Consider the following 72,089-nt stretch of genomic DNA (forward strand, 5'->3'; position numbering starts at 1 on the left):
TTGTCCCTTTGAACCAAGATCTTGGGATCTCTAGTCAACTAGGTTGGGTTGCCGTTGTGATAACTATTATTTAATAGGCTTAAGCCCCATTCCCCTCGATGAATTCTCAACTGACTCTCTTGCTAACCCTTTGGTTAGTGGATCCGCTATGTTGTCTTTAGACTTCACATATCCAATGAAAATAATTCCATTAGAGAGTAGTTGTCTTACAGTGTTATGTCGACGACGAATGTGTTGTGACTTGCCGTTATACATATGACTCAATGCTCTACCCATTGTTGATTTATAGCAATTCAGGTTTTAACCCAACCCTTTTGTATCTTAGACTTGGGTTTCGTGGTTTCGTAGTGTTGTTCATGTCTTTTTTCCCTCATACTTCCTTGAGTTTGGCTATTTGATTGTAATGGCTGCGTTTGGAATAAGTTGGTTGCTTGGTTTTCAAACTTTTGTTGCCCAGAATTTTACTCCTTCGCTCGAGCAACACTTCTTGCGCTCGAGCGGGCTTTGTGAACGCTCAATACTTTTGTAGGTCTGCAAAACTATTGGGAGAGTATATTCTATGCTCGAGCGGTCTCAACTCGAGCAGCCTTTCTTACACTCGAGCGTTGGTCTGTTGTTTGAAAAACTACGAGGAGTGTGCATTCTGCGCTCGAGCGTCACTTCTTGTGCTCAAGCGAAATAACTTATTGTGTCTAACGCTCGAGCGTCACTTCTTGTGCTCGAGCGGACTGTACGTATATCAGTTCGTAAGGGTCACTTTTTACATCACTTTTTCACATCTTTCTTTCTCTAAACATTTCAAAAACCCTAGATCTAGAGTTTCTCTCTCTAAAACTCATATTTCTCTTCCAAAACACCTAGATCCGTTGGGTTCTCAACACTAGTGTCTTTAGGAAAAAGGTAGAGCATCTCAAGAGCTCTATTTTGGTCCGAACAAAACTTGGTTTCGGTGTCTTTGAAGTTCCTCCATTGCTTCCTTGATCTCTAGCTTCAAGGTAGAGACTTTCTACACTCTTCTATGAGTTTTAACTTAGATATTTGTTGATGTGTAAAGAATATTAGAACTTTGGGATGATTTTGAACAAATTTAGGGTTTTGGTTTAAAATCAAAAGAGGGGTTTTCAAATGTATCTATTAAAAATGGTTATGGGAGTAGATGTAAGGTTTTGTTGTGATAAATTTGTTGATTTTGATACCCAGGATGGATTTTGGAAAAAAATAGAGTTTTGCCCTAAAATGTCTCAAATAGTTATTTTGTGTAAATAAATGAAATTGGTATTGGGAATATGAAATTGGATGAATGTCTATATAAATGGTGGAGTTAGATATGTGTTACCTCTCACCTATGGAAATTTGGATAATTTATCTGTTTTGGAGATTGTATATCTGTTTAGAAATATCTGTTTTGGACTATTGATGGAGGATGGTTATGATTGTTATAGAAATTACGTGAGGATTAGGTGAATTGAAACTAATTTTTTATCTGTTGTCATTGAATATGACTATGTCTTCGATACATTGTAAATGTATGATATTTGGGAGAAGAAAGGGGATGTACTCCATGTTTGGAAAAAGAAAGGGGATGGGCTCCATTGAATTAAGTTAGCCTGTTGTGTCTAGGGTGAAAGTCCCGAAAATCGCGTGTATGCATGGGTGCCGATTCCACGAACGAAATATCCGTAAAATGACAAAATGAAAGTATTTGTATAATGGCAGTGTTGGTTAGAGACCCACTGAGTTGTACCCTTAGTTTGGTTGTCTGAATGAAGTGGTGAATGGCTTATGAATTGAGATATAAAGCTCAACATGACATGGTTTTGTGAAAAAGTTATAAATCATTTTATCATGGATATTAGATATGCTTATCGTACTTATATCTTTGTTAAGATTCGTACATTGTGTTAGATTGTTTCTACTAGGCTTTGGCTCACCCTATTTGGGAAAAACCATTTTCAAGTGTCGGTGATATGCCTCTGCCAAGACAGTATCTTGGAGGGATTTGGAGCAAGAGCTTCTCTTTTGTTGTATTTATTTTGTATAGCCAAGAGCTTTAATTGTGTTGAGCTAAACTTATTTTTGTTGTAACCAAGCAGTGACTTGGAAAGATGGAAGCCTTTAGGGCATATGAATATCTATTTAGCCTTCGTTCTTTTTTATTACCTGTAACACATGCTGTAAATTCAGGATGAGCTATTTATGAATGTATATCACATGTGTCACCTTTTGTTTATTAACTCTGATTAATGGAAGCTTATCGTTTAATTTATGTTACCTCGTATTAGTTGTCTTGGGTTGGATCAGTATAATTATTTCGGGACGTCACATGATTGACTATCACAATGTATATGTATAGCAGACACCAGTTTCGGCCACATTGGAATATCTTCAAGGGAGTGATGAAGCCATTCTCCTTCTTTTCCAGCTTTATCTGTAGCTATAAACTCTGATTTCATAGTAAACTTAGCAATGCAAGTCTGTTTGGAAGATTTTCAAGATACAACCGCACCTCCAAGAATAAAAACATACCCACTGGTGGATTTTGAGTCTCTAGTATCCGATATCCAATTTGTATTACAGTATCCTTCAAGTACTGTTGGATATCTAGTATAATTTAGTCCAATGTTATGAGTATCAGAGATATCTTAGAACCCTTATAATAACTTTCCAATGTTCTACTCCTAGATTACTCATATATCTATTTAATGTACTTACTACATAGGCTATATCTAGGCGAGTGCAGTTCATCAAGTACATTAAGCTTCCAATAATCTGGGCATACTCTAATTGAGAAATACTTTCTTATACATTCTTAGAAAGAAACAAATTAACATCCACAGGTGTTATAACAAGCTGATTATCATATTTGCTAAATTTGTTAAGTATTTTCTCAATGAAATATGATTATAACAAAGCATATCCTTCTGATGCTTTGGTAATTTTCATACCAAGAAAATTACATCAGCAATCCCCATGTCCTTCATATCAAAATGTTTAGTCAACATTTTCTTGTTAGTTTTAATCGTGTCATTATTACTACCTATGATGATTATATCATCTACACAAATGACATACTATAACATAACCCTTGTGTAGACGCGCCCTCGGGCTTTATGCTTCTACGGTTCGGACTCAAATTGTCATGGTTCTTAATCTGATCTTGCAAAGTGCAATGCAAGACTGATAAGTCACCAAAGAGTCCAAATCTGGCAAATCGTTTTGGAAAACTGATTTTTAGGAAGAAGTGCCAAACATGGACTGCTTTGCCAGATACAGAGTCGACACCTAAATATTTTTTATGAGGGAATTTAGGAAACCCTGACTCGTTTGCCTAAGGCCACGTGTCCGTCATCACCAAAGTTGCCTCGGCTCGAGAACTTGGGTACGATTGGAAAAGGTCAGCTATAAGCACCCCCACTCGCTCGATCAAAGATCGGCCTCTACTAACTATGATATCTAGTTTTGAAAACATTATGCATTCTTAACCCGATTAATTAGCTAATCTTACTATGTGATGCGCACAACACAAAAGTATAGACTAGATTGCCTAACTTGGAACAAAGCATCGCAGATCCGTTGTTTGGAAATGATTTGAGGTTTGCTACTCGCAAGTAGGCTAAAATACGAATTTCAATGAGTTATTCCAATTCAAACAATCCAACCTTCACCCACAGGCATTCAGGCAGTAAATCACATAAGCAAATAGCCTCATGGTAAGCATGCTTTCATGTTAACATTCACACTCATGCGAGATGCTAAAGCATAAACACTCACCTAGTACTCCAAGCCAAAACAAGGAACATGTTAGTAATCAAATGTATGATCCAAGTCCATGTTAGGATGGTTAATGCATCGCAGGCAAAATGCAGCTAGAATAGACTTGGCTAATCTATGGATGGCATGTGAAATGCAACAGATAACATGTATTCAAGTTAGATTTGAAATACTATGCAATTAGTATGATGCGCCGAGCCCAGTACGTGCAATACAAATGAATGGATGCAAACATTCTATCATAAGTATGCTAATCAAAACATGTCCTAATACTAACCATCAAAAGCAGGTAAGTAAAAGGGAGAAAGAAGTGGGGGTTGGAAGACATGCATCACACACACGCACGCTTATTACACAATTCGCCCTCTCTCGGAGGGACCAAAAGAATAATATAAATTTAGATAACTAACAAGCTAATTAAATAGTTACAGACCACTTAACTAGTTAAGCAAATTAACTAAGCTAATAAAGCGGTAAAATAGCCTCAGGAAGAGGGTCCAATGCATGCGTGCTCGGCTCTGCTCGGAAATCCACCACCATGCACAAGCTGCCTCTGTTTACACTGTTCTGTATCTCTGAAGACTGCACAAGTCCCAAGAATGCTTCAACATCACTCCCTGATCACTGTGGAAGGTCACCGACCAAGAGGAATGGTCATCGGCCATGGTAAAGTGGTCATTGACCATCAATGATGCTCTCGGTCATCCATTATTGGTCGGTCGGCACTGAAAATGGTCGGTCGACCATATCTTCCTGCAGAACCCTGTTTTGACAGTAGCAGAGGACAGACCAGGCATAGCAATGCATCTTAAAGCAAATGTTTGCACAACCAACCTCCCCATCATGTTATGAACTCAAGGGAGTTTGGGCCTCGACCCTCGGATCACCAACTACGCATTTCAATGCATGATGGTCCAAGAGGCCAAAGTGTGCAATTTCAATGTGAAATGGAATGCACACAAACACATAAAGGACCCAACCTCTATCATGCTTGATCAAGAGGTAAGGCATGCATGATATGCACAATGTTATGCAACCCAAGCATGTAATTCAAACCAATGTAACATGTGCATGCTAAGCATGTAACAATGACATGTTATGCAACTAACTAAGCATCATGCAATGTACCAAATATGCAAGCATGATACAATGCAAATATCATGAATACCACAAATATGCAATACTAGCATGCAAACTAGGTAGGCAAGTATGCAAAGAGATGGACACGCAACAATGCACAAACCGCAAGGGTGCAGCAACATGCAATGCGATGAGCATACAACAATGCACAAACGCATGATGTATGGACTTACACTAAGGATGGATAGGCCTCAACCTTACCAAAACAGTGGCCATGATGCCATGGAATGAAAGGCAAAACCACATACAAACATGCATGCACAAGGGCCTATCATCTAAGGCATAAAAGAGGCAACTTTTAAACACATTTAAAAGAGACTATTATGGACAAATGACAAGCATACTAAGCTCTGAAATCTTATGAAAGATGATGCCAAATTAACTAATCAAGACAAACATAGCATGTTAATGGACTTAAAGCTCAAAGCTAGCCAAAGGAATTGAACTATGGTCATATGACACATGAAGCAAATGACCAAGGTGGACCAAAACAGTCCTCAAGCATGCCAAAATAAGCCTAAAAACATGCAAAGACCTAAGCCAAAGCAAGCTAAATCAGAGCATCAAAGCATGAGGCATGCAAGGCTATCAAAGAGGCATTATACTACACCTCATACAACCAAACATGGCATGACTTAGACAAGTAAAATCAGAGTTATAACACATCAAAATAAACCCCAAAGCCTAAGGAGAGGGTCTTTCAAAGACCAAATCATTGAGGCACATGCGATGGTCTATTCTCAAGGCATGAAAAACAAACTATTCCAAGCATGGAAAGGATGATAAATACAAGTGTGTGGCCATGGAACATGGACTGAAATGGCATGAGAAGTGATTCCAAATCACTGAAATAGCCTAAGTGAAGCATGCTAATGACTCACACACCTGAAACCAACAAGCTAGAATGCAAAGAGGCTACATAAATCATGGCAAGCATGACCACATCGACACCAAACAGAGCTTAAACATGTCAAAAGAGGACTAAAAACTTCACAAAGTTAAGCCAAAACATGCAAGCACGGTGGTCCATATGCAAGATGCATTTCTAGGCAAAATAGAGGAATGCAAGGCAAGTATGCGGTGCATGGAAGGGGTCAACAAACCAACCTAAAATAGAGGTAATGCATGACCAAATAACACCAAATATCCACTGAAATAGAGCCAAACAAGGCTAAGTAAACATGCTACTACACAAGCCTCTTATGCAAGCATCAAAGACAACATGGAGAGGGGATGACCCTCTCCCATTTAGGACCTCAAAACCACCTCTCCACCACTGAAAATCCTCTGGATTTCAGTGGTAGAGAGGTCATGCAAATCTCAAAGCGAGGGCCAAAAGGTATGGCCTTAAACAAGGCCTAACAAGGCCTTGGAGGGGGGAAAAATCCCAAACCTCAAAGAGACCTTAAACAAAGATCAAAAGCAGGTAAAAACAGAACTTTTCTTAGTTTATAGCCAAGCTTAAAAATGGATGCAAGATAGGTTAAAAGCCTATGCAAAAATGGGGAATAAAGGGGTAAGGTTCTTACCCTTGAAGACCTTCTTCAAAAAGACCACTCCAGCAGCTCCCTTAGGTCAAAACCAGCTCAAAGACTCCAAGAACAACCCTTTGGCACCTCAGCAACGAAGGTATAGTGTAATACTAGGTGTTTGTGCACAAAAGTAAGAACAAAACACACTTTAGGTCACAAAATGGGATCAAATAGGGGGATATAGATACATAGTTGTATCTCACTCTCTAACCCTAATTCTCAGACCTCTGGAACTTTTTTTTGGAACCCTTAATGAGAGAGGAGAGGCTCCCTCTTTATAGAACTCCTCTCTTGCAAAGCATCCAAAACAAGCTAAGCAAGAGGCAAATCCCTCCATACACGTGTATGGAAGGGGTTAATTGTGTGTGCCAACTAGCTGACACAAAATATCTGCCAAAAGCAGATGAAAAGGGGTCAACCAGCCAAAATGATCGATTGACCAACACAAAGGGCCGACCGACCAACAAAGGTGCCGATCGGCCATCACCAATGGCCGGTAGCAATAAAAAGGGGCCGATGGCAACATGCCAAGGCCGGTGAGGTGTGGGGATGGCCAGCAAGCTATTTCCCACCCTCAGAAGCAAGAACACAAGTGTTTGGTCCACAACCAAGCACAAAACAAACAAGTTGAAAGGTCTCGAGGCAAGGCGCACGGTCGAAACCTCCGAGAACTCAAGACGAACACGAACATGGATAATCATCAAGTGTTCAAACGATGACGTCCAAGTCTTGAGGACGGTCAAAAATGGGGTGTCTACACCTTGTTTGTGTTTTTAATATAAACACATTTTTCATATTCATTAATTTTAAATCTATTTGACATCATTTCCTTGTCAAAATTTTCATGTCATTGCTTTGGTGCTTGTTTTAAACCATATAATGATTTAAACAATTTACATACTTTCTTTTCTTTCCCTGGAATAAAAAATTCTTTTGGTTGTTCCATATAAATTTCTTCATTTAACTCACCATTTAAGAAAGTTGTTTTCACATCCATTTGATGAATTTCTAGATTGTACAACGATGTAATGGCAATTAGCATTCTAATGGATGTTATTCTAGTAACCAGTGAGTATGCATCAAAGTAATCAAGACATTTTTTTTGTCTACATCCTTTGACCACAAGTCTTGCCTTGTATGTCAATTAATCCATTCGTTTTTATTTTCCTCTTGAAAATCCACTTGTACCCAAGTGATTTACAACCTGGTAGCAAATCCACTAATTCCTGGGTGTGATTTTGCAAGATACTTCCCTGTTTACATCCTTTTTCCGTAAATGAGTCTCAGGACTAGACATAGCTTCTTTAAAAAGTTAAAGGCTCATTTTCTAACAAAAAAGTTAGAAAATCTGGACCAAAAGATTTTGATGTTCTAGCACGTTTACTACGCCTAGGTTCTTCTTTCTCATTTTGATCTATCTCTTGCTCTTGTTCTTGATCATGACTAGTAATAGCATCATAAGATCTTTAGTTGTTACTAGTCTCTTGTCCAATTTTATTAGAAAACACATGTTCAAAGAATGATGCATTCCTTGATTTAATAATAGTATTTACATTCATTTCTGAATGCTCTGATTTATGAATCAAAAACCGATATGCACTACTATTCTTGGCATAACTAATGAATATGCAATCACCAGTTTTAGGACCTATTTTAGTCCTTTTAGGACCAGGAATAGCCACTTTAGTCAAACACCCCCACACTTTTAAATATCTGTAGGATGGTACTCTCCTATGTCATATTTCATAAGGTATTTGATTCACTTTCTTTCGGGATACTTTATTAAGAATATAATTAGTAGAAAATATTGCTTCCCCCCACAAGTTCTGAGGTAATCCAAAACTTATTAACATGACATTCATCTTCTTTTAAAGTCTTATTTTTTCTTTCAGCAATTCTATTTTGCTGAGGTGAGTAAGGAGCGGTGGTTTGATGAATTATTCCATGTTCTTTACAAAACTCACCATGATTCATATTCACCACCTCTATCACTTCTTAGAATTTTAATTTTCTTATCAAGTTGATTTTCAATTTCATTCTTATACTGAATGAAAGCTTCCAAAGCTTCATCCTTGGTTTGAATTAAATAAATATAACTATATCTAGTATAGTCATATATGAAAGCAATAAAATATTTTTTCCCACCTCTAGTTTGAATTGATTTAAAATCACAAATGTCGCTATGAATTAATTCAAGTGGTTCTGTACTTCTTTCAAATGAATGAAAATGAGTTTTGGTTAAATTTGCCTCAACACAAATTTCATATTTATGATTTGGATCAATTTCAAATTTAGACAAACATTCTATATTGATTAATCTACACAAAGATCCATAATTAACATGTCCTAATCTACCATGCCATAAATTAGAAGACTCAAGCAAGTAAGAAGAAGATATAGTTTTATTAATCATAGGAGAGACAATAGTCATTACATTCATTCTGAGAAAGCCATTATTCATGTAACCTTTTCCTACATACATCCCGTTTTTGGTAAGTACAAATTTATCACTTCCAAAAACTAGCCTAAATCCTTTTTTACTTAACAGAGATCTGGAGACAAGATTCTTGTGAATGTCCGGTACATGCAGCACATTGCTGAGAATGAGTTCCCTTCCAGATGTCATCTTCAGAATTACATTTCCTTGTCCTTCAACTTTAGAAGTTGAGGAGTTGTCCATGAATAGTTGTTCTCCATTGTCCACCATTGAATAGGAGGAGAACATCTTTTTGTCAACACATATGTGACGAGTGGCTCCCGTGTCCACCCACCATTCTTTGAGATTTCTAACAAGGTTAACCTTGGAAACAATGGTTGAAAGGTTTATGTCATCCACACCATTGGAGATTCTGTCCACTTCGGTGACATTGGCTTGAGCAGGTTTCTTACTTGACTTTCCTTTACCTTTGCACTTGCTACGACAATCTTTGGCCCGGTGTCCCTCTTTGTCACAAATGTAGCATTTTGACATTAAACTTAAATTTCTTGGTATCCTCCCCTTAGAACCTTGTGATGAACTTTCTTCGAAAAATTTTCGTTTCCTTACTTTTGGAGCATGTTCCACCACATTAGCCTTTGACTCCATAGGATGCTTGCCAACCCTCTTCTCAGAAGTTCGGTTGTCTTCCTCAATTCTCAGTCGCACAATTAATTCTTTCAAAGTCATTTCTTTGTGTTTGTGCTTAATATAGTTCTTGAATTCCTTCCATCCTTGTGGTAATTTTTCAATTAGAGCAGCGACTTGGAAGGTCTTGCTTAGTGACGTGCTTTCTACATGGATGTCATGCAGAATGAGTTGGAGATCTTGAACTTGGCTGATCACAGTCTTTGAATCAACCATCACAAAGTTCAGAAATTTGCCCACCACGAATTTCTTTAGTCTACATCTTTTGTTTTGTACTTTTTCTCCAATGAATCCCATAATTCCTTTGTTGTTTCGATGGGGCTATACACGTTGTACAGTGTATTATTAGGCCCATTCAAAATATAGTTGTGGCAAAGGAAATCCTTATGTTTCCAAGCATCGACTGCAGCAAGCACTTGCTAGTCAGTTTAATCCTTTTTTAGCACAGGAACATTCTCACGAAGGAAACGTGCCAGATTTAACGCAGTAAGATAGAACATCATTTTCTGTTGCCATCTTTTTAAAGTCAGTTCCGAGAAACTTTTTTGGCTTTTCCTCGCGAGCAGTCGCAACACCGGTCAGATTGAAGGTTGAGCAGTTTCAATAGCCATAAATTCTAAATTATAAAAAAAATTATAATTAAAATTTTATACTACACAGAAAACTAAACCATTAAACACAGAATTTAATTCTATAAAAAAAATAAAAGAAACAAAATTGTGAGAAATCTGAAACAACACCAAGAAAGGTACGTTCCTTAAGAGAAATATATGAAACTTGTGATGTAGCATTTTTTGCTTGTGAGCCACAAATTTTTGAAGAAGCTGTGAAAAAAGAAATTTCGAGAAAGGCAATGGATGAAGAAATTGAAACTATTGAAAACAATTACACTTGGGATCTTGTTGACCTACCCAAAGACAAAGATGTGATCGGACTTAAATGGGTCTACAAGACCATAAGGCTCATTTAGTTGCAAAGGCTATTCACAACAACTTGGAGTGGACTTCAATGAAACATTTGTTCCAATTGCTCGCATGGAGACAATAAGAACCGTTCTTGCCTTGGCTGCACAAAATGAGCTACCAGTATATCAGCTAGATGTCAAATTAGCTTTTCTCAATAGAGAGCTTGAAGAAGAAGCTTATGTTGAACAACCGCAAGGGTACATAATCAAAGGAAAAGAAGACAAGGTTTACCGACTTTGGAAGGCACTGTACGGTTTGACGCAAGCACCCCGAGCCTGGAACAGCAACATTGACAAGTATTTTTGTCAAAATGGTTTTCAAAGAAGCCAAAGTGAACCATCACTTTACATCAAGAAAGGAGGTAGGCAAGACTTTCTCATAGTTTGCCTATATGTTGATGATTTAATCTATACAGGAACTAATCATCAATGGTAGAAGAATTTTAAAATGCCATGATGAAGGAGTACGAGATGACAGATTTGGGACTTATGAGATATTTTTCTCAGTATTCAAGTGAAGCAGTCAAAGGGAGAAATATTTATCTCTCAAGGAAAATATCTTGAAGATTTATTGAAGAAATTTCATATGTCTGATTGCAAGTCAGTTTTTACTCCAATCTCTTTAAATAAGAAGTTGCAAGTAAATGATGGAGCAAAGAAAGTCAATGCTACCGCCTATCTAAAATTGGTTGGTTCACTAAATTATCTCACTAATACAAGGCCAGACATCGTTTACACTGTAAATCTTATTTCTAAATTTATGCATGAGTCGAGCAAGCTACACTATGCAGCAACAAAGCGAATTCTTCGACATCTTCAAGGGACCAAGAATCTCAACATCAGGTATGTGAAAGAAAATTATTATAAACTCATTGGCTACACTGATAGTGATTGGGCAGGATCATTGGATGATCAAAAGAGTACATCAGGTTATGTATTTTGTACTAGCTCAAAAATTATCTCTTCGAGTTCTAAGAAGTAGAAGACTGTAGCTCTATCATCAGCAGAAACAGAATATATTGTAGCTACAGATGCAACTTGTGAAGCAGTTTTGCTTAGAAGAATTCTTTCAGATATGGAGCACAAAGGGGAAGGTTTTATTACAATTTATTGTGATAGCATGTCAGCCATTGCAATGAGAAAAAATTCAGTATTCCATGGCAGGACAAAGTACATTGAACTACAACATCATTTTATTCGAGACAGTGTACAGAAAGGTGAAATCCAATTGGAGTTTGTCCACACAAAAGAGCAATTAGCAGATATCATGACAAAAACAGTGCCAACAGAAAAATTATTACAGTTTCAGGAATGCGTGAAGATTACAAATTAAGTGGGGGTGTTAAAATATAATTTGAAATCTAGATAAATCTAGAATAATTAATGAATAATTTATGAAGATATTTATCTAGAAATATCTAGTAGATAATCTATCTAGATTTTTAATAATGATAGAAATATCCAGAAATGTATAATAATGATGTTGGAAAATATCAAACCTTTCTAGAACCTTTCTAGAAGAGGTTAAAATGGTGATGTTCTCTATATAAAGCCATGAGATAATTGTAAATGTATGTATGCAATAATCTTGACTTGTAATCAACATAATAAGAAGAAGTTTTCTTATATTTATATTTTTACCTTATCTTCTTCCATAATTCCCTTCCTAGCTTGCCCAAGTTCTTATCAAATATACCTTGTCACCCAACAAGCAGCTTCGGAGCTGAGCTCAAGGGTCCGAACTGCGGCGGTTCCATCAGCTCGAGTAGCAGCTCTTTCATGTTTGTGAGCTTTTTGGTGCCACTCAATTCTCTACAACAGTCGAAGCTCCGAGGATAATAGGAGCACTGGAACCGTCTACGATTGTGAACCTTTTGGTGCTCACTCCAGCCATGAGGAGATTGGAAGCTCTAAGGACAATAATGGCACTTGAATCGACCAAGCCTGTGAGCCTTTGGTGCTTACTCCAGCCTTGATGGGAGTCGAAGGTTCGATGACAATGGAGGCACTTGAACTGTCCATGTGCCATTATTAAGTTAAGGGTATAGGGGATGGGTTGTGTAGTGCTTCTATTTATAGAGAAAACCATAGACCTGTTTGTGTGATATTCCTTGTTTTTTGAGAACGGGTGTGATATTCGAAAAATTATTTGTTGGACCAGGGGCACCACGTGATTATGTTCCTGGCCAATCACAAATCATCATGCCTTTTATTATATTCTCTAATCATCTAACACAAAATTGTGAACTTCACCTCCTCTACTAATCACAATACACATAAAAACACGTGACTACCCAATAACTTCTCCCGATATTCCCCTTATAACACAACATTTGTGAAGGTACTTGATATTAGTAACAAGAATGTACAAATAATGTTGATATGAGAAAGAAGAATGTAAAAGAAGAATATGGAAGAAACTTTGTCAATTTAATTTTGTTAGGAAAAAGAATGTAAAAGAAGAATACGGAAGAAAGTATGTCAATTTAATTATATAATAACTAGCATAATATACGTGTTATGCATGATCGTAAATAAATAAATTAAAATTAATTTTGAAATTAAAATGTGAAAGAAAACACTATTTACAATCATAAAAATTGCAATTATTTTTATCTCTATTACATTTAAAAAGTTTTTTATTTTTTGTTTTATTTTTTTGTTTTTGTTTTTATCTCCCTATGAAATATATAAGGGTTTGGATTATCTCAAGTTGACCATTCACCTTGCGAAAGTGTTTGGGTTGATGGGTTTATTTTAGAACTGACCTTGGTGATCTGAATTGTTCACATTATAAAAATATTTTATACTGCAATTGGTAAAAATTAAAGACACATAAGAGCATCTCCAACTTTACTCTTTTTTTTTCATCAAATTTGAGTAAAGGTTTCATCTCATATCGCGCTTTCCAACGGAGAATTTTAAATTTTCATCAAATCACAAGTCGACCAGGAGGATGACTAAGAGGATGTTCGACTGATCGACCGGTCAGTGTAAATTGCAAGGCAGTGGATGTCCGGGGGACAACCAGCCAGTCATCCGGTACTCCTGCAATAATGGCTATTTTACAGTAATTTGATGAAATGCTCCACGCATCCTCAATTTGATGAAAAAGTTAAGACATCTTCAATTTGATACTGGTTTGGTGTTAACATTGAAGCGTGTAAACTGGAGTCTTTTTATCAAATTTAAATTTGATGAAAGAAAAAATGAAGCATTGAAGCAACTATAATAAGGTAATATAGAAATTATACTTACGTTATAACATGAACACATTCTGTCTTTGGAGTTTCATGATTATAATTAGCCTTATGTTAGAATTCATTCAATAATATAACAAATCACATTTATCAATTACCAAATACTCTATATTTTTTTTACCCAATAAAAAATAGTTTATATAAAAAAAATTGAAAAAATAAAATAAAAAAGAGAAGAAAGAGTGTAACTCTCTTTCTCGAGCTACTCCTTAAATCGACCTATGCCTAACATATCCTTTGAACTTTCCATATCATTTTTTGCACACATGAGCATATTTTTCCAAGTCATTGTCTTTATTAACCTCACAATTAGTGACTAATAAATTTCAGTTACAAAGTTTATGTATGATATTAATAAATTTAATAATGCAAAGTTTTTTTTAATAAATTGAAAATTTCAGTAAGGGTATATGATTTCTAAGTCTCAATCTATGTATTAGATTAAAAACATATTAATACTACACTCATATAATCTATTTATCTATATATTATATAAGAAAAAATGGGGTTTTAAGTGAGGAGCCTTTTGAGAGTTTTAATATCTCATACTAATTTTCTTGATTTTCTTAATTTTAAACAATTAAGAAAATTTCCATTGGCTAACTTTTATTTGATAATCCCACATCGGAAGAAGAAGTAAAACAAATGAGTTGCTTTACTCATATAAAGTGAATCTTATACTCACATCCCATTTAATATTGTAGTGATGTGCATGTTTCAATTCAATATAGTTTAAATTTTAAAAGTTTTAATTAATTAATTTTGACCGATTAGGCTAAATCATTTTTTATTTGATTGATTTGTTGATTTTACCACGATTTTAGCAATTTTATCAAAATATATTGATTAGATTTGATTAAAGATTGAAAGATTGAGATTGTTTGATTAGAAATAAACTTTCCGTCCAAATAACTATTAACTTTTATTTTATAATCCCACATCGGAAAAAGAAGAAAAAAGTGAGTTGTTTCACTTATATAAAATGAATCTTAATAGTGTAGTATTGTGTATACTTCAAATTCAAGACAATTTAAATTTTAAAATTAAAATAACATTGAAATGTTTTAATTAATTAATATTTGTATAAGTTGGTCGGTCATTCGATCTAACCGATTAGGCTGAACCATTTTGGGTTTGATCAATTCGCTAGTTTAGTTGCGATCTCGCATACTGATTTTATTAATTTTAAACAATTAAAAAAACTTTCATTGGCTAACTTTTATTCGATAATCTCACATCGGGAGAAAAAGTAAAAAAATGAGTTGTTTACTCATATAAAATGAATCTTATACTCTCATCCTATTTAATATTGTAGTGTTGTGCATGTTTCAATTCAATATAGTTTAAATTTTAAAAGTTTTAATTAATTAATTTTGAATGATTAGGCTAAATCATTTTTGATTTGATTGATTTGTTGGTTTAATCGCGATTTTATCAAAATATATTGATTAGATTTGTTTGATTCGAAATAAACTAAAGATTGATCTGATTAAATATTGAAAGACTGAGATTGTGTGATTAGAAATAAACTTTCCGTCCAAATAATTGTTAACTTTTATGTTATATTCCCATATCGAAAAAAGAAGAAAAAAGTGAGTTGTTTCACTTATATAAAATGAATCTTAATAGTGCAGTATTGTTGTATATACTTCAATTCAAAACAGTTTAACTTTTAAAATTAAAATAACATTTAAAAGTTTTAATTAATTAATTTTGTACAAGTTAGTTGGTCATTTGACCTAACCGATTAGGCTGAACCATTTTGGGTTTAATCGATTCGCCGGTTTAATGGCGATTTCTCATACTGATTTTATTAATTTTACAAAATTTTAAAAAAAAATCGTTGGCTAACTTCCATTTAACCATATAAAAATAAAACCGCAATTAGTTTATGACTTATTTTATAGTTCCACATCGAGAGAAGAAGAAAAAGCAAAGTTTATTTCACTATCTATCTATATATTATATAAAGAAAATGGGATTTTTAGGGAGAAGCGTTCTAGGAGCTCCAAGCCCTCATTCTAAAATTATTGAATTTTCTTAATTTTAAACAATTAAAAAAATTCCCATTAGCTAGCTTCCATTTATTTTTTATTTTATAGTCCCATATCGGGAAAAAAAAAAGAAAAAGTAAATTATTTCACTTACATAAAGTGAACCTTATACTCCCATTTATATAAGCGAAAGGAGATTTTTAGTGAGAAGCCTTATGATCAATATCTCATACTAATTTTTTTAGATTTTTTTAATTTTAAATAATTAAGAAAATCTCCATTGGCTAACTTCCATTTAATTTTTATTTTACAATCCGACATAGAGGTTTTGATTTTAAAAATAATTTTGTATGAGGTTTTGAAACTCTCATAATATATCTCCTTAAAATATTCTTTTGTAAAATATATAAATATATTGATAATCTTAATATCACTTGTACTGCTTCTTAATACAAAAATTATGAGATAATTATGATAATTTTAAATTTGTATTTAAAACTTATAAATCATGGGATATATTATTATAATTTTAAATTTATATTGTGTCAATTTTAAATTTAAATTAATAAATTTATAATTTTAAATTTATATTGGTGCCTTTACAACAGTCGAAACTCCAAGGACAATAGAAGCACTGGAGCTGTCTACAATTGTGAACCTTTTGGTGCTCACTCCGGCCATGACGAGATTGGAAGCTCTAAGGACAATGGTGGCACTTGAACCGTCCAGGCCTGTGAGCCTTTTGGTGCTTACTCCAGCTTTGATGGGAGTCGAAGGTCCGACGATAATGGAGGCACTTGAATTGTCCATGTGCCATTGTTAAGTTGAGGGTATGGGGGATGGGTTGTGTGGTGCTTCTATTTATAGAGAATCATAGGCTTGTTTGTGTGATATTCCTTCTTTTTTGAGAACGGGTGTGATATTCAAAAAATTATTTGTTGGACCAAGGGCACCATGTGATTATGTTCCTGGCCAATCACAAATCATCATGCCTTCTATTATATTCTCTAATCATCATCACAATACACATAAAAACACCACGTGACTACCCAATAACTTCTCCTGATATTCCCCTTATAACACAACATTTGTGAAGGTACTTGATATTAGGAACAAGAATGTACAAATAATGTTGATATTAGGAAGAAGAATGTGAAAGAAGAATATGTAAGAAACTTTGTCAATTTAATTTTGTTACGAAGAAGAATATAAAAAAAGAATACGGAAGAAAGTATGTCAATTTAATTATATAATAACTAGCATAATATACATGTTATGCACGATCATAAATAAATAAATTAAAATTAATTTTGAAATTAAAATGTGAAAGAAAAAACTATTTATAATCATATGAATTTCAATTATTTTTATCTCATTACATTTAAAAAGTTTTTTATTTTTCATTTTTTGTTTTATATTGTTTTATTTTTTTTGTTTTTGTTTTTATCTCCCTATGAAATATATAAGGGTTTGGATTATCTCCAGTTGACCATTCAACTTGCGAAAGTGATTGGGTTGATGGGTTTATTTTAGAACTGACCTTGGTGATCTGAACCGTTCACATTATAAAAATATTTTATACTGCAATTGGTAAAAATTAAAGACACATAAAAGCATCTCTAACTTTACTCTTTTTTATTCATTAAATTTGAGTAAAAGTTTACTCTGATATTGCGCTTTCCAACGGAGAATTTTAAATTTTCATCAAATCATAGGTCGACTAGGAGGACGACCAGGAGGATGTTCGACTGATCGACCGGTCAATGTAAATTGCAAGGCAGTGGATGTCCGGGGGACAACCAGCCAGGCATCCGGTACTCCTGCAGTAATGGCTATTTACAGTAATTTGATGAAAGGCTCCACGCATCCTCAATTTGATGAAAAAGTTAAGACATCCTCAATTTGATACTAGTTTGGTGTTAACATTGAAACGTGTAAACTAGAGTCTTTTTATCAAATTTAAATTTGATGAAAGAAAAAATGAAGCGTTGGAGCCACTATGATAATGTAATATTGAAATTGCAGTTAACATGAATACATTCTGTCTTTGGAGTTTCATGATTATAATTAGCCTCATGTTAGAATTCATTCAATAATATAACAAATCACATTTATCAATTACCAAATAATCTATATTTTTTTTACCCAATAAAAAATAGTTTATATAAAAAATTGAAAAAATAAAATAAAAAAGAGAAGGAAGAGTGTAACCCTCTTTCTTGAGCTACTCCTTAAATCGATCTGTGCCTAACATATCCTTTAACATTTCCACATCATTATGAGCATATTTTTCAAGTCATTCTCTTTATTAACCTCACGATTAGTGACAAATAAATCTCAGTTACAAAATTTATGTATGATATTAATAAATTTAATAATGCAAAGTTTTTCTTAATAAGGCCTCGTTTGGCAAGAGGCTATTTTAGCCAATTAGCCAAAAAGTTACTAAATTAGCCAAAAAGCCAACAACCCATACCAAAAAGTCAAAGATTCTCTTTTCTCTCTACTTTTTGCACATCTTTTCGTAATTAGCCAAAAAGTCATCCCAAACATACAAGTTTTTTTTACCTACCTTTTTAGCCAAATAGCCAAAAAGTTACTAAATTAGCATGTTCCCAAACGAGGCCTAAATTGAAAATTTCAGTAAAGGTATATGATTTCTAAGGCCAAGTTTGGGAAGATAAGAAAAAGTTAAAAAGTCAAAAAGTTATTCAAAAAGTTAAAAAGTTAACACTATTTACTAAAAGTCAACAATTACGACTGTACAATTCCCAATCTTAATTTTTCCCTACAAATCAATTTTTACAATTTTTTAATACATATTTTTTCATAAAAAGTCAAAAAGTTAACCCAAACATCCTTTTTTTTTTCTCAATTTTTTAGTCTAAAAAGATAAAAAGTGCACTTATTTAGGACACCCCAAACAATCCCAAGTCTCAATCTATGTATTAGATTAAAATCATATTAATACTGTACTCATATAATCTACTTATCTATATATTATATAAGGAAAATGGAGTTTTTAGTGAGGAGCCTTATGAGAGTTTCAATATCTCATACTAACTTTCTTGATTTTCTTAGTTTTAAACAATTAAGAAAATCTCCATTGGCTAACTTTTATTTGATAATCCCACATCGGGAAAAGAAATAAAAAATAAATAAATTGTTTTACTCATATACAACGAATCTTATACTCCCATCCCAATTAATATTGTAATGTTGGGCATATTTCAATTCAATATAGTTTAAATTTTAAAATTTTTAATTAATTAATTTTGACCGATTAAGCTAAATCATTTTAAATATGATTGATTTGTTGATTGAATCGCAATTTTAGCCATTTTATCAAAATATATTGATTAGATTTGTTTGATTCGAAATTACTAAAGATTAATCTGATTAAAGATTGAAAGATTGAGATTTGCTTGATTAGAAATAAACTTTCCGTCCAAATAATTGTTAACTTTTATTTTATATTCTGTAGCGATCCCGGTTTCGATCCTTCTTTCATGTTTTGCCACTTTCGACTGGGCCGGTAGGGGGTCGAGCTGTCTGGTCAGTTCGCGGGGGTCTAGGGGGCAGCGCCCCTTGGCAGGTCCAAGGACAGCACCCTGGCGGGGGTCGAGCTGCCTGGTCAGCTCGCGGGGGTCCAGGGGGAAGCGCCCCTTGGTGGGTCCTAGGGCAGCGCCCTGGCAGGGTTGAGGGGCAGCACCCCAAAAACAAAAATGCAAAATGCATTCGAAGTTGCTTGTCCGCTCGAGCAGCCGTTTATGCGCTTGAGCGGAGAATATTTGGTTTCAGAAGTTTGACCTGTCTGCAAAAATACTACATTAGTGTATTTGACGCTCGAGCGGGGCATTCCACCCTCGAGCGGACCATGTTATATCAGTTCGTGAATCTGATATTTCATATCACTTTTTCAGTCCTCTCTCTCTCTCTTTAAAACTCTCCAGAATTCTATATTTGGAGCTTCTCTCTCTAGAAGTCATCTTCTCTCTTTTATTTCTCCAAATCCATTGGGATTTAGACAAAAGTTCTTCACCAAAGCTGGTTATCATCTCGAGGGCTTCGTTGTGTGCGGTGAAGATCAAGTTTCGACACCGTTGATTTTGGGGGTTTCATCTCATTTCTTCTTCAAAACTTGAGGTAGGGATTTTCTTAAAGTTATATATATGTTTTTGCAAGATTTAGATGATTTTCGAAATCATCCTTTGATAAGCTTTGAGAAATTGATTGCTGATTTCAAGAAGATGAGTGATTTTGAAAGATGGTTTAATTTATTTTCCTTTTAAAATAGAAATTGAAGGTTTTGAACCATATTGATTGAAAAAACATGATTTTGGGGAGATTCTTCTAAATATTTTAGAGATGAATGGTTTTAGAAAATCTAGAAATTGGGTCTTTACTTTGAAAGATGTTGAAAATTCTTGGAAGATGTTGTCATATTTATTTTGCGTACCAAAATAAGTGGATGTTTTGAAAAATGTTTATTTATATATAAATGACGAATTTTGTGAAAAAAACGAGAAATGTTGTTTATTTTGGAAATTGTTGTCAAAATGTTGATTTAATCTTGAATTGACTAACTTGTTGAGATTGCTCAAAATGTGAGAATTACGTTATTCTCTTGAATGAATTGGATATAAAAGTGTATATATATATATATATATTCATCTTGTGGAATTGTGTTGAAAAAAGGATTGGAAATTTTCATCACAATGGTATATTGTGTGGAACAATTGAATATGGAAGTAATGTTGCATTGCATTATTAAGCATACATTGGCATTTCAATTCATTGGACTATGTTAAGCCTTGAAAATTTGCATTGAGAAAAGAATGTTGAGTAATGGGTTTTCATGAAATAGTTTTGGGGTAAATACGGTGGTAAGTCTTGATAGGTGGTGTAGATGAAATTGTTTAAGTTGACTTGAGTGTCCTTGGTGAAAAACCAGAAAGTCGTGCGAATAGGTATCGAGCCTTCCGGTTAATACCGGTAAAAATGACAATTGGTAGTACTCGTATAGTCTACTTGTAGACACCGACCTAGGGATTACCAGAGTTGTATTTACCGCCCCCTTTAATTAAATTGATAAATTTTGAATAGTTGAAGTTGCATAACATCATTGAGCATGATGGTTTTCAAAAGATGAAGATGTGTTTTATTTTCAAAAAGGCATGGCATGGCATGTGCATTCATCTCTTGAGACTTGTATAAAATGTATATACTTTGTTAAGGATTTCCTACCGGGCTTTATGCTCGCCCTACCGGATTTTTGTGCAGGAAAAGACGTGGTGAATCCGCTTAATTGAGGGCGTGGAAATGTGTGTGTTGAGAGCACTAAAGTTCTCTTTTGATGTGATCCTATTTATAAGCCAAGGGTTATGTATGTGTAGGTTTGAATAACCATTTTGTGTATCGGGCTTAAGCCTTGGAAGATTGTAAACCGTTGGAAGTGCTTATTTGGTTATTTACTTGTTGTTGAATCAATGTAATATCGTATGAGGAACTATTATTTTTATGTAATGCAAGTATGGGAAGTTATATTTGGTTTTCCTTTAAAAGAGTCATGATTGTTGCATTATCATTTGGACTAGAAATTTGGGGCGTTACATATTCCCACATCGGAAAAAGAAAAAAAAAGTGAGTTGTTTATAAAATGAAACTTAAGAGTGTAGTATTGTTCAATTCAAGACAATTTAAATTTTAAAATTAAAATAACGTTTAAATGTTTTAATTAATTAATTTTTGTATAAGTTGGTTGGTAATTTCATTTAAACTATTAGGCTGAACGATTTTGGATTTGGCCGATTCGTCGGTTTAATCGCGATCTTGCATACTGATTTTATTAATTTTAAACAATTGAAAAAACTTTAATTGGCTAACTTTTATTTGATAATCCCACATCAGAAAAAAAAGGGAAAAAATGTGTTGTTTACTCATATAAAATGAATCTTATACTCCCATCCCATTTAATATTGTAGTGGTGTGCATGTTTCAATTCAATATAGTTTAAATTTTAAAAGTTTTAATTAATTAATTGTGAATGATTAGGCTAAATCATTTTTTATTTGATTAATTTGTTGGTTGAACCGCAATTTTAGCAATTTTATCAAAATATATTGATTAGGTTTGTTTGATTCGAAATAAACTAAAGATTGATCTGATTAAATATTGAAAGACTGAGATTGCCTGATTAGAAATAAACTTTCCGTCTAAATAATTATTAACTTTTATTTTATAATCCCATATCAGAAAAAAAAAAAAAAAAAAAAAAAAAAGTGAGTTGTTTCACTTATATTAAATGAATCTTAATAGTGTAATATTGTTGTGTATACTTCAATTCAAAACAGTTTAAATTATAAAATTAAAATAACATTTAAAATTTTTAATTAATTAATTTTTGTATAAGTTGGTTGGTCATTTGACCTAACCGATTAGGTTGAACCATTTTGGGTTTGACCGATTCGCTGGTTTAATCGCGATTTCTCATACTGATTTTATTAATTTTACAAAATTAAAAAAAAAAAATTCACTAGCTAACTTCCATTTAACCATATAAAAATAAAATTGTAATTAGTTTATGATTTATTTTATAATCCTACATTGGGAGAAGAAGAAAAAACAAAGTTTATTTCACTATCTATCTATATATTATATAAGGAAAATGAGGTTTTTAGGGAGAAGCGCTCTAGGAGTTCCAAGCCCTTATTCTAAAATTATTGACTTTTCTTAATTTTAAAAAATTAAGAAAATTCTCGTTGGCTAGCTTCCATTTATCTTTTATTTTACAATCCCACATCGGGAAAAGAAAGAAAAAAGTGAATTGTTTCACTTACATAAAGTGAATCTTATACTCCTATTTATATAAGCAAAAGAAGATTTTTAGTGAGAAACCTTATGATCAATATCTCATACTAATTTTTTTGGATTTTCTTAATTTTAAACGTTTAAGAAAATTCCCAATGGCTAACTTCCATTTAACTTTTATTTTACAATCACACATAAAGGTTTTGATTTTAAAAATAATTTTGTATGAAATTTTGAAACTCTCATGATATCTCTCCTTAAAGGTATTCTTTTGTAAATTATATAGATATATTGATAATCTTAAGGTCACTTTACTGCTTCTTAATACAAAAATTATGAGATAATTATGATAATTTTAAATTTGTATTTAAAACTTATAAATCATGGGATATATTATTATAATTTTAAATTTATATTGTGTCAATTTTAAATTTAAATTAATAGATTACTTTCCATATGTAGTGACAGTTTAAATTTTAATAAAATAAAATCTAAAATTTTTAATTAATTAATTTTTGTGTAATATGGTTGGTCTTTTGACCTAATTGATTAAGTTAAATTGTTTTTGGTTTCAATGATTTGCTGGTTTAACTGTGATTTTAGCGATTTTATCAGAATATATTAGTTAGATTTATTTGATTCAAAATAAATTAAAGAGCTGAGATTGCTTGACTAGAAATAAACTTCTCTCCCAAACAATTGTTAATTTTTATTTTATAATCCCACATCAGGAAAAGAAATAAAAAGTGAGTTATTTCACTTTTATAAAGTGAATCTTATAAAGGGGGTTTTGAGGGAGAAGCCTTTTAGAAACTTCAAACCTTCATTTTAAAATTATTGAATTTTCTTAATTTTAAGCAATCAGAAAAATTCCATTTGGTTAGCTTCCATTTTATCTTTTATTTTACAATCTCATATCGAAAAAAGGAAAAAAAAAGTTAATGATTTTTTCTATATTTAAACAAAAAGTAAATTCAAAACACATATTTAGATGATATTTGCAAGTAAACAAATAATCAAATGGTAAAACTAATTATTACGTGAAATGACATGAGGAAAGGAAAAGAAATAATAAAATGGAAAAGCACAACATGATGAACTCATTAGTCCAAAATCATAATACAAGAAACAAGTCAAAACTAACTAAATAAGCATGGATTTCATGCACAACATAGGGAATATGAAGATGATGATAAGACATACTACTCCTAAAGGAAGATCCGAACACATTTCTACGTATGCTTGCTTAGTAAAATGCTTGAATAAGCTTTTCAAGGTTTGAGAGATGGAGAGTGTTTGAGTACTACTTTTGAGTTAAGAATGAATGATTTCAGAGGTCTGAGAAGATATTTCGACAAGACTTAGGCAAGAGGATGAGAATTGAGTCCTCATCCTTTCATCAATTCTTGGCTCTAGAGTTTTTCTAAGTTCTTTCTATTATTCTTCTTCTTTCTCAACTAAAATAGTGCCTTTATTTATAAAGGTAGAGGCCTAAAAGCGAGCACAAATTTAACTAGATAAGCAGGTATAGGCACAGTTTGGTGCTACACACGATCTACTGCATAACAAGTTCCAAGTGGTGTACACCACATTGTGTGCCCAACAAGAATGGTGCGCTACAACAGGAGTGGCACATACTCATTCGTGTAAGAAAAATTGATGTATATTATTGATTGATGTGTATTGATTTTATGATTCTGTTACAATTGATTGATTATATAGATGTAGGTTAGGTGGTGGTAGGTGAGGAGTAGGTGAGTGTAGTAGGTGAGTGTGTGGTAGGTGATGGTAAGTGTATGGTAGGTGATGGTAAATTCTAACAGCCCCCCGCAAACTCAAGGAGGATAGAAACTAACCAACTTGAGTTTGAAGAGAGGAACAAAACAAGAAAATACATAAAAAATAAAAAAGGATAGGTGACACTGTATGGTCGTGTCAGACCATTGGTGAAGACACTGGATGGTGGTGTCATAACGTTGTAGAGGACACTGTATGGTGGTGTCATAACGGTGTAGAGGACACTGGATGGCGGTGTCAGACCGATGTAGAAGACAGTTTATGGGGTCATGTCGGACCGTTGTAGCAGACACTGTGTGGTCGTGTCAGACCGATGTAGAAGACAGTTTATGGGGTCATGTCGGACCGATGTAGAAGACAGTTTACGGGGTCATGTCGGACCGTTGTAACAGACACTATTGTGACAGTTTACGGAGTCTTGCTGGACCCTTGTAGAAACTAACCGGAATCAATGTCGGGACAGTTTACTGAGTCTTGTCGGACCCTTGAAGGAGCTAACCGGAATCAATGTCGGGGCAGTTTACAGAGTCTTGTCGGACCCATAAAGGAGCTAACCGGAATCAATGTCGGGACAGTTTACAGAGTCGTGTCGGACCCTTAAAAAGTCGCACCCTCAAAAGGTGTGCCCAATTTTGTCAAAAGGCGTGCCATCAAAAGGCGTGCCCAATTCATCAAAAGGTGTGCCGGACATGATGGCGAGGCACGTGGGCGCCTTGGCTTGCGTGCCCGGTTGTCGGCTGGTGGCAAGAGGCGCGCGATGCGCGTGGCTGCCTTGGCTATTTAACCAAGGTTGATGCTGAGGCTGAGGCAGAGAAAAGCTGCGAAAAACCTCTGAAAAACTTCGTTGTGCTGAGAGAGAGTCTGAAACACTCTGTTGCGAGAGATATTCTGTAACACTCTGTTGCCCAGAAAATGGCCTCGTCCTCGTCTTCCCGTGGACTGCTCACCCTCTTTCCCGACCTCAACGAGTCAACAAGAGAGAGAACTGGTGCGGTGGCACTGGAAACTCAACCAAGCGCCCCGGAGTTTGCTCCGTTGAACTTTCCGATGCGGTCGGTGGAGCAAAGAATGGCAATGCAGTCGGATGTGGAGGCCAATCAGTATACTCTGAAGGCATGTGTGGAAAGCATGACGGCGGTCACAAACTTGTCAAACCGGCTGCAGAGTAGGACAAATGAGGTGCAGCATTTAAACTCCCAGCTGGCTCTGCTCCAACGCATGTATAAGGATGCGCGAGCAGAGATAAGCGTGCTAAGGGCAGAAAACAAGGAGCTGAAGCGGAAGGCCACCGTGATGTTCCGATTTGGAGGGCTGCCATATGCGGCAGTGGAGGAGTATGGGGGAGTGAACGTGCTCGGCGGCGTGGAAAACACGGAGGCAGCACCGTCAAGGGCTTCTCAGGACGGAGGCAAGAAGAAGAGACCGGCGGCAGAGTAGAGAAGAAAAATCCTGCTTGTGGATGTGGTTGTTTTGTGTGTTTTTTTTTTTTTTTTTTTTTTTTGGTATAAAATGCTGATCGGGGTTGATCCCGGCATGAAAAAAATGACAAGTTTCTGGAATGAAAACTGAGGTGGGTGTGAATGGATTTTTTTTTTTGTTTTTTTTGTTTTTTTTTTTTTTGTTTTTTTTTTTTTGAAAATAATAATAATAATGATAATAAAAAATAAAACGAAGTGGTGGATCAGCAAGAGTTGTGAATCAGCAAGAGTATTTTTTGTTTTTTTTGTTTTTTTTTTTTTTTTTGAAAATAAGAATAATCATAATAAATAAAATGAAGTGGTGGAAGCCAGTGAAATTCATGAAGGCTAGTATAATATTTGGTAGTGGAAAAATAAAAAAAAAAATGATGATCTGTGCAATAAAATAAACATAGATATATATATATATAGAGAGATATATTAAAATAAGAGAAAATGGAGTGGGGTTGATTAAAAAATGTTGGCATCAAAAAGTGCATGTGGGTCTGTCAATCCCGTGGGTGTTTGTATGGGGTGACCTTTTACAGTGGAGTCACATGGGAGAGAGAAAAGCAACACATATGCATGTGCTCTCTCTGCCGATTTTCATGGAGCAAAATTCATGATTATAAATTGCTTTTGCTAGTGGTAGGGCCCACCAGCACAATTCATGGACCATTCTTTTGATTATACAACATGGAGCATTCTTCTCTTGTCCTTTTTTGACCCAGTCTAGGGTATCTTCTTGTGTGAAATGAGAAAGAAAAAAAAAAGAACTTTCCTGCAAAGTAATTAAGCCTTCTTTTCAATGAGCTTGTCGATCAGGTCTGCTGCATCTTGAACAGTCGCAATATTCTGGGCACTTTCTTCTTCCACGCTGATCCCAAATTCCTCCTCCAGTCCCATTACAATCTCCACCGTGTCAAGAGAGTCAGCTCCAAGTGTTGCGAACTTTGAGTCTCCGGTGACTGCAGTCCCAGCTGGTAGTGCCAGCTGTTTCCTCACTATTTCACACACTTTGTCTACTGTCTCTGGTTTGGCCGCACACGAAATCCGAAATCGATGCGTCACTAGGCGCAACCTAAGAGATGGGAAGCATTTTCCGTTGATTGACAGCGAAACTGAATTCAGACTAGAAATCTTGGTGGGCACCTGGTTTTGCTTGAATGAGCATGAAAAGGAGGTCATTGACATCGAAGATCCAGCAACAAAAGCCATTGATGGAGATGACTGTAATGGTTGAGAGAGAGATCTGAAGCTGTGATCGAAGAAAATGAGGAGAGAGAGAGATCTTTTTGTATTTGTAGGAGATTTGGCTATAAAAATGAGAGGTCAAGGGCAACGATGGGAAGGTATGTGTAGAGGTCCGGCGGGCGGCCAAGGCGAGGCTGCCGCCCGCCGGTGAAGCAGAATTAGTAGCTTCTCAACCTTGCTCTGATACCATGTAAGAAAAATTGATGTATATTATTGATTGATGTGTATTGATTTTATGATTCTGTTACAATTGATTGATTATATAGATGTAGGTTAGGTGGTGGTAGGTGAGGAGTAGGTGAGTGTAGTAGGTGAGTGTGTGGTAGGTGATGGTAAGTGTATGGTAGGTGATGGTAAATTCTAACACGGGGAATGGCGAACACTGCTACCATGCTTTGTTGGCTACTTTATGCTTTTCCCGCAGTATGGCATGCGTAGGCTCAGAATGGCGTACAACATGTTGTACAAATTCAAAATACTGATATGCAAGGTTGTTTTCACCATTTTGGTTTTGGTCCACTAATTCTGGTGTTGGAGGGACAGACAAGAATGGAGTTTTAAGGCTCTGGGAAGTAACAACGGGTTGGAAAGAGTGTTGAAGCTTTCTTCAAGCAGAATCATTTTCTCTTATGCTGTGTTTGGTTGGAGTTTTTGAGGTGGGATTTGGAAAAGGAATGAGAAATGTAATCCTATTTATGTTTGGTTATAATAAAAAATATATGGGAAAAGAAAGGGGGTGAGAAATAAATAAAGAAATAGGATACCTTTTAGGACATCAATTCTATTTTATAACCAACACAACCAAACATAGTTGGGATTTGGAATTCTATTAATTCTTTTTCCTTTTCCTTTCATTTCCATTTCCCTTTCCATTTCCCTTCCCAAATCCCCCAACCAAACACAGCGTTAATGACAAAAAAGTGATCGTTCATAATCTCATCATTAGGAATAGTACAAGGGTATCCAAGACTTATAATTGATCTAAATGGGAGCATACAGATAGCAAGCAACCTCCTGTCAACCTTCTAATTAATTATTGGGGACTTTCATGGTGTTAATTTTAGGTATTTTTCAAACCTTCCTTGTTCATTTTTGAGAAGCTTAAAACAAGCTTATGAGTTTGTCAAACATTAGAAAGAAAGGAAAATTTGAAGCACTTTATGAAATGATGCATAAAATATTGCTTTGAATAAAGAATTAGGGAGAAGGATGCTAGTGTGCATGCACATGCATAATAAGAATATTGTGACGCCTATAGGTGGTGTGGGCTGTGGCACTTTGATGGTGCACTTTACTCTCCTCATGTGCAATTAGGTTTATAAATAGAAAATTTTCATTTTATCACAAAATTTCATTTGCAATATTCTCTCTCTCTCCTACAAGCCTTTTGCTTTCTTGCTTTTGCTGGTATTCTTTTCTTGTAGACTTGAATACCACTGCCTTGTTTCCTTTTTTCAGATTGATTGTATTCTAGTCTACTTTCAGTTGTGTAGCCACAGTACAGATAGGTTGATCCTTAGATTAACTTTATTGTATCCAGGCAAATTTGCTCTAAATCGTTATGCATTTTTATGAGGGACAAATATTATATTTAGAAAAATGAAATAGAAACACGACTTGAAACATTATGGTAGCATGACTTGAAACATTTTTTGTCAATCTATTGAAGGCCTAAAAGACATTAGACTTAAAAACTACTTTTCAATATGATGTAGCATTTCATACAATGTGACACCCAACCGTTACTCTATTCTATTATATTCTGACAAACTTTATATGCATCATCTTTTTTGATAAATTTTGAATAAAATATGAGTACTTCTAATAGACTACTATTTTTCTTTGTACCCCGTCCATTTCTTTGGACCCCCATCTAGCGAAGTTGATCCCCACATTTTTTCTTTGAACCATTCTGATAGCCCCGTTTTCAGCCTCTTCACCCTCCTCTGCCACCCCCACCTCCAACAGTCCCTTTTTTAGCCTTCCGATCCATCATGTCTATCCTTCACCTTTTCCTCATTTTTCAACACTTTCTACAACCCTTTCCCCAACAACCTGCCTCTGTTCTCTCACTTCTTCATATCCGCTTTAATAGTAAGGAAGACAAATCGCGAATGAGGGGCTATTGGAGAAGAATACGAAGAAGAAGAAAGAAGTTAAAAACAAAGATTTCTTCATTCTTCTAATTTATTTATTTTTTTTTATTCTTATGACATGATAATCAAATCTGGATTCTTAGATGTTTTACAAAATACGTTTGAGCTCATATTAGAATTTTGATTCAATTGAACTAAGCCAATTTATTTATGGTTCAAAGAGCACCAGTTCTAGTAGTCAACTTAGTTCTTTCAATATTAATAGAAGGTAACGAGGCCAGAGGGTCAAGAGGCTACAGTGACTGAATTTATTTGAGATTGACTAAAAGATAAATAAATTAACTTTGAACATATTTTTAAAAATTGTTAAAACTCTCAAACAAATTATTTTTTGATATTGTTTTCAAACAAATTTTAAACAAATGTTGTCGTTTGGTAACATTTATAATTTTTTATTTTTTGTTTACAACAACATTGAAATATTTATATTTATTTGTAAAAATGAAAATAAAAACACATATCGATTACATGTATTTTAAAAGCTTATTTTGAAAATAAGTAAAAGAAGGTGGTCGGAGATGATTATCGAAGGTAGTAGTTAATAATATGTGGTGGCCGAAGGTAGTTGTTGACAATTGAAAATGGTGAATGGAAGTAGTTGTCAGTCGCTGAATGTAGTGTTCGGAGGTGAATTTTAACGAGAGATGGTTGGCGGTTTCAATAATGGTCGTAATCGTCAATTTTTAGCAAAGGATGATGAGTGGTTGGATGTAATGGCATGGTGGTGATAACGACCAATGAGTAGTGGTTGAAAAAGGCAAAAGAGAAGGAAATAAATAAAAATTTATTTTTTAAAGGGTTTTTTTTATTGATAAATCCCATTTAGTGGTGTTCTAACCCAATAAGTCTACCAAAAAAAATTATAGCGTAGTTAGTCTCATATATTTATATTTTTATCCCATGAGGTCCTTTTTTCTTGATTTATATTATTTGTTGGACTATTATACTCTTATGTCTATTGTTGATATGTATTATATAGAAAAAGGATATACACGTTTCCTTTTTATTACTCTCTCTATTTTAGTAGTTACCATTATTCACGTTTTTTCTTCTAATCAGTTTCATTCATGTTTGTGGTGTTGTTTCATTATGTTAGGATTTTGAAACTCTCTGTTTGGTAGGTTTTGAAGCTCTAGTTTATACATGGTGGTGAAAAAATATTATATTTCTCCATTGTTGTGGTGAAATTTTGTATTCCTCCATTGTCACTTTGTGTTCTAAGCTCTGTATTCGTCTATTATTACTCTGTGTTTGAAACTTTATATTTCTCCATTATTGTAAATTGAAACTCTGTTTATATCCAATCAATTTTCTTACAAACATATTTTTGAAAGGTGAATTTGGTTTGATTTGTACAGGTGGAATGGTGAAATTGCATGTATTGTTAATGATGGTAATAATGATAAAAATGAAGATGTAGGTGATAATTTTTTATTTTTAGAGTGATTGAGTTTTTTTTTTTTTTTTTTTTTTTGGATTTCTAGTTTTAATGCTGCCATTGTTTCTTTTTTTTTTGTCAATCAGTGTCAATGTTCACATTTCACATTGTTTGAAAATCTAAGAAATAAGTGTTGGAATATAGATATGGACATAGTTATATATTTTGCAAAATGTGAATGTTCACATATCATTGGTTATTTTTTACTATACTTGTTCGAACATTTTTTTTTTTTTTTTTTTTTGGCTGCCATTAAACAATTGGAATAGTTTTTTCTTCTTCTTTTTTCCTTTAATTTTGTTTCATGTTTTCATTTTGCAATGTGAATGTTCACGTTGGTATGAATTTAGTTTTTCTAAAGTTAGTTGTATCTTAATTGTAAATTATGAACATTCACATTGCATTTTGGTACTAGTTTTTTTTTTAAAAAATTTTTTTCAGAAGTTAGTTGTATGTTTATTATTTTTGTTACTATACTTGTTGGTTGAACAATCTTTTTTGTTACCATTGAACAATTGAAATGGTCAATTTTCACTTTTTTTTCAATTCTATTTTATGTTTTCACGTTGAAATGTGAATGTTCACATTGGTACAAGTTTATTTTTTAAAAAAACTAGTTGTATATTAATTGTAAATTATGAACATTCACATTTTACTTTAGTGTAAGTCTTATTTTTTCAAAACTTAATTGTATGTTTGTTGTTTTTGTTACTATACTTGTTAGTTGAACAATCATTTTTGTTACAATTGAACAATTAAAATAGTCAATTTTCATTTTTTTCGATTTTGTTTTATGTTGTCACGTTGCAATGTAAATGTTCACATTGGTATGAGTTATTTTTTTTAAGGCTAATTGTATGTTAATTATAAACTTTGAACATTCACATTGTATTTTGGTATGAGTTTTATTTTTTCGAATGTTAATTGTATGTTTGTTGTTTATTGTAAACATTCACATTGTACTTTAATATGTATTTTATTTTTTCAAAAGTAATTTGTATGTAAACGTTCACATTGTATTTTGATTTTTATTCAAATTTTTTGTTGCGTTATTTTTAAAATTTTCACATTATAAAATGATTCAAAATTTATAATTTGAGATTTTCTCCTTAGAATGAGGGAGAGGTTTTCTTCATAAATGAGGGACTATTGTTAGTTTTTATTGTGTATATATTAGTTTCAAAATGGAAACATGTGCAAAAACTTAGAAATGGTAATTTGGTCATATTACATTAAACAGGATTTAATAGAATATTAAAAAAGAATATGAGTTAGATAGAATAAATATTTAGAAAGAGGAATAATTATAAAAAATGATAGAGAAAAGACCATACTAATCAAGTAGAATAAGTAAATTAGGTAGGATAATGGAGGGTAAAATAGCAAATCCCTTTCTAATACTAAAGGATTGCTTTTTTAATATCATCTTTCATGGGGGACTACTAATCTCAATGATAAAGGCCTATCATAGTCTCAAGGTATTGTGAATTCCCTTTTCTACTTTGTAAACAAATACAATATTAATAGACCATACATCCATCCTAATCCAAACTCATCTCCTATAATCGAAAACAAACGAACCCTAAAAATGTAATGCTCTAGTTGGTGTTCATAAAAATGAGTTAAAAATATAGACTCAATTTGATTTCAATTTCAAAATTAGTTTTTAAATTTTTTTCTTAACAAAATAAACATTAAAACCATTATTTTTAACCTCCCAAAAAGTAAAATCGTATAAAAATTATGAGTGCTTTTTATTTATTAATTTTTTTACTAAATTAGTTTTTAATTTTTGTTAAATTTTTTTTATGAAATAGATTATAAAAATCAAACAACAGAGCGGTAAATTACAAGTACATTCCTTAAGGTTTATTTAAAATATAGACTGCCTATTGTAATTTTGAAAATTACATCATGTCCTTTCAAATTTCTAATATCATAACAAATTATTCTTTTTATTAATGAATCATGAATTTAGCAATTTTTAATGATATAAGAAATATATTTTAATTAATAATTTAAATAATTTTATTATTATATAAAAAAGTAGTTAAAAATTTATTTTTTCTATTAATTTTATTAAGTAAATAATTCATATTTTAAACAAATCTCAATAATATATTTGTAATTTACCCAAACAGAGTCACAGTGTTTAATTGGTGTTCAGTCTCATGTTTGACAAAAATAAGCAAGTAAGAGCATTAGCATCAACCTCTCTACAATGGTTTTAAAGCTATTGTAAAGAGTATCAACATCAGATATGTGGTCCATCAGACTCGTTATACCCTTCGTTCATTTTGCCAACGCTACAGTTCCTTCCCTGATGAAGCAAGCCACTGTTCATTGTTACAACAAAGTAGATTAGGTGTTACCGGATGTCTGCCAGAAAGTCCAGCCGGTCAACCGATCAACGACAATTTTTTATTTTTTTTTATTACTTGTTAGACATTTCCTCCAGTTTTACCTTTGTAAAGGAACATAAAAATTGTTTAACTGACAGCTCATCAATTTAATAAAAAAAGAAAGAATAACAAATACAATAAGAAAATAAAATTTTAATAGGATTGAGTTAGAATACAAAGTTTGATGCAGTGGATACTAAAAAAGTGACTAGCTACAATAGAAAAATAACTTTTAAGTTATAATGTGACTAAGAATTTGAAGAGACTGGTGTGGATGCTCTAACTAGCTATTTTGTAAAAGGATTCAACTTTTCTCAAGTTTCGTCTGAATTAAACTTAATTCAGAGGTGTTTTGAAAAGATGGTAAAAAGTTAACATTTTGGATTTTTTAGTTTTTTTTAACTTTTTTTGTGTAAAAAAATAGAGAGATGATGTGACCGAAAAAAGCTAAAAAGCCGAAAAAAGCTAATCTTCCCAAATTGTCCATCAATAATTTAAACCGTTCATCTTATACAAGTAACTAAAAAAATTATCAATGTAAAAATTCAAGTTAATTCAACATCAATTATCATACTATTACACCATTTGTATCCATACGACTTATATATTTATAAGAATAGATCGTCCGTGTTATATTATGTATGTGATTTGATAATATGATTACTTATATCTAATCAATCAAATTTTTACATGCATCTTCTTTATTAGTTTGTCATATAAGGTGAACAATTCAAATAATTAATATAGATAAGGGTGATAAATGAGCCAGATAGTTCGAGTTCGACTCATGTTCGAATTATTAAAAACTCATTCAAGCTCAGTTCGTTAAATAAATAAGTCAAGTTTAAACACATTTTAAATTTCGTTAAAATTTTCAAACCAAGTTTAAACAATCAATTGCCCATTCGACTTAGTTCAATAAGTCTAAAATTATATAAAATATCAAACTATTCGAATTCGGCTCGATAAACACTAATGTAAAATCGACTCAAAAGTTTAACAAATCAAACGTTAATAAATTTTAAAATTTATTATAATTATCAAATTAAATTTAAACAACCCGTTCAATTCATTCATCACCCTTGAATGTAGATACAAATTAATCCTACAACATGCTAATTTCGTCCATGGAGTAATATCTTCAACTCTAATAAATCTAAATTTCATTCAATTGTATCAATTAGGGTATTGAGGCCTCGTTTTGGAACATATTTTTTTATTAGTTTTTTAGTTTTTTGACTAAAATATAGTGTAAAAAAAATTAATATGTTTGGGATGATTTTTTTATTTTTTACGAAAAGATGTGCAAAAAGTAAAGAGAAAATGGAATCTTTGGTAGTGTTTGGTAAAGTTTTCTAAATATGATTTGAAAATAGGAGTTGTATTTTGAGTTTGTGAGTTTTAAAATTATGATTTAAGCGTGAAAAATTTATTTGGTGAAATGAGTTTTGAATTGAGTGGAGAATTTTTAATGTGACATATGATATTTGATACAAAAACTTATAATTTTTAACCAAACACACAACTCAAAATTTTATTAAAAGCTCATAAAAAAATTTTAAAAAATTCAGAGAATATCTTTTATTGAATATATAAAAATTAACATGTGTCAATTGCCAAAAAAAAAAAAAAACACTGTTTCGGTCAACCGGCCGAACGACCAGTGGGACGTTCGGTTAGTCCAAATTTTCTCGCCCCTTAGGTAGAATTTTCAAAATTGAATGTGGAATTAACTTTTAAAAACCATAAATAAACGTCAAAGGCAAATAAAGGTGTAGGATTATATTTAGAAAACACAACCAAACACAGCCTTTGACTTTTTTGTATAAGTTGTTGGCTTTTTAATTTTTTTAATGACTTTTTGACTAAAAAAGCCACATGCCAAATGAGGCCTGAGTCGCCATCAAGACGCGACAGATTCTTACATTGTATTTTATTAAGAAATTTAAGAAGAATTTTTTTTAAAAATATATATATATATATATATTCATCTAATTTTACCTACTTTTTTTTTTCTTTTTATATTGGGCAAATTACATATACACCCCTCGAGGTTTGGCTAAATTACAAATACCCCCTGAGGTTTGAGAAATTACAAATTCCCCCCTGAATGCTATATTTGCATAAGAAATTAGGGGGTAATTTGTTATGAAATATAAACCTCAGGGGGTAAATTGTTATGAAAATACAAACCTCAGGGGGCGGGATGTAATTTCCGAAACCTCAGGGGGGTATCTGTAATTTAGCCAAACCTCGAGGGGTGTATATGTAATTTGCCCTTTTATATTTTTCTCAAATCCCTCAATCAAATACAACATTAATAACTCTACCAAAGGACGTTCATACATCTTGACCGTATTCAATCCTTGCTCTTCCTGCCTGTATTTGATTGAGAGATTTAACCCTAAAAAAAAGGTAAATTACACTTACACCCCTCAAGGTTTGGATTTAATACATATGACCCCTGACGTTTGGAAAATTACAGTACCCTCCATATCATTGTAATTATTTAGACGGAATGAAAATATTGAACTCATGCACTTTCTTTTTTTTTTTGCTTTGCTTTACTTTCTCTTCTTTTTTTTTCCCCATTTCCTTTACTTTGTTTTTTAATGTAATTTTCTCTGTTTTTCTATTAGGAATTGTTATCTTTTATATAAGTAGGGAGTTTATGAAATGAGACTATTAACCACATAGGTGGGAATGTAATTTCCAAAACATCAATGGGTGAATAATAATTAGACCAAATCTCAAGGGGTGCCAATATAATTTATCCCAAAAAAAATTAAAATTAAAACAAAAAAAAACAAATGATAAATAAAATATATTTACCTCACAGACCTTTTTTTTCTTTCATTTTTAAAATTTTTCCCAAATCCCCCTCTAAACGCAGCATCTCTTCATAGCCATGTCAGAGGCCACCTCAGCCGCCGGAGCGCCGTCCGCCAATGTATTCCGGCCGCCAACCGCCATGATTCCCGGCGCCACCCCGTCCTCCGCATCCAATGTCAGTCAAGCCTTTCAATTCTCTTCCGGAAACCCCAGAATTGAAGAAACCAGAGGCTTCATGCACCTCTACCGCAACGATTTCGCATCATCGTCTCCTGAACTTCCTGTAAATCTTAGTCTCTTCTTTGTTCTTCAAATTCTGAATCGTTCAAATTTCGTTCTTGATCTGCATCGAGTTGTTATGAAAACCAGAAAATTTTGATACTTTGTTCTTTTAGCAGAACTGTGGACGCTTTATTTGTTTTGACAAGAAGATGTAGGGATTTATGTACGTGGTTAAATGTTAAAGAGTCTGTTTGGTTGCTGAGAAAATGTGGTTGAATGGAAATTTATTATTGGACTTGAGGAAATTATTTCCTATACTTGTATTCAAGATTGACAAATTAACAACATTCTTTTTGTGTGAAATTTATTTGGTTTTATATTCCACTGTTTTCTTTGCAATTCCAAAAGGATTTTGAAACCTTAAAAGTTTGATGCTGTATGGAAGCACTTGATTGGGGTTTTTAGTGTTAGGAATTGTTCCACTTTGGTTGAATGCATTAACTTTGGAAAAGAATTTGTTCATATTAACCATCTGTCTGGTTGCCAATAAAACTGAGGAAAAAGAGAAGGCAATAAAACTTAGATCAAGCTTTGTCAGTTAGATTTTTGCATTGAATTAATGTTTAAGGCTAAAAAATAGCTACAATTTCTCAGCAAATAAGTAAAGCATAATTGCCTTCACTTATCAATCGTTCAAGTGAAAATTCAAATTTTTATGGAAACTTGAAAATTTGATGCATGATAAATGGCCAAGTAGGACTATTTTCCCCTCTTTTCAAGAACTACTCATCTTTGTTTTAGGCTTTATTGCTTTCAAAATTGAAGTGTTTCTTTTTCATTTATGACTTGGGTAGAAGCATGTAGAATTATTTTAGAAACTTTCATGTTTGATGTTTATAAAGGACTACATTAGGCTTTTCTGCTTCTTATTCAATTGTCCCACAAAAAAAAAGCCTATCTACTTTTGGAAGACAAGATCATGAGGTTGAAGAATTTACTGATTGTCTGTGTATCTTTCTAATGCTATTAAGGTTGGAAGGAAAACTATGGTTTGTGTGCTTGGAGTGCCAAATCACATGACATATGCAGATTTCTGTCAGTTTTGCTCTTCATTCATTCATCACATGTTGGAAATGCGAATTGTCAGGTTCAATTTAAAATTTATTACTTTTTAGTATTTTGTTGGTTTTGGTTTTGGTTTTGATTGTTTTATGATTTGCTCGAGGGTTTAGGAATGATGGAGTGGAGGATAGGTATAGTGTCTTGATAAGGTTTGATGATCAGAGCTCAACTGATGCTTTCTACAAGCATTTCAATGGGAGACGTTATTCATCTCTTGAGGTTTGCTTTGTTCTTATAAAAAATTTGTCTCCAAAAAGTTGTTATTTATTATCCTTGTATGTGTTTTTTTTTTAATTATTATTTTTGTGTGTTTGAGTACAGGTAGAGGCTTGCCGTGTACTTTTTACGATTGATGTACAGTACACTGGTTTAATTGAACATGCACAAACCTCGCCTGCTAGCTCCACAGAGCAGCCCACATGTCCAGTCTGTCTTGGTGAGTTTCTGATCCTTGATTTCACAAACCGATATTCGTTTCTTGTAGTGCAATGAAGGTTGTTGCATTCTTTAGAAAGATTGTAGCTTGTGAACAGGAATGGCAAAGTTAATAGAAACACGTGGGTATATTATATCATAATTTTTCAACTAATTAAAAAAGAATAAGGAAAATTTTTGGTACATTGACATATATATATATAAGAAATAATAAAATAAGAATTAACTGTAATCTGCTGAGTGTTTTATTTTGTCTGGTATTTTCTCGTTTCACTTTTGGATCTGCCTCCAGGTTAAGAGGCAATGGGGTCTATTGGTTTGCACTCTGTTTCATGGTTAGTGATGTACTTAGAGTAAGTAGTATTTTCTATTCAGACCTGAGGGATCTCTACTAGTATAGGAATTGATATTTAAGAATTCTATAGTGCAGTTGTTTGGCCCAATCCAAACCTCATCAGGGTTATTTAAAATCCTGCTAATCTTCTTCCCTCATTAACTACATTGATTTATTTAAGGTTTTTTCAAGCCACTTGAAGTTGTGGAATAGGAAGCTGATCTGTAGCTTTACAGTTTGGATTTCACTTATTTTTCTCCTTTGTTGCAGAGAGATTGGAGCAAGACATGAGTGGAATTCTCACAACTATCTGCAATCATTCTTTCCATTGCTCTTGCATTTCTAAATGGGCAGATTCTTCTTGTCCCGTAAGTAACTTAGATCTTCTTGGCATGATTTATTTATTTATGTTGGCCAAGTACTTTAAGACGTTACATGGGGAAAATGAACTTAGATCTCCACATATCCTATCCCTTATGGTTGAAACTAAGCAAATCATTCTTTCAATTGAGATTTTAAATCGTTGGAATCAGTCATATAACATAGGTAGCTTTGTGTGTCAGGCCATATAAATGTTGGTTCATTACTATTTGCTGGATTGTTGCGGTATTTGAATTCCACTTGTCAATTAAAATAAAAAAGATATTGGCTTGAATTCTGCTTGGTGTTTAGCCTTAATTCTCTTTATCATATGCCATTTAAGACTTGGTTCAATTTTCAACAATTGGTATTCCTTTTCCCTCCGAGAGTTAGGTCGACGAATGACTGTTTTGTGAGTTTATTTCACCTCAAGGTTTTGCTAATAACCAAGCTAGCTTAGAGTTTAATAACCTGTCAGTTTTAACACTTATCCCACATTTAAAGACATAAAAAGTAAAAAGGGCATACCTAGTGCATGAAGCTCCTGCTTAAGCAGGGTCTAGGAAAGGGTTGGTGTACGCAACCTTACCCCCGCGTATTAAAACTGACATAAAAAGTGTGGTAGGAAATAGTCTGTATATAAATTAGCAGTACTCATGTTGTGCAAATGGGCCCTTCTGTTATGTATTTGGAAGTTGTATAACTTGTATTGTCCTTTTGTCATCCAACTCATTCTAGACTTCCAATTATATCGTGTATATTCATCATCAGTTGCAGAACATTTCTTCTAGATGAACAATTGTGGAAAAAGGTAATTGGGTTGACTTGGTGTCCACATGTTGTTGCAGGTATGCCGTTATTGCCAGCAGCAGCCTGAAAAATCAATATGTTTTGTTTGTCAGACATCTGAGAATCTCTGGATTTGTGTTATCTGTGGTTTTGTTGGTTGTGGAAGGTAAGTTGATTTTTCTTTCTATGAGTGATTCTACTTTCCACAGAAAGGAAAGGTGGTGAACATTTTATCATCTGCAGTTCCTAATTTTTGAAATTTTGGTGTAGGTATAAAGAAGGACATTCTATAAGGCATTGGAAAGAAACACAACATTGCTACTCCCTTGAATTGGACACGCAACGAGTCTGGGATTATGCCGGAGACAACTATGTTCACCGTTTGATTCAATCCAAAACTGACAGGAAGTTGGTTGAGTTGAATCACTACTGTGCACATGCTGACGATGGTTGTGGTAGTTGCAACTGCAGTATAGATACTGGATTTAGTGAGACTCTATTGAACAGTAAAGTTGAAAATGTAATGCTTTTATTTATCATTTGCCTCGTTTAACTCTTGTTTTTCATGTTTAATTCATTCTCTCATTTTTATTTTTATTTTCAGTTACATTATTTTGCCTTTAATCTGCAATGCTCATTTTAAACTTTATCAGCAGATTGTCAATGAGTACAGTGAACTTCTTACTACCCAGCTTGAGAACCAAAAAATAGTAAGTCCATTCTTTGATTTATATAACCTAATGTGAGTTGGGATTGAATTTTGTGCTTCAGCTTGGCATTCAAGTTGACATTACCAACTTTTAGGGTGTCCCTGGAATTTGATTTTCTGGTGTTTTCTTTTCCTAGTCTATTATGATTTCTTGGTAGGGGCAGATAGTTTGGAGAATTTCTCTGTTTATCGTAATAATAGCCTCTCCTTTGCTCCCAGTATTTTGAGTCTTTACTGCAAGAAGTTGAAGAAGAACCTGAAAGGGAAATATCTGAAGCTATTGAGAAGGCTGCCACTGGCAATCAGAAACTGCAGAAGATGCAAGCCAAGCTAGATAAATGTGATCAAGAGAAGAGTTTTTTTGATGAGGTATATTTCTTTGTTGATTGTGAGTTTGAGAATCTTTGTCTATAGTTAGTTATTATACAAATTGACAAGGAGATGTTTTAGTTCATGAGAAGAAAATTTGTAAGCTGTTTCCTTCTGCATGTAGATCAACAAGAGTCTTTTGAAAAATCAGGACATATTGAAGGCAAGTATAGTGGAAATTGAAGAAAGGTATGACTACCTTCCTCTACTTGTCGTCAGTTCTGAAGCTTGTATGGGATGATTGATTTTTTCGCTTATCTACTACAATCTAGATTTTCATAATGGTAAACTGTTGGAATCTCCTGAGGTTCACATACGTCTTATCCAAATATTGAAACATAACACACACACACACACACACACACCCCCAAAATAGGAATCAATAGAGATTTGAATTAAACATGACGTATTCTTTTCAATTTGTTTCAAACATCTGATTTCAATAGAGTGGAGGTCCTTGATATGGTAAATAAAATGTAGGGTGATTATGATGGTAGTCACAGGAAGATTAGTTATGAGAATCCTGTTGAGATATGTTATGATTATATCATGTCAAATTGACTGTTAATTCTTATAGACCTGTCTTCTGTTAGCAATCAAGAATGAAAATTTTATGTTGTAAATGAACCATTGGGAAGTAAATTGGGTTTCTCCAATAGTCCTACTATATGAATTCATTGGAAAATTACAATTGAGTGAAATTCGAATTGGAATTTGCATATGATGTTTGCTGTTGAATTATCAAGCAATGTTGTTGATATTACTATCTAAACAGTATCGTGATATTAGGAAGAACTAAAAATGTTTATGATGGACTTCTTGATATGCGGTCCATCATATTACCATCCATTTGGCTTTAGAAAACAGCTTCCTATGGTTTGTGATTCATCCTATTGTCAAGTGGTGCTATGAAGGCTGTATTCTTGGCCATCAACAGCCCACTTTTGTGCATATTCCTGAAACTGATCACTCCTATTTTTTATTGACAAAACAACGTATAACCATCTAATCTTGTCTAACAAATTAAAGTTTATTACTGTTTATTCTAGTTTCCCATGTTTTTCACCCTCTGATTAGTATTATTCCAGGGAGAAGAAGACTTTAAAACTGAAGGATGATAAAATACGAGAATTGGAGGAACAGGTACTTACTAGTCAAATTACATAAGCTTTCAGTTCAAAAGAAAAAAAAAAAAACAAAACAAAACAAAAGAAAGAAGAAAGAAAATAAAGCAAATTACATAAATTTCGACCTCCTACTCTTCCCATTGCAAGCATGCAACTTTATTTCACTGATGAATCTTTGTTATGTATGCTATGCAGCTTGGAAATTTGATGGTGTGCCTTGAAGCCGGTAGTACTGTGGAACAGCTGTCATAATCAGATTAAATCAAGGATGGCAGTATCTTGCCAATGCAAATAGAGTCCTCAAGAAATAGCACTCAACGGTCCACACAGGCTGATGCTTGGAGGATATTCTGGTTCCTGCTGTATTAAATCAAATAAAATGGCAACATGTTTCCGGTTGAAAAGTGGTCAAACATTTTTTTAAAAATTTTAGATTTAAAGGGGATTTGATTTGTAGTTTAGTTTAGTGATGTCATAATAGATGGTGATAGCTAATGAACGTTAACCAGCATTCTTTGTGGTTAATTTGGAGGTCCATTTTTTTTTGGTAAAGCTGACTATGTAAAGAACTATACGCTACCCGTACTTATTGTAAATTTTTATGTCAAATAGAAATGTCAATACAATTAGTGTACACAAGAATTTTATATTTGACTCTGGTATTTGTATAATTTAGCCAAGATATTTCAATATTTACATGATTATGAGACTAAGCATATGTTATTTGCTTTGTATTTTAGCTCCTTGCGTCCCAAGCCCATGTGGTACTGTTAATTTCAGGTTCTTGTTAGTTTGGAATGCGATTTCCGTGCCAAATTCTGAACATAAGAACATAAAATAGTGTGCTATTGATGGTGCATATATCTGCCAAGGCCATGTGTGTTATATTGTTAAGAATTTCATTTGGATGAACATGTTCAATATTGCTGTCAAATTCTTCTCCCGTCTGAGCTAATAGTCATAATGAATTCTAAATTATTTGCAATTAAAGATCTTGATAGAATATGCTTGTAAAGTTTTCTCAGATTGAAAATTTTGGGGAAAATTGTTTATTTAACTAGTGTTTCACAAAGTTAAAAACTGATACACTACGTTTTATTTGAAGTCTTTTATGCTTGGAAAGGTTACTCTCTTCTCTTGTTTGTACACATTTAATTCGATGGAATGAACTTGAATGGAATGTCCACTCCAAATTTATATTTATTTTTTTTCGCTTGGCATGTCTTTCTTATTCAAGTGAAAATAGTTATTTCATTCCAATAAAAAGGGAGAATACATAGCCACTACCACTTTTACCCTATCACAGACTATATTTGTTGGTATCTCTTTCGTTTGTTGGTATCTCTTTCGTTGGCTATCACCACCATCCTGCCATGACCTTTACCGTATCATTACTGCCATCAGTATCACTACTACTACTACCATCCTACTACTATCGATGCCTCCATTATCTACCATCACTGCAGCCACATCCACCCTACTACCACTACACCACAACCACTATCTTTAGAAGTGCAAGCAGTATGGTTTGGTTGTTATTCATGGAAAGTTTAATATTGAACCGGATATTTTATTTTTGTTAATTGAGGAACTAAAATAACCGAATGTTACGGTTCAATTTTGTTGATTTGGATTAGAAAGTGATTCACATAAGGTTTTAAAGAGTTTAATAATAATAATAATAATAATAAAACCTCAAAGAATTTCATATTGAGAATAAATATAAAGCAAAGTATGAAAGTTGTTCTACACATCCCTCCCTTAATGAAATATGTAGTATTGGTTATTTATATTCTAATGTTGAAAGGATTACAATATAGAAGTACATGAATATAATATTTTGGTTTATATCAATATAAAAAATTTCAAAACCAAAATAGATCTAACAGTCAATTCTGTTCCATCAGTTTTTCTTACACCCCTAACAATCCGATTACCACCACCCTACCACAATGCCAACATTGCTACCATATACCACTATCATTTACCATCATTGCCACTCAGGGCCGGCCCTGGGGCATAGGCCACAAGGCTATGGCCTAGGGCCCCTCAAAATAAACTAAAAAAATAAGCCCCTCCTATTATAATTTAGTGTAATATATTAGGTATGTTTTAAGTCTAAAAAAATTTTAAAAAACCCATACTAACTTAAAATAAATTGACCCATTAAAAAATTAAAAAGCCATTCAAAAAAATTAGCATTGTTATCCATTGAAAATAGATCCAAAAAAGGGGTCTCTCTTATTATAGTTTAGTCTAATATATTAAGTATATTTTAAGTCTAAAAAAAATTAAGGAAGGCCCAAATTAACTTAAAATAAATTGATCCATTAAAAAATTGAAAGGCCCCTTTAAAATAATTAGCATTGTTATTTATTGAAAATAATTTTGCAAAAAAATTAGATTATGCAAGTATAATTGATTTTATAGCGATCCCGGTATTCCCTGTTATTGTTTAACTGTAATCCGGACTCGGTTCCATAGATTCGTTGTTGTCTTATCCTCATTTCTATCCCTTACTCCTTGTGTTAGAGTTTTGGGTTGTGTTGGGCAAGTTGGGAATAAGTTGGTTGTGTTTTAAAGCTTTGAATTTTTGCTCAGGTTTGGTCTCTCCGCTCAAGCGGCGATTTAACGCTCGAGCGGGATTTTGTTGTTGCCTTTCCGCTCGAGCGGAAGTTTGGACGCTCGAGCATGAATTTCCTTCTCTCAGCATTTTGGACCTCTGCAGAAGATTCTGGGAGAGTGCATCCGGCGCTCGAGCGGATCTTTGGACGCTCGAGCGTGAACCTGTGTCTGACGCTCGAGCGGGGTGTTGTACGCTCGAACGGACCTGTTTTTATATCAGTCCGTGAAATCACTTTTTGATCACTTTTTGGTTTCCTTTCTCTCTCTTACTTTTTCAAAACCTCCATTGGAGAGCACCTCACTCTAAAACCTAACTTCTCTCTTAGGATTGATCTAGCTAGAGTGTTTTCCTCACCTTGGGCCTTTGTAAGAAGTGTGTTGATCGTCGAGGGTTTCGTTGTGATCCAAGAAATTTGGGATTTGGAGCACTTTGATTTCGGGTCATCTTCTCTATTTGAGTTCTTCATTTGAGGTAGGGATTCTCCTTGTTCTTTTTCAATACTTCGTCTATAGATAGACATGTGGTAGTTTTGTATTGCATGAAAATCATACCTATGTTGGGTTTGTTTGAAAATCATGAGGGAACCTAGAGTTGGTTGATTAAGAATGGATTTATTGTCTTTGGTTATTCATTGGACTATTTGTGGCGTAAAACAGCATGTTGTTGTTGAAACATAGACAAGCCCTAATTTACATGTGTCTTGATAAATTAAAAGAGGGGTTTTGTTCTTTGGGCAAATACTTGTTGTAACAACCCCCATACTGTTTACTGATTAATGACTGCTTGATTACCGATAATCACCGATTACTGTTAAACGAAACGGATAATGACTGATAACTGACTGATAATTGAACTGACTGACTGAAATTGGAAACCGAATTGATTGAGTATACGTTAGTTAAATTGCATTTTATCTGTTGACAGTATGATTATCTGTTCATGTTCATATGTTTAAACTGCTAATTGAAGGCCTTATCGGCGGCCGAATCCGAAACCGATTAGTGTTCTATGACCCTCATGATTTATGTGATTTTATAGTACAATTATCTGAAAATTGATTAGGTATGATTAAATTAGATTAAAATAAGCCAATTAAAGAGTTGGACTTAATTACCGTTTTGCCCTTGAGTGGGCCACTACCTCTATACCTTGAGCTCATTACACTTGAGCCAAAGAAAACATTTCCTCAGCCATTTCCCCTCTCATTGCCGACCATAGAGAGAGAAAAGCTAGAGGAGTGGAGTTCATCTCAATTTTGCTTGTAAATTGCTTGGTAATTGAAGAAATTGTTGAAGTGATTGCTACTTTGAGCTCCTAGACCTTGAACACAAGACTAAGGTAGGACATTCATCTTCTTGTTGTTGTCTTAGAATCCATTCTTGCACAATTCATGCTTTAATTGTAGAGTTAAGCCATGTCTTGGTGCATACATGTTGAATTGAAGCTCATTCCATGCTTGCATGTGTTCTTGGTTGAGTTTTGAGTTGTTTTCATGGCAAAAATGTTACATGCATGCTCATATTGTTATTATAGACCATGTTTTCATCTGGTTTTGAAAAGAAATGAGCCCATTTGAACAAGCTTTGAAGATTGAATTTGGTTTGAATCCATGCATGTTTGCATGTTTTTCATATTTTTGAAAATGGGTTTGAATGTGGTTTTAATTGACTCACCTTTGGGGCTTGAATTCATAAATTGAGCTTTGAAACTTGTTATATATTGAATTTAGTTATGTTTTCCAGAATTTGGGCCCAAGAGGTCGAGTTTGGAGTGGTAGAATGCTTGGTTTGAGCTTGGGAGGCAGATCTGGAAATTCCAGATTTGGCTTCCTCGCTCGAGCGAAGGATTCCCCGCTCGAGCGAGCACCTTTGTCCAGGGCTCCGCTCGAGCGACCATCGAGCGACCATCGCGCGTAAAATCTCAGCATCCAGTATTTTTACTGTTTTGCAGACCGCTCGAGCGAAGGATTCCTCGCTCGAGCGAAGCCTTTGATTTTGGACTTACGCTCGAGCGGAGAAAGTCTCGCTCGAGCGAGGCTCCTAGTTTCAGCAAACTTTGCAAAATGTTTTCTAAGTGTATTTTTGCATCCTCATCCCATCCTAGGCATTCTTAGGCCTAGTTTAAGACATTTAGATGAGGATATCGTTGTAGAACACACCAAGGCAAATTAGGGATTAAGTTATGATATTTCCCAACTGTGTAGCTTAGTGTGTGTTCAATCTGTGAACTGTGTAGGGTTGGCAACTGGGGAGACACGCTCTAGCATACTGTAGCCCAGAACTCTGTGAGTAACAATTGTGTAAAGATATGTTCAACTGATATCTTTTGAATACTGAACTGAACTGTTTACTGAACTGGTATTACTGAATGAATGTATGTCCTTTATTTCTAAACTGTACTGTGGCATCCTTAGTACTTACTGTTTACTGTTACTGTTACTGTACAGAGATCTCTGTCGGTTCCCTCGTGGAGCCACTACTGTTTACTGACTGATGGCCATCATTACTGTTCGGTCTTTTAAGACCTACTGTTACTGTTATGCTAATGGATGTACCACATATGACTGTTTACTGTACTGAACAACTGAAATACTGATTGAATTGAACTGTTTTCATTACTGTAAGGACATTCATTCTAAACCCCTTTACGCTTTATGTTATTCACTGGGCTTTAGCTCACTGCTCATATATATATGTAGGTGTACAGGCACCAGACCGGAGCTAGGAGCGCGGGTTAGACTCCAGTTTTGTCAAGCCAGCCTATGTGCCTCACTGCGAGGTTCCGAGTTGCCATGTTATGGCTTGGGGGTGTTTTGTTTGTTTTCCCCCGCCTGTCTTCATACTGTCTAACTGTTCTGTATAGACTGAATGTTTACTGTACTGTTATCAAGGGATTAGGTCCCTGTACTGTGTGATTGTAAATTTTGTATAGACTGTACTGTTTGTATATGTATGAATGCATGAAAAATCTTTTTGGCATACAGACTGTCACAGCTCAATGGACACTATTTATTTACTGTATTGGCTTCCGCCAGGCCCTGTACTCTGTTTACTGTATTACTGTTAAGCAGGCCTTCGGTAATCTCGGATTACTGGCCGGTTACGGTGCTAAACCCATAGGGCCGGGTTTGGGTCGTGACAGAGTGGTATCAGAGCGATACTTACCACGAGTTATACCGCACACACGTGTCCAAATGAGCTATAGGGTGTCCTAGAAAAGTTATTAGGGCATCTCACGAGCATGCTAAGTGTGTGGTTATGTTATGACTGAATACATACTGATGTGGTAAACTGTTAAACAAATGACTGCTTATGTTTAAAACTGTTATAACTGCTTATAGTGAAATGGACAATGCAAATGAACCTGAGTCCTCATCTACTGAGGCGAGAATGGAAAGAATGGAAAGAATGATGGAACTGATAACTGCTAGACTTGAACAACAACAGAACCAACCGCCCCCACCTCCTCCTCCTCCTCCGGTACAGCCGGAGCCTAATGTGAATGTGAATGATGGGGATATTATTGCTCTCACTCATAAATTCAGCAAGATGAAACCGCCATCCTTTCAGGGAGGATTGGAACCGCTAAAGGCTGAAGCTTGGGTGCTTGAGACAGAAAAACTATTTGAAGTGTTTCCGTGCTCAGAAGCGAACAAAGTATTGTTAGCTACATTCACCCTTCAAGAAGAAGCGAGAAGGTGGTGGATGTTGATCCGTGACACAAATACTGTTATGACTTGGGCTCAGTTCAAGGAGTCCTTCTTTGAAAAGTATTTCCCTCAGTGTGTTAGGGATAGAAAAGTGACTGAATTTGAACAGCTGAAGCAGGGCACAATGACTGTTGCGGAATACGAGACGAAATTCACCGAGCTTGCTAGATATGCACCGCATATGGTGGATACTGAATATAAGAAGGCCAGAAAATTTGAAGGTGGCCTTAATGTGGCAATACTTGACCGGATAAATGTTTTGAAACTACCGACTTTTGTGGGTGTTCTCAACCGGGCATTGATGGCCGAGTCGAACATTGCAGCAGTGAAACAATCTGAAATACCGACAACTGAATGGCATGGAAAAAGGCAGGGTTTCAAATTCAAGAAAGGCAAGCACAACCCAGCCAATAAGAAACAGAACACGGGATCAATGACTAGCCCCAGCCAAGGGAGTGGGTTCATTCCACCCTGCTCTGTATGTGGTAACAAGCATAAAGGAATTTGTCACAAATTATCTGGAGCCTGTTACAGGTGTGGCAAGGTGGGCCACATGGTTAAAGATTGTCCTTCTGCTCCTCAGGGCAATAGCAAAGCTGCAGCCAGCGGCGCAGCATCGAACGCTCCACCAAAACCGAACCCTAAAGCTACCGGAAAAGAGCCTATGAGGCAAGGCCGAGTGTTCGCACTAGTACCGGGAGATGTGCAGAATACCGAGACCGTTGTGTCAGGTATTCTCTCTATCTGTACTCAAAATGCATATGTACTGATTGATTCGGGGTCTACACATTCTTATGTATCGCATGCTTTCTCACGGAAATTGAATAGACCCTTAGAACCCATGAACTATCTGCTAGCCGTATCATCACCCGTAGGAGGATCTATGACCTGTGCATATATGTATCCCGCATGTGAAATTATGGTCGGGGATATGCATCTGTTTATTGATTTACTACCATTGAACATTGATCATTTTGATGTAATATTGGGGATGGATTGGTTACAAAAATATCATGCCACTATTGATTGTGTGACCAAGCAAGTTGTTTTCCGTCCACCTGATCTGCCTGAATTCGTGTTTAATGGGAGTGGAGTAGTACCTCCTCCGTATTTGATTTCGTCAGTAAAAGCTGTTAAACTAATTAGAAATGGGTGTAAGGGATACATGTGCTCTGTACTGACTGTATCTACTGATGATAATGCTAATGTGAACTGTGTTCCTATAGTCAGAGAATTCCCAGACGTCGTTCCAGACAATTTGCCAGGAGATTTGATTGACAGGGAGATCGAGTTTACTATTGATGTGGTTCCCGGAACACAGCCGGTTTCTAAAGCTCCGTACCGAATGGCTCCAACTGAACTGAAAGAACTGAAAGTGCAACTGCAAGAACTGTTAGACAAAAAGTTCATCAGACCCAGTACCTTACCATGGGGTGCACCAGTTTTGTTTGTAAAGAAGAAAGATGGCTCGTTGAGGTTGTGTATAGACTACCGTGAACTGAACAAGGTAACGGTGAAAAATAAATACCCTTTGCCACGTATTGATGACTTATTTGATCAGTTACAGGGTGCACAAGTGTTTTCCAAGATTGATCTCAGATCAGGATACCATCAACTGAAGGTTAAACCGGAAGACATTGATAAAACTGCTTTTAGAACAAGGTATGGACACTACGAATTTTTGGTTATGCCTTTTGGAGTCACGAATGCCCCTGCTGCTTTTATGGACCTCATGAACAGAATTTTTAAACCATACCTTGATGATTTCATTGTAGTATTTATTGATGACATATTGATTTACTCCAAAAGTATAGAACAGCATGAACATCATCTGAGACTTGCCCTACAGACCCTAAGAGAACAGAAACTGTATGCTAAACTATCTAAATGTGAATTTTGGCTTGACCATGTTATGTTTTTGGGGCATGTTGTTAGCAAAGATGGGATTTCTGTTGATCCGCAGAAAATTGAAGCTGTAGTGAACTGGCCTAGACCAACAAATGTGACTGAAGTCCGAAGCTTTTTAGGATTGGTTGGATATTACAGAAGATTTGTCAAAGATTTCTCCAAAATTGCCCTACCATTGACTCAGTTAACTCAGAAGGGGACATCATTTGACTGGACTGACCAAAGAGAATCTGCTTTTCAGGAGTTGAAAACTCGATTAGTGACTGCACCGGTTCTTACCTTACCTTCAGGTACGGATGGTTATACTGTATTTAGTGATGCTTCTCATAAGGGTTTGGGATGTGTTTTAATGCAGAATGGGAAGGTTATTGCTTATGCTTCCTGACAACTGAGACCGCACGAAAAGAACTACCCGACCCATGATCTGGAACTTGCTGTAGTAGTATTTGCACTGAAAATCTGGCGTCACTATCTGTACGGGGTGACATGTGAAGTATACACCGACCATAAGAGTTTAAAGTATTTCTTCACACAAAAAGAATTGAACATGAGACAGCGGAGATGGCTAGAACTGATTAAAGATTATGACATACAGATATTGTACCATCCGGGAAAAGCCAATACCGTTGCCGATGCATTGAGCCGGAAATCGATTGGAAACTTAGCCTGTTTGCTTACAGGACAGAAAGAGTTGCTTTGTGACCTTGAAAAATCTGAAATCGAAATTGTTTTACGAGAACAAGGTGGAATCTTAGCTGCTATTTCTGCTCAACCGGCGCTGATTGAGGAGATTAAAGAGAAACAGCAACTGGATGACTTCTTGAAAAAGATCATCGAAGAAAGAGAATCTAAACCGAGACCGGGATTCAAATTTGAGAATAATGTACTGAAATTTCGAGAAAGACTGTGTGTACCAAATGATACTGAACTAAAAAGAAGAGTTCTGCAAGAAGGCCACAATTCGAAATTGTCTATCCACCCGGGGAATACGAAAATGTACCAAGATCTGAAACAGAATTTCTGGTGGCCGGGAATGAAGAAAGAAATTGCTGATTTTGTATCCAAATGTCTTCATTGCCAACAGGTCAAAGCTGAACATCAGCGACCTGCCGGGCTATTGCAACCCCTACCCATACCAGAGTGGAAATGGGAGCATATCACGATGGATTTTATCGTTGGATTGCCTCGCTCCAGAAAAGGTATGGATTCAATTTGGGTTATTGTTGATAGACTAACCAAATCTGCTCACTTCTTACCTGTCAAGACAATCTATAATGCGGACAAATTGGCCGTTATCTATATTGATGAGATTGTAAGACTGCATGGAGTGCCTGTGTCTATTGTTTCTGACAGGGATTCGAAGTTTACATCGAGGTTTTGGAAAAGCCTACAAACTGCACTGGGTACTGAACTGAGACTGAGTAGTGCCTATCATCCTCAGACAGATGGCCAATCAGAAAGGACCATCCAAACTCTGGAGGATTTATTGAGAATGTGTGTCCTTGATTTTCAGGGAAACTGGGAAAGTCACTTGCCCTTAGCTGAATTCGCCTACAACAACAGCTACCATTCGAGTATTGGTATGGCGCCTTTTGAGGCATTGTATGGCAGAAAATGTAGATCTCCAATTTGCTGGGCAGAAGTTGGAGATAGGCCTTTGTTGGGCCTGAGATTGTGTATGAAACAACTGAAAAAGTGAAACTGATACAGCAAAGATTGAAAACTGCACAGAGTAGACAGAAAAGTTATGCAGATGTCAGAAGACGGGACAGAGAGTATGAAGTGGGTGATCACGTTTTTGTGAAAGTGACACCAATGAAAGGCCAGACTCGTTTTGGAGTCAAAGGCAAGTTAGCGCCGAGATATGTCGGACCGTATGAGATTATTGAGAAAATCAATCCGGTGGCGTATCAAGTTGCGCTCCCTCCTGAAATGGAACACATGCATAATGTTTTCCACATTTCTATGTTAAGAGATTATCTCCGGGATCCGTTCCATGTAATAGAGCCTACCCACGTAGTGTTGAGTGATGACTACACTTACGAAGAACGGCCTATACAGATTGTAAACCGACGGATCAAGAAATTGAGGAACAAAGAGATTCCGTTAGTGAAAGTTGACTGGCAAAACCACGGTGGCGTGTATGCCACGTGGGAAAGGGAAGATGACATGGCCAAAAGATATCCTGAACTGTTTCCACTGAATCCTGTTTTCTTCCAGAATGAAGGTAACTCGAGTTTAGAGGACTAAACTCTTTATAAGGAGGGGAGACTGTAACAACCCCCATACTGTTTACTGATTAATGACTGCTTGATTACCGATAATCACCGATTACTGTTAAACGAAACGGATAATGACTGATAACTGACTGATAATTGAACTGACTGACTGAAATTGGAAACCGAATTGATTGAGTATACGTTAGTTAAATTGCATTTTATCTGTTGACAGTATGATTATCTGTTCATGTTCATATGTTTAAACTGCTAATTGAAGGCCTTATCGGCGGCCGAATCCGAAACCGATTAGTGTTCTATGACCCTCATGATTTATGTGATTTTATAGTACAATTATCTGAAAATTGATTAGGTATGATTAAATTAGATTAAAATAAGCCAATTAAAGAGTTGGACTTAATTACCGTTTTGCCCTTGAGTGGGCCACTACCTCTATACCTTGAGCTCATTACACTTGAGCCAAAGAAAACATTTCCTCAGCCATTTCCCCTCTCATTGCCGACCATAGAGAGAGAAAAGCTAGAGGAGTGGAGTTCATCTCAATTTTGCTTGTAAATTGCTTGGTAATTGAAGAAATTGTTGAAGTGATTGCTACTTTGAGCTCCTAGACCTTGAACACAAGACTAAGGTAGGACATTCATCTTCTTGTTGTTGTCTTAGAATCCATTCTTGCACAATTCATGCTTTAATTGTAGAGTTAAGCCATGTCTTGGTGCATACATGTTGAATTGAAGCTCATTCCATGCTTGCATGTGTTCTTGGTTGAGTTTTGAGTTGTTTTCATGGCAAAAATGTTACATGCATGCTCATATTGTTATTATAGACCATGTTTTCATCTGGTTTTGAAAAGAAATGAGCCCATTTGAACAAGCTTTGAAGATTGAATTTGGTTTGAATCCATGCATGTTTGCATGTTTTTCATATTTTTGAAAATGGGTTTGAATGTGGTTTTAATTGACTCACCTTTGGGGCTTGAATTCATAAATTGAGCTTTGAAACTTGTTATATATTGAATTTAGTTATGTTTTCCAGAATTTGGGCCCAAGAGGTCGAGTTTGGAGTGGTAGAATGCTTGGTTTGAGCTTGGGAGGCAGATCTGGAAATTCCAGATTTGGCTTCCTCGCTCGAGCGAAGGATTCCCCGCTCGAGCGAGCACCTTTGTCCAGGGCTCCGCTCGAGCGACCATCGAGCGACCATCGCGCGTAAAATCTCAGCATCCAGTATTTTTACTGTTTTGCAGACCGCTCGAGCGAAGGATTCCTCGCTCGAGCGAAGCCTTTGATTTTGGACTTACGCTCGAGCGGAGAAAGTCTCGCTCGAGCGAGGCTCCTAGTTTCAGCAAACTTTGCAAAATGTTTTCTAAGTGTATTTTTGCATCCTCATCCCATCCTAGGCATTCTTAGGCCTAGTTTAAGACATTTAGATGAGGATATCGTTGTAGAACACACCAAGGCAAATTAGGGATTAAGTTATGATATTTCCCAACTGTGTAGCTTAGTGTGTGTTCAATCTGTGAACTGTGTAGGGTTGGCAACTGGGGAGACACGCTCTAGCATACTGTAGCCCAGAACTCTGTGAGTAACAATTGTGTAAAGATATGTTCAACTGATATCTTTTGAATACTGAACTGAACTGTTTACTGAACTGGTATTACTGAATGAATGTATGTCCTTTATTTCTAAACTGTACTGTGGCATCCTTAGTACTTACTGTTTACTGTTACTGTTACTGTACAGAGATCTCTGTCGGTTCCCTCGTGGAGCCACTACTGTTTACTGACTGATGGCCATCATTACTGTTCGGTCTTTTAAGACCTACTGTTACTGTTATGCTAATGGATGTACCACATATGACTGTTTACTGTACTGAACAACTGAAATACTGATTGAATTGAACTGTTTTCATTACTGTAAGGACATTCATTCTAAACCCCTTTACGCTTTATGTTATTCACTGGGCTTTAGCTCACTGCTCATATATATATGTAGGTGTACAGGCACCAGACCGGAGCTAAGAGCGCGGGTTAGACTCCAGTTTTGTCAAGCCAGCCTATGTGCCTCACTGCGAGGTTCCGAGTTGCCATGTTATGGCTTGGGGGTGTTTTGTTTGTTTTCCCCCGCCTGTCTTCATACTGTCTAACTGTTCTGTATAAACTGAATGTTTACTGTACTGTTATCAAGGGATTAGGTCCCTGTACTGTGTGATTGTAAATTTTGTATAGACTGTACTGTTTGTATATGTATGAATGCATGAAAAATCTTTTTGGCATACAGACTGTCACAGCTCAATGGACACTATTTATTTACTGTATTGGCTTCCGCCAGGCCCTGTACTCTGTTTACTGTATTACTGTTAAGCAGGCCTTCGGTAATCTCGGATTACTGGCCGGTTACGGTGCTAAACCCATAGGGCCGGGTTTGGGTCGTGACACTTGTGTATTTTGGATCTCAAGCGAGGTCTTTGTTGTTTATTGTTGATGATTGAACCTTTTTGGTCAATGTTGAAAAGAGGGAGAAAAACCCTAACTTAATGATTATGACTTAATTTGCATAATTAATTTGGAAAGTTATGAAAGGAATGGAATTGATTCTGGGAAAATGAGAAAAGTGTTTTTGAAATAAGTGGTGGAACATGTTGATTTGAAAAAAATCATGAAAGTTGATTTTGAAAGTGAAGAACGAAACTTTAACTCTATGTGAGACATAGAAAATAAATATGAGAATTGGGTTGTTGTGTTATGCATGTCGAGTGCACTTATTTGGGGAGATTAGTTTGTAGCTACCATGCTTGGGTTGTTGATGGGTTTGGGATCTCATGATAATTGAGTTTGTTAATAGATGTACGATATACATGCATCTAGAGGTTTTGTGAGGTTTTGTCCTTGGTCATTGGTGGAGGATGTCACGGTTGCATTGAATTGTCGTGTATACATTGCACCATGGTTGATTGAACATCTTATGTGATGAAATGTTGATATGCATTATATATGTATACTTGTTAGGGAGGAGAGAAGGGTTGTACTCCAGTGTGTGCGAGAAGATAGGGGATGGACTCCACACACCTATGTGTTCATATACCTTAACACATTGTTGGTATCCGGATAGTTTATATGTATGTTTTACACATGTTGGTTATGCCTTGTTGTATTGTGATTGTTGATGTTATACTCTGCGCTGATAATCAGAGGTACTGTTACCTTCCAGCTAGCGCTTGGTAAACTGGCTACGCTGAGAATCTAAGGTACCACACCCTTTCAGCTAGCGCCTGGTAAACTGGTATGTTGTTGTGAGAGGGGTATCTTCGGCTTACTACGCACATAGCTAGTAGAGCAAAGTTTTGTTGTTGATATTTCACTGTGTTTGGGAATATCATGGATTGTGTTGATTACGGTCTTGGAGGGCCGAGTTGCCTCACTAGTTTATCTTATGCCTGTTGGTGAGTTGTTATCTCTTTTATAACAGTGCATGTATAGATTTGATTGTATCGGGAAGAAGCCAAAATGTCATATTTGTCTTTTGGAAAGTGTGAAGGAAAACGAATTTTTTTTAAAAAGAGATATGTATTTTGAAGAGACACATCTGTGTATGTTTGGGAAATGGAAAAGAGTAGAGGACTTAGTGAAATTACCTCCTAAGTAATTGTTAATGTTATGAAAGATTGGGAACGGGGATTAATGAAAAGAGAAGAAAGTTGAATCACCTATGGCGTTGATTGAAATGGTTGTTTTCAAAAAAAGTTCATACTTACGTATATTGTGTAAACTGTCACATTACTATTCTAGTATGAGATTGAGCATTCATGATCATAGCTATCTGTATGTTGTTATTGTTGAGGGCCATGTTGAGATCCCTACTGGACTATATGTTCATCCCACGTTGTTGAATCTTTTTCAGGTATTAAGCGGGTTGAGCTGCAAGATTTGGATCTTCTTATTTGTTGGCCACGGGGCCTCTTTGTTGTTGGCTGAATGCCATTGTTGTAAAAGGGTTACACCCTTCTTCTTGTACCTTAAGTGATGTAAGCCCAAGGGCAATTTATTAAGAATGTTCATGTAATATTTACTTTGCATACGAATGAGAGTATTGTCAATCACTTCTACGGATTGGATGTATGAGTTTATTTCCACATGTTATCCTTGAAATTGAATTAAGTTAATGAATTTGGTAATGACTTCGAGTAATAAAAAGTGGGGCGTGACAACTTGGTATCAGAGCGAGCCGGGTTTGAATACTTTGGGCTCGTGGGAAGTGGTTTTTACCACAGTGGGTTTACTACGTATTGTGAGGACGTTGCATATAGATATCATGAAAGTTAGGACTTATGTGTTGCGTTTATGTGAGCATGGGATTCAGTCTCTTGGATAATATTCATAGCCGGTGAACTTGCTTTGAGGTCCTTTTGGAAACACGCCTGATCAACGTGGTTTCTGATGGGAATTCCTTGAGAGTTCCGGGATGAGTGACTATCTTTGTGGACTTGATTCGATTATGTGTTTATCTGTCTAAATGACTGTATGCAATAGAGATGTATATTTTGTGACTAGTGAGTCTTGTGACTTAATAGTAGTAGAGTGTGCCTCGGGAAAGGCTATTGTGTTGTGCACTAAGCGTGGTATTTATTTTGTGCTTTATAGGATGTCTACACGAGGAAGTAGAGGACGGTTGAGTAGTAGGAGTGTTGGTAGGGGCACGGCAGCTCCTTTAGTACCTGCCGTTGCAACATCGGCTGTCGGCGAGGATGTCGCACGTGAGATTGTGAGAGCAGTGCAAGACGCCCTAGCTCGCATTGAGGGCGACAGCGGGCATGCTCTCAAGCTTACTAAGGAGTTTTTCCGCTCCGGCCCACCAGAGTTTGTGGGGGAGGCTAAACCGTTGGAGGCAGAGAGTTGGTTGGAACAGATTACCAAGACTCTTAATATGCTCAGAGTCGAAGATGAGGAGTTGAGGGTTTCTTTGGCGACTTTTCAGTTGAAGAGTGATGCGAGTTATTGGTGGAAGTATGCTAAGAGTACGGTAGGTAGCACGTGGGTTGCTTTTACTAAGGCCTTTTGGGCCAAGTATTTCCCTCCTTCTGCTCGAGAAAGGTTGAGGGATCAGTTTTTGGAGTTGCGTCAGGATGATACTCCTGTGGCACAGTTTGAGATGCGGTTTGCTAGCTTGTCGAGGTTTGCTCCAGAGTTGGTGACAATAGAGGAGCGTCGTTGTTTTGAGTTTGAGAAACGGTTGTGTTTCGATATTCGGGAGAAGGTAGCTGGATCCTTTTGGAAGGATTATTATTATTTAGTTGAGGCAGCGGCCCATGTGGAGGCCATGGTTGCGAGTGATGATGGGGTTAAGGAGGAGACCGTTTCGGTAAGTCCTACGGTTCCTAAGCGTTCTAGGCTCAGTAAGGGGTGGAGGCGGAAACATGCTCAGTCAGGGGCTGGTTCCTTTTCTTCGCCAGGGGTTTCAGACTCTTCTATTGAGAGGTCCGGGGAGGTGCAGGTTTCAAACCAGTCTCAGAACAGGGGGTCTGGCGGTTGTTTTGTTTGTGGTCAGTTAGGCCATGGTAGACGTTTTTGTCCTTTGCGTGTAAATTCTTCGGGTGTTTCAAAACCTAGTCAGACTCAGTCCTGCCCGTCCAGTCGGGGACGTTATCGGTACCAGAAACGTGCAGGCCAGGCTTCGGGAGCCTCGAGAGGGGCGACTTATTAAGTAGCCCGATAGTATTACCCTGGAGGGGGATTTTTGTGTTATGGACCGGTGATGTATTATATGAATCATTTTGTTGTTGACCGGTGTACTGTTGGATGCTGAGGCACCATGTTTATGTATCGCTTATGTATGCATATTGTTGTTTGTTTAACCCTCATGTATTGGGGTGTATGTATGGAATCTCGAATCCTCTTTTTCTGTTGAGGAGTTGTTGAAGGGATCAATGATCCTGATGTTGTTGCTTGCTTTGTACCTGTATGTTGGTTCGTGTTTTGGGCCTTGCTACTTAGTGAGTCCGTGGTGACTCCATCAGTTGTATTGGGGTAGTGTTCGTGGTGTGACTGGTTGTCAATTGTGGGGTATGGTTTGTGAGTGGATGCTGGCAGCATTCTTTGGAGGGAGAACAGTTTGAGTTCTAGGGTAATGAGAATAGCGTTGGTCAAAATTGTCCTTCGTAATTGAGGTTGACCATGTCGGTTTGAGCCGAGGAGATGAGTAAGCTTGCTAGGTAGCAATGGGAGGGGCAAATAGTGATTCCCTTAGATACAGTATTGATGTGGTTTGATTTTTGGAGATCCGTTGAGATTTCAAAATTTGGGGGTTTGTGTGGGGAACTCCGTGTTTGGGGATTAGTGGCACTTCAGTATGTGGTTTACTAAGAGTAGTGGTTTGTTGAGTTGATTAGTCAACTTTTGGTATGGGGTTTTGGGTTGGCATCGGTCACCGTGAAGTTAGTCTCATTCGTTGTAGACTTTGTGTGTTGATTAAGGAAAACAGAAACTAATCATCCAGTTGTGTTATTGAATATGACGGTTATTATAATACAGCAAATTTGTGTATTGAATGATCATTGTGAATGATTGGATTTTTTATACATTATATATGTATATTGTTTGGGAGGAGATAGGGGATGGACTCCGATGATACAACACCAAAATGTGTATCTGTTGAAAGATTGATATAGCCCTTATGCTTATCTATTGTGAAGCGAAAAATGTTTTATATGAGTTATTATCTCATTTAATTGTTTGGCCAGGTTCTGAGCCAGGTGTGTATTATTAAATTGGTTAAATAAAGGGAAGCGGGATGAAATTGCAAAACCATGGATTCCTTATGCCTTATGTGTTGAGAGTACCGTTGTTAATTCTATTGACTATCATTATAGAAATGTTATGTTCCGTGTTGGTTGTGGCATCACTGTGTGAGTGATGGTTGTTAATGGTGTTATTTTGAAAAAAATGGAAAACAAAATTTTTCTAGTGGTTGGGCCACCTAAAGACGTTGTTGGGAAATTGATTTAATTCAAGGGTTTAGAGGAATTCCAAATAAATCTTTTTGGCAAAAAAAAAAAAAAAACTGTGGATGGTTATGTGCTTTGGACAACATCGTGTTAGTGAAAAATGTATACAAAGTTTTTGAGTTTCGCATGGAAAATGCAAGGTTTATTTTGAAATGTCTCATGAGCAAGAAAATGTTTTCCTTATATTAACGTGAAAGATTTGCCTTGAGTATCCTTTTATTGGAAGTAATGGTTGTTGAGTAGTGACTTAGCTTGAAGCGCTGGTCAGATAATGGTAAACTGTTTCGGAAGGGTTGGCCTTGTTGTAGCTTTTGTGCCTACAGTGTTGTCATTTGGAACGTGTCCCCTTGGTTAGTCTCTTCCTTGGTAAGAGTGGATCGAAGGTTTGTAGGGAGAATAGTTTCTTTCCTAGTACTCGGGTGTTGGTGTTGTGCTATCAATTGGCCTTGTGCTTTTGGCGTGTTCTAAATTTCAGGGACGAAATTCTTTAAGGGGGGGAGGTTATAGCGATCCCGGTATTCCCTGTTATTGTTTAACTGTAATCCGGACTCGGTTCCGTAGATTCATTGTTATCTTATCCTCATTTCTATCCCTTACTCCTTGTGTTAGAGTTTTGGGTTGTGTTGGGCAAGTTGGGAATAAGTTGGTTGTGTTTTAAAGCTTTGAATTTTTTCCCAGGTTTGGTCTCTCCGCTCGAGCGGCGATTTAACGCTCGAGCGGGATTTTGTTGTTGCCTTTCCGCTCGAGCGGAAGTTTGGACGCTCGAGCATGAATTTCCTTCTTTCAGTATTTTGGACCTCTGCAGAAGATTCTGGGAGAGTGCATCCGGCGCTCGAGCGGATCTTTGGACGCTCGAGCGTGAACCTGTGTCTGACGCTCGAGCGGGGTGTTATACGCTCGAGCGGACCTGTTTTATATCAGTCCGTGAAATCACTTTTTGATCACTTTTTGGTTTCCTTTCTCTCTCTTACTTTTTCAAAACCTCCATTGGAGAGCACCTCACTCTAAAACCTAACTTCTCTCTTAGGATTGATCTAGCTAGAATGTTTTCCTCACCTTGGGCCTTTGTAAGAAATGTGTTGATCGTCGAGGGCTTCGTTGTGATCCAAGAAATTTGGAATTTGGAGCACTTTGATTTCGGGTCATCTTCTCTATTTGAGTTCTTCATTTGAGGTAGGGATTCTCCTTGTTCTTTTTCAATACTTCGTCTATAGATAGACATGTGGTAGTTTTGTATTGCATGAAAACCATACCTATGTTAGGTTTGTTTGAAAATCATGAGGGAACCTAGAGTTGGTTGATTAAGAATGGATTTATTGTCTTTGGTTATTCATTGGACTATTTGTGGTGTAAAACAGCATGTTGTTGTTGAAACATAGACAAGCCCTAATTTACATGTGTCTTGATAAATTAAAAGAGGGGTTTTGTTCTTTGGGCAAATACTTGTGTATTTTGGATCTCAAGCGAGGTTTTTGTTGTTTATTGTTGATGATTGAACCTTTTTGGTCAATGTTGAAAAGAGGGAGAAAAACCCTAACTTAATGATTATGACTTAATTTGCATAATTAATTTGGAAAGTTATGAAAGGAATGGAATTGATTCTGGGAAAATGAGAAAAATGTTTTTGAAATAAGTGGTGGAACATGTTGATTTGAAAAAAATCATGAAAGTTGATTTTGAAAGTGAAGAACGAAACTTTAACTCTATGTGAGACATAGAAAATAAATATGAGAATTGGGTTGTTGTGTTATGCATGTCGAGTGCACTTATTTGGGGAGATTAGTTTGTAGCTATCATGCTTGGGTTGTTAATGGGTTTGGGATCTCATGATAATTGAGTTTGTTAATAGATGTACGATATACATGCATCTAGAGGTTTTGTGAGGTTTTGTCCTTGGTCATTGGTGGAGGATGTCACGGTTGCGTTGAATTGTCGTGTATACATTGCACCATGGTTGATTGAACATCTTATGTGATGAAATGTTGATATGCATTATATATGTATACTTGTTAGGGAGGAGAGAGGGGTTGTACTCCAGTGTGTGCGAGAAGATAGGGGATGGACTCCACACACCTATGTGTTCATATACCTTAACACATTGTTGGTATCCGGATAGTTTATATGTATGTTTTACACATGTTGGTTATGCCTTGTTGTATTGTAATTGTTGGTGTTATACTCTGCGCTGATAATCAGAGGTACTGTTACCTTCCAGCTAGCGCCTGGTAAACTGGCTGCGCTGAGAATCTAAGGTACCACCCCCTTCCAGCTAGCGCCTGGTAAACTGGTATGTTGTTGTGAGAGGGGTATCTTTGGCTTACTACGCACATAGCTAGTAGAGCAAAGTTTTGTTGTTGATATTTCACTGTGTTTGGGAATATCATGGATTGTGTTGATTACGGTCTTGGAGGGCCGAGTTGCCTCATTGGTTTATCTTATGCCTGTTGGTGAGTTGTTATCTCTTTTATAACAGTACATGTATAAATTTGATTGTATCGGGAAGAAGCCAAAATGTCATATTTGTCTTTTGGAAAGTGTGAAGGAAAACGAATTTTTTTTTTAAAAAGAGATATGTATTTTGAAGAGACACATCTGTGTATGTTTGGGAAATGGAAAAGAGTAGAGGACTTAGTGAAATTACCTCCTAAGTAATTGTTAATGTTATGAAAGATTGGGAACGGGGATTAATGAAAAGAGAAGAAAGTTGAATCGCCTATGGCGTTGATTGAAATGGTTGTTTTCAAGAAAAGTTCATACTTACGTATATTTTGTGTAAATTGTCGCATTACTATTCTAGTATGAGATTGAGCATTCATGATCATAGCTATCTGTATGTTGTTATTGCTGAGGGCCATGTTGAGATCCCTACTGGACTATATGTTCATCCCACGTTGTTGAATCTTTTTCAGGTATTAAGCGGGTTGAGCTGCAAGATTTGGATCTTCTTATTTGTTGGCCACGGGGCCTCTTTGTTGTTGGTGGAATGCCATTGTTGTAAAAGGGTTACGCCCTTCTTCTTGTACCTTAAGTGATGTAAGCCCAAGGGCAATTTATTAAGAATGTTCATGTAATATTTACTTTGCATACGAATTAGAGTATTGTCAATCACTTCTACGGATTGGATGTATGAGTTTATTTCCACATGTTATCCTTGAAATTGAATTAAGTTAATGAATTTGGTAATGACTTCGAGTAATAAAAAGTGGGGCGTGACAGATTTATTAGTTATTGTAATGTAATAATGTAATGCTAAATATTTTTTGTGATTTTGACACAAATCTTTTGTCATTTACTTTCAATTTTTTTTTTTCATTCAATAAAAAAAATATGAAAGGCTTAGAAATTTATTAGTTAATTATCGATTTTAGGCTTCAAAAATCTCAAGACCGGACCTGCTACCACTGCTACTGCTAATCCTACAACCTCAATTCTATCACTACCCTGCAATTACTATCACCCCTACCACATCACATCACATCACACCACACTTCAACCATTATTTCAATTACATGATGTTGCTGTCTCCAGCACCACCTCCACAATAAGTTTAGTAGAATAATCAACATAAGAACGAAAATTGTCATTTCATTGTTACAAGTAAAATAAGAATTCAATTTTGTATTCCGTTCACACATCAATCCCATTCTCATTTTATTCCATTTCTTCATACTAAAGGTAGGTTAAAGGGTGTAAATTAAAAAGAAAAGGAAATAATATATTATTTGGGAGATGTACGGGGAGGAAATAATTCTCCTCGTATAATCCTATTGACCAAGTCCACGCTCCTCCGTACGACGTCGCTTTATCACCTGAAAACACAAACGTGAGCTAGCCGGCGGGTGTGTGCCGGAAACCTCTCCGATGCCTAAGTCAGTAAGCTTGACAAATAGACAAAGTTTTATGTTCTCAGAAAGAATTGTGTTCAATTACCTCCTCCAAGGTGATGCTTGTGAGCTTTTATAGGTTTCGAGTGGCATAATCCTAGTAGGACTTTTATTTCTCCATGCAGAGTCCTCCTAGGATTCATACTCCTAAGGATAATGCTTATCCTTTTACACCCTCCCCCACTGCTTAAACCAAGTGGGATGGTTTTTACTTTGGCCGAACTACCATATGACCGAAAATAAGTTTGGCTATGCAGAGCCACTGAATAAACCGAACTCATCCCTAGTTCGGTCCTTGTGTCATCCCTTTCTTATCTCGGCTTTCTAATTTGTTCATCCCAGTGTGTTTGGACCGAACCAACGACTCTCGACCGGTATAACTCCCAGACCGGTACACCTCTAAGGCCGACATAACTTCAAGGCCGGTCAAACTTCAAGTTGCTCCCTGACCGAAGTAACTTTATGATTCCTGAACCGAAGTAAATTTACCTCCCTAGGCCGGAATAACTTTGTTTCTCCTAGGCCGGAGTAACCTTGCTCTCCTGGGCCGGAGTACCAATTACGGCCTTTTTACTTAGTCCTTTGCACTTTGGGCCTCAAAGCCCAATCACGCAGCTCGGCCCAATTCTTTCCAAAAATTACCCTCTCAGGAGACAAAGGGAATGAACGGGTAAAGAGGAAAGTTTTATTCTTACATGTAGAATAGAATATATTAAAAGGACTATTTAAAAAAATAGTAGAGATTTCTAGAATATAATTTTTAAATTCATACTAAATGATGTGACAAAAAATTAGATTTTAAATAATTAAATTTTAAATTAATCAATAACTAACCTATAGTTCACATTATTATATATAAATTTAAAAATCATATTTTAAGCTCTCAAACTTTTTCCTTTGTATTTTTTGTCATTTTTTTATTGTCCTTTCTAATTATTCCACTCCATGTTATTAAAATGTAAAGCAAGTCATTGACATTATTCTCTAATTTTTTGGGGATACAAACACATCCCTCATTTAGAAAATGAATTTGTTCAGTTTAGAAAGTGTATGAATAGGGCCTCATTTGGCATGTTATTTTTTTGGCTAAAATAGTTAAAAAGTTAAACACTCGGGCCTCGTTTGGGGACAGACTAATTTAGTAATTATTTGATTATTTGACTAGAATATGAGCTAAAAAAAATTAGTATGTTTGGGATGACTTTTTGACTTTTTAAGAAAAGATATGCAAAAAGTAGAGAGAAAAGAGAATCTTTGACTTTTTGGTATGAGTTGTTGGCTTTTTAGCTAATTTAGTAATTTTTTGACTTTTTGACTAAAAATGAGAGTTCCCAAACGAGGCCTCAATCACATTTTTTTTTTTTTTTGGGTACATTTTTTATAAAAAATTAAAAATAATTAAAATAATCAATTTCCAAATGAGTCCATATATATTGTTATTGGTCAAAAACAATCAATTTCATAGTCAAAATGTATATTGAACTCATTTAAAATTTTGAATTCTTACTGTTTTTAAGGGTGGATTGTTACGGCTGTAAAGCCTATCTCTATTCAACTTACAAAGGTATCAAATCAATATAATAAATAAATGACAGTTTAGTGGCAGGTTGGAAAATATTTATCATTTTTATGAAAAAGTTAATGTTCTTAGTTTTTTCATTCCGCTGCGAAAAATTGCAAACAAGTGTTCTACTTGTTGAGAAACAAAATATATAATATGCATCCTAATTACGAATTTTATATTTTTTATTATGACTTATTATATTATTAATTATAACTCATTATGATATTAGTTATAATATTATTTTACGTATGATTAAATATTTTTCTTTGTTATAACTTATGTGGTGTTTGGTTATAATTCTTCTTTTTTTATTTATTTATAATTATGATTCATAATATTAAATTATGTCATTCATAAGAATCAAATTCACAAATAACATTACATGGTACACACCCATAACATTACTCATACAAATTTTTGTAAATTGAGATGAGGTTAGACCTTCATGTGACATTCTCATAGGTAGGGTCCATCCTTTTGGGTAATTAGACTTTTAAGAAAATTACAAAAATGAATAAATAAATAAAAATCCTAAAATTTGATCCCACTTCTTCCGCTTCACAGTCGGCAGTAGGGGTGGGCGCGGGTCGGTTGCGGCCACGGAACCTCCAATCCGCCATCCGTCCGCCAGATTGGCGGATTGAAGAAAATCAATCCGCATCCGTCCGCCAATCCGGCGGATGTGGATTGAGCGGATTGGCGGTTTGGCGGATGGATGCGAATCGGTTTGGCGGTTTAAAATTTTATAAATTTTTAACATAATTCAACTTGTGCACTTCCTCAAACAAAAAAAGAAAAAAAAGAAAAAGAAAGCATTACAGTCAATGACTTAAAAAAAATATTACAATCACTGTATGCCTTATCCAAAGAAAAAAAGTTTGAAACTTTAGAATATCATGATCACTGCATGCCTCATCCACATATTACAATCACAGTATGATTCATCCCCATAAAGTATTACAATCTGTGATTCTTAAAATATAATAACAATTCAAATCACCAAAACCATGAACAGAGCAGTAGTAGAGATTGAATGTCTCTGTATTGTTACATCTACATATGTTTTTGAAAACAAAAACCAACCAGCATATACCATATTTTCTATTTATTATTTTTAGAGTTACATTTAAAAACTAAAAAATATATATGAATAATACGTTTATTTTTTTCAATTCAAAAAATATATTCAAGTTGAAAACTTTTTTTCAACAGAATATTTAAACTCTTTTTCAATTGAAAACACAAATATAATATTTAAACAAATTAAAAATACAAAGTTTTATAAATTACTAGGGGTGCTCGCGATTTGGCGGTTTGGCGGTTCGGTTGCGGCCAAAAAATCTCAAATCCGCCATCCGTCCGCCAAATTGGCGGATTTGAGAAAATCAATCCGCAACCGTCCGCTCGTCATCACGCATCCGTCCAAAATGCGGCGGATCGGTTTGGTTCGGTCGGTTTTGGCGGATCGGTATATCCGCTGCTCACCCCTAGTCGGCAGAACCACGTCTTCACTTTTTTACTGTTGCCATTAACCTCCTTTCTCAATTACCCTTGCCATTACTAAGATACGGAGATTTTATCGTTTCAAATCGATCAAAAATTGATTTATATATATGGTCTATTTTAAAAAGTAGATTATAAATTAATTTTTTTATTTTATTTATTTATTTATTTTTAAAATATGTAAGAAAATAATGTGGTTTAAAAAGTTAAAAATTCAAAAAGCCGGCTTTTAAGTGGATATCTATGTGTTCACAAGGAAGTCAAGGGTAGGGATGGGGAAATTGGTGGCATATTGGGTTCAGTAGTGGTGACAAACTGTTTGGGGTCGTGGGGGTGGATTCTACTTGAGATTTATTAAGGCAAAGTTTGACATATATAAAATAATTTATCTTTTCATCTTTTGTTTATCACATTATTTTTTTTTTTATTTTTTTGTACATTTTTTAATAAAAAGATAAAAAATAAACTTATTTAGGTCATCCCAAACAACCTCAAATTTCCATGGAAGGATTGTTTTGTGTGGATCGAAGTAAACATAAATTAGTCCGGATATTTGATTAAAAAAATAATCTATTGTACATGTGAGTGTAGATAAAAAGTGTTTTTGGAAAGTTAGAAAAAAACAGTTTTTTTTGCTTTTTTATATTTTTATTGCGGAAGAGATAAATAAGCCGAATGTACAATTACCGAAATACCCCCACTTTTTAAGGATAAAATGGTAATTTCACAAATGTACATAGGGGTAATATGAGAATTTCATAATTTCATTAGGGTAAATCACAAATACACCCCATGAGGTTTGTTTAAAGTACAAATTGCTTCTTGTGATTTAGAAAATTATAAATATCCCCATGTAAGAATTTTTTATTTAACAGAATTAATTGAAAAAATAAAATTTATAATTGCTCTCTTATGTAATAATAAAATTACCTAAATTATTAATTGAAACATATTTCTAACATTATTAAAAACTGTTAATTGACTTGATAATTTATTAATAAAATGAACGATTTGTTATGAAATTAAAAATTTCAAGAGTGAAATGTAATTTCCGGAACCACAAAGGATGATTCGTATTTTAATCAATTCTCAGAGAATGTATTTATAATTTATCCTCTTCATTAATGATGTGAAACCATATTATAATACTTTTCAAAAAAAAAAAAAAAAACTTCACAAACGCATTTTTTTTATAAAAAAAAAATCAAAAAGCAACACACAAAAAAAAAAAAAAAAAAACAAAAACAAAAAACAAAAAAGGAATTTTTTCCATCTTCCCAAAACAAGCGGGAAATTCTATTTCTACACACTTAATTAACTTAGTGCACATCTTTTCTCTAAATTTTGTTTTTTATATTTCTATCCTTCAATCAAATTATCAACACATCCCTCCATTTCTCCCTCCATCCCTCCTAACTCAACCCTAACCTTTGCCATTTCCGACCACTGACAGTAACCTCCTTTCCTTCTGATCATCACCACCTTCATAGCATTCCTCTCCTCTTACCCAGCATCCATTACATAGACCGTTTTGGAGCTGTGTTACTCAGATGTTGGTGCCATGACTTTTAGAGAGAGAGAGATGAGAGAAAGAATTGGGAGTTTGGATAGAAAGAAACAGAGTAGTGAGCTACGTTCTCTCGTTCTCTATCTCTCTCGCCATCGCAATTCATTCCCCACATCGTAATTCATTCTAGTCAAGGGTTTTTAGATTTTCGTCGACGGCGGAGAAGGGCGGCATGAGTTGCAGGGAAGAGAGGCAACGTGGGGTAAGGTGCCGAAGGAGTGGCGGTGAGGGTGTGAAGGCTTAGATCAACTGGGTTCTGCACAGATTCGATCTGCATGCAGTGATAGAGAGGAGGAAACAATGGCTGGAGAGGGAGAAGACTAGGGAGGGATGGCGGGCGTGGGAGGTTGAGAGAGATTGAGAAGGAAACGATGCCAATGAGAGGTGGTGGTTGCCAACATCGATAGAAGGCGGTGGTTGCCGACAATAGTTAAGGTTAGACTTTGTTGGAGAAGATGAGGGTAGTTTAGTATTATCTGAAAATTATTGATGTGTATTGAGACAAAATTAAAAGTTTTAAATTATGTATGGTGTAAATTGAGTAAATTGTGTATATTAAGGTAAGTAAAGATGTATAAATAGAATTATCCAAAACAAGCCTAATTGAATGTATTTAGTAGCAATATTATATGGGTAAATCGACAAAATTATTTTATTCTTTCGCTGAATTTTGACAGATAAGTTGAATTGAAATTTATTTAAAAGTACAAAATTTAAAATGATAAAATTAAGAAACTGAAGTTTGATTTGTTATTGGATCAAACCCTAAGATCTTTTTCTTTCGTAATTTTTCGTAAACTTTTTGAATTGGCAAAAGCTAAAAAGCAAGGAAGTTTTTTTTTTGTCATTTCAAAATAACCACTAAAGCCACAGCTATGTACAAAGCAAATAAACAACTTTTTTTATTTTTCTTAAAAAAGAAAAATCGTTGCAGCTAAGGAAACTTCCACAATCCCCAATCTTTTCAAGCCGTTATGATTCGATATGTTGCCATGCAAGTCACCTCATTTTCAAATCCTATTCAGAATGAGACATTCATGAATCATAGTTGTATAAGATGTTATAAAATTTAAAGTAAATTATAAATACATCCTTTGAAATTTACTTAAAATACAAATTGTCTCATATGGTTTGAAAAATTACAAATATTTTTCTGTTAGAATTTTTTATTTAACAGATTTAATTGAAAGTGAAATTTTCGACTGTTCACCTATATAATAATAAAATTATCTGAATTATTAATAGAAATAAAATTTTAACATTGTTAAAAGCTGTTAATTAACTTGATGATTTATTAATAAAATGACTTATTTGTTATGAAATTAGAAACCTTAGGGGCATAATGTAATTTCTAGAACCACAGGAGTAGTTTGTGATATAAGTAAACCTCAGAGGTGTGTTTGTAATTTACCTTAAAATTTATTAATGGACTCACTTTTAAAAAGTAATTAGTTCATCAAACAATTTTGGAGAAAATATAAATCAGTAGGAGTTTTAAAAAATAATTACAAATAAATGATAAATTTTATAATAATAAAACTTTTTCATCAATTTGTAATTATTTTTTCAAGCTCCCTCTGATCTGTATGTTCCCCAACTATTTTCCATCTTTAAATCACTGTTTCTAAAATTACTTTTGAGTTTTTTTGGTCTTTAATGATTTTTTAATGTTTTAATTAAGGATAAATTATAAATACACCCCCTGAGATTTTCTTAAAATATGAACTGCGCCATGTGGTTTAAAAAATTATAAATACCTCTGTCAGAATTTTTTATTTAACAAAATTAATTGAAAAAGTGAATTTCTAACTGTTTACCTATACAATAATAAAATTAATTAAATTATTAATTAAAATAAAATTTTAACATTATTAAAAATTGTTAATTAACTTGATGATTTATTAATAAAAGGACCTATTTATTATGAAATTAGAAACCATGGGGGCATAATGTAATTTTTAAAATCACAGGGGGTAATTTATAATTTAAGTAAATCTTAGGGAGTGTATTTATAATTTACCCTTTAATTGAATATTTTATTTATATATCTAATTTAAATATACTTAAAAAGTAAAATATTTGTAAAGAATTCTATAAAAAAAACTACTAATACAGAAATATTAGAAAATGTTTTTTTTTTTTGTATTGTATGTATTTTTTATATTTAGTGAATTTTTTTATAAATATTTTCACAAATATTTTACTTTTCAATAAATTACACTCACCTCCCCTGAAGTTGGGAGAAAATATAGTTAGCCCCACAATTTTAACATAATTACAGCGATCTCTCTCAAAATTTTAATTCACATAACATTTAAGTTTTTTTCATTATTAATTCAAGAGTTGTATAGATTAAAATATGACGTTGTAAGAGGGGCTAATTTGAGCCCACTAAATTATTTAGGCCCAATAGCCCAAGATTAGTGGGCCCGAATTTATCGCAAGTCCAAGAATCGATGGGCCCAGATTTATCGCCATCAAACGGATTGAATCGCTGTAAGCCTCGAAAGGGTTCGGGTCCACGAACATAGAGACTTACTCAGGCCCGGACTCGAAAAGGTATTAAGCAAGCCTAGAGATCCGAGGCACTCGGACTCGAAAGGATTCGGACCCACGAATCTAGAGATCCGAAGTACTTGGCTTCGAACGGATTCAGACGCAATCTAGAAGTCGCTCCGTTAATGAGTCCCAGAATACTTGCGGGCTCGGAGCTTTCCGGGATCTACGCACCAGAACCATGGGCGTAATGGAGTTCGAACAAAGGACCCGATCCCGAGGACGGTGAGTGGAGACAAATTCACTCTTCGGTTAAACTAGCCTATACCCGGGTCGAGGTGGCACGACCCCGGGGGGTCCATGAGACTCGGCAATATTTTTGCGGCAGGACGTCCTCTGGGACTACCCCTGACCCTTTGGGATGATTGGGGATCATTGGTTAGGTGTGGCTAAGAAGAAGGGTTCGCTGAGGGAGTGATCTCCTCTTCGGGGTTTTCTCATCCTCGGAGAAGTCACCTCCTCGGAGAAGTCACCTCCTCGGAGAGGTCACCTCCTCGGACAAGGTGGTTAGAGAGAATATCCCCCATGTGCCTTGCACATGGGCTCCATCCTATATCATGAGGTGCCTATAAATAGCACCCACCCATAGCTTTACAAGGGATGGATTTTGGAGATTTTTAACTCTTGGGAAAGAACTAATTTCCCTTCTCCATTATCAACCTTGAGAGTGAAAGTGGGAGATCAATGGGAGAGCCTTGCCATTATTCTATTCTCTAGCCATTTTGCCTTCTTCTTCACCCAATCTCTTATCTCCATCATCTCCTTTGTTGTTGTGTTCCTAAGTTGAGATTATTGAAGAATCTAAGCCTCTCATCATATTCTAGAGAATTTGAAGTTGTTCTTCAAGGATCTTTGAAGATCTTCGAATTTTCCAACTCCTTTCTTGAACCCTCTCTTACATTTTGGCGACTCTGCTGGGGAGGCGGATTGGTTAATGGTCTCAACGAGATCTGGAATCCACACAACTCCAACAAGGATGGCGGGAGAAGATGAAGTTCACCAACAAGGATCCTCTAATGGTGGTAATGACAGAACCATGACTCCAGATCAACCACTTTTGCTTGAAGCCATTCAAGGACTTCAGAATACTCAGCAAGAGATTCTTACCACTCTTCAGAATCTCACTCACACCATGTTGGTGATGAGTTCTAACTTTGCACCGGCGCCAAACGGAAATCAAACTGGTGGTGGAGTTATTCCCGCCGGAGCGCAAAATCAAATCCAAGGAGAAGTAGGCCCCAATCAGCCTATGGCTCATGGCAACACGGCCACAGTAACACATGCTCAAACCACAGTAGGCGGCAGCAGTTTGCCCATACCCGGTCTCCATGGCGTGCCAAGCCAAGATCCAATGGTGACTAGGGGAGTTTCTGGTGTAATGAACGGCACTCCAACGACTGCTGGTGTCCAGGAAAACATAAGGAGCATGATGGCGCAAAAGGGAGCTATGCCCGTACCTAATCTTGTTACGCCACCAGTGAATGTTACCCAAGCACCAAGCGGGCCTCCTTTGGTGCCAACAACAAATCTGCAAGCACAACCCGGTATAGCGGCGCCGTGCGGTGGACTCTATGGGCCTCAATTCAATATCCCATCACCGACTGGCTTGTCTATAGGCGCTGATGGCCAGTATCGTCAAATGTCCTCACCAATGATGAATTCGCAGCACCAGAATGGCCAAGACGCCCCTAGCTCAGTCTTCGGGTACATAAGCCAAGTCCCGGGATTACCACCATCAAACTCTCTCCCTCAACAGTTTCTCACTCTCGCCGATGTGCAGGCCATGTTCGATCTCGAACGGGGCAAGAGGACTTTACCCTCTTTGCCTGATCCAGATGTCAAGCCACCTTACCCCATTGAGATGCTGAGCTATCCATACCCTGAGGGGTATACAGTGCCGAAGTTCATCAAGTTCGACGGCAAACAAGGAAATGCCCGAGAACATGTTGTGCGATTCATCGAGACTCTAGGTATTCATGGTTCAAACCACGTCCTCCGACTGAGAGAATTCTCTAAGTCCCTCACCGACCGAGCATATAGTTGGTATGTTAATTTGGCCCCAAACTCTGTCCGAAGTTGGGAGGAAATGGTTAACAAATTCCACTCCAAGTTCTTTCAAGTGGCGGAGAAGGTGACCACACTTA

At 35.5% G+C, this 72,089-nt stretch overlaps 2 protein-coding genes across 4 annotated transcripts; one reads left to right on the top strand and one right to left on the bottom strand.

Annotated features, from left to right (window-relative positions):
* Nucleotides 1–24,460: 24,460 nt before the first annotated feature.
* LOC145813456 (acyl carrier protein 1, chloroplastic-like) lies at nt 24,461–27,403 on the bottom strand. The gene has a single exon (XM_082908885.1). The coding sequence runs from the start codon at nt 27,065–27,067 to the stop codon at nt 26,642–26,644; it is 426 nt and encodes a 141-aa protein (XP_082765011.1). The 5' UTR covers nt 27,068–27,403; the 3' UTR covers nt 24,461–26,641.
* An 8,511-nt stretch (nt 27,404–35,914) lies between these two features.
* LOC114270406 (BRAP2 RING ZnF UBP domain-containing protein 2) lies at nt 35,915–42,090 on the top strand. 3 transcript variants are annotated; one of them, XM_028211880.2, is made up of 12 exons: nt 35,915–36,214; nt 37,185–37,300; nt 37,386–37,494; nt 37,597–37,711; nt 38,315–38,412; nt 39,253–39,359; nt 39,464–39,713; nt 39,850–39,903; nt 40,122–40,271; nt 40,396–40,460; nt 41,360–41,414; nt 41,594–42,090. In XM_028211880.2, exons 1-12 carry the CDS (start codon nt 36,008–36,010, stop codon nt 41,648–41,650), a joined length of 1,383 nt encoding a protein of 460 aa, XP_028067681.2. In that variant the 5' UTR covers nt 35,915–36,007; the 3' UTR covers nt 41,651–42,090. The 3 variants fall into 3 exon arrangements, with proteins under 3 accessions (XP_028067681.2, XP_028067680.2, XP_028067682.2); XM_028211879.2 differs by having other exon boundaries at nt 35,935–36,214; nt 39,847–39,903; XM_028211881.2 differs by lacking the exon at nt 41,594–42,090 and having other exon boundaries at nt 35,941–36,214; nt 39,847–39,903; nt 41,321–41,383.
* Nucleotides 42,091–72,089: the final 29,999 nt, after the last annotated feature.

This window comes from Camellia sinensis, chromosome 15 (genome assembly GCF_055761805.1).
Source record: "Camellia sinensis isolate YWXY chromosome 15, ASM5576180v1, whole genome shotgun sequence".
Classification (NCBI taxonomy): Eukaryota; Viridiplantae; Streptophyta; class Magnoliopsida; order Ericales; family Theaceae; genus Camellia; species Camellia sinensis.

Bases quoted from the DNA above. Each gene is read 5' to 3' on its own strand.
- LOC114270406 (XM_028211879.2), top strand. From the start codon at position 36,008: ATGTCAGAGGCCACCTCAGCCGCCGGAGCGCCGTCCGCCAATGTATTC. The intron at 36,215-37,184 runs GTAAATCTTAGT...AATGCTATTAAG, and splicing joins CATCGTCTCCTGAACTTCCT to GTTGGAAGGAAAACTATGGT. The intron at 39,714-39,846 runs GTAATGCTTTTA...AAACTTTATCAG, and splicing joins TGAACAGTAAAGTTGAAAAT to CAGATTGTCAATGAGTACAG.
- LOC145813456 (XM_082908885.1), bottom strand. From the start codon at position 27,067: ATGGCTTTTGTTGCTGGATCTTCGATGTCAATGACCTCCTTTTCATGC.